General features: G+C 33.8%; 6 protein-coding genes and 1 long non-coding RNA gene across 7 annotated transcripts in view; 5 read left to right on the forward strand and 2 right to left on the reverse strand.

Moving 5' to 3' along the window:
- LOC133178943 (uncharacterized) overlaps positions 1-1,479 on the forward strand; it is a 5,390-nt gene extending 3,911 nt beyond the window's left edge. Inside the window, exons 5-6 of the mRNA XM_061313594.1 lie at positions 942-1,087; positions 1,472-1,479. Of these exons, the coding sequence (XP_061169578.1) occupies positions 942-1,087; positions 1,472-1,479 (154 nt within the window). The remainder of the gene's footprint in view (positions 1-941; positions 1,088-1,471) is intronic.
- Positions 1,480-1,686: 207 nt separating this feature from the next.
- On the forward strand, positions 1,687-6,370 carry LOC133179197 (tyrosine kinase receptor Cad96Ca-like). The gene is made up of 11 exons (XM_061313990.1): positions 1,687-1,816; positions 1,929-2,057; positions 2,231-2,382; positions 2,949-3,023; positions 3,212-3,389; positions 3,500-3,610; positions 3,911-4,089; positions 4,314-4,436; positions 4,698-4,809; positions 5,066-5,162; positions 5,373-6,370. Exons 1-11 carry the CDS (start codon positions 1,756-1,758, stop codon positions 5,548-5,550), a joined length of 1,395 nt encoding a protein of 464 aa, XP_061169974.1. The 5' UTR covers positions 1,687-1,755; the 3' UTR covers positions 5,551-6,370.
- A 9,920-nt stretch (positions 6,371-16,290) lies between these two features.
- LOC133179499 (sulfhydryl oxidase 1-like) lies at positions 16,291-38,021 on the forward strand. Its single transcript, XM_061314253.1, has 10 exons — positions 16,291-16,605; positions 25,766-25,866; positions 33,250-33,401; positions 33,621-33,711; positions 34,265-34,398; positions 35,054-35,248; positions 36,075-36,204; positions 36,471-36,584; positions 36,893-37,031; positions 37,314-38,021. The coding sequence occupies exons 1-10, from the start codon at positions 16,374-16,376 to the stop codon at positions 37,994-37,996; spliced, it is 1,971 nt and encodes a 656-aa protein (XP_061170237.1). The 5' UTR covers positions 16,291-16,373; the 3' UTR covers positions 37,997-38,021.
- An 893-nt stretch (positions 38,022-38,914) lies between these two features.
- LOC133179501 (uncharacterized) lies at positions 38,915-43,830 on the forward strand. The gene is made up of 2 exons (XR_009720136.1): positions 38,915-40,261; positions 41,390-43,830. It is a non-coding gene; the product is annotated as an uncharacterized LOC133179501 (long non-coding RNA).
- Positions 43,831-47,448: 3,618 nt separating this feature from the next.
- LOC133179502 (epidermal growth factor receptor-like) lies at positions 47,449-55,699 on the reverse strand. Its single transcript, XM_061314254.1, has 6 exons — positions 55,617-55,699; positions 52,437-52,507; positions 48,829-48,940; positions 48,481-48,639; positions 47,872-48,077; positions 47,449-47,729 (listed from the first exon to the last, which is right to left on the reverse strand). The coding sequence occupies exons 2-6, from the start codon at positions 52,504-52,506 to the stop codon at positions 47,590-47,592; spliced, it is 687 nt and encodes a 228-aa protein (XP_061170238.1). The 5' UTR covers position 52,507; positions 55,617-55,699; the 3' UTR covers positions 47,449-47,589.
- A 3,996-nt stretch (positions 55,700-59,695) lies between these two features.
- LOC133179503 (palmitoyltransferase ZDHHC12-B-like) lies at positions 59,696-69,930 on the reverse strand. The gene is made up of 5 exons (XM_061314255.1): positions 69,797-69,930; positions 67,050-67,189; positions 65,701-65,874; positions 65,260-65,426; positions 59,696-61,894 (listed from the first exon to the last, which is right to left on the reverse strand). Exons 1-5 carry the CDS (start codon positions 69,906-69,908, stop codon positions 61,573-61,575), a joined length of 915 nt encoding a protein of 304 aa, XP_061170239.1. The 5' UTR covers positions 69,909-69,930; the 3' UTR covers positions 59,696-61,572.
- Positions 69,931-70,678: 748 nt separating this feature from the next.
- Positions 70,679-72,089, forward strand: part of LOC133179504 (uncharacterized) — a 3,745-nt gene continuing 2,334 nt past the window's right edge. The window contains exons 1-4 of the mRNA XM_061314257.1: positions 70,679-70,877; positions 71,134-71,556; positions 71,825-71,919; positions 72,022-72,089. The exon at positions 72,022-72,089 is cut by the window's right edge and continues 169 nt beyond it. Of these exons, the coding sequence (XP_061170241.1) occupies positions 70,737-70,877; positions 71,134-71,556; positions 71,825-71,919; positions 72,022-72,089 (727 nt within the window). The 5' untranslated portion in view covers positions 70,679-70,736. The remainder of the gene's footprint in view (positions 70,878-71,133; positions 71,557-71,824; positions 71,920-72,021) is intronic.

Genomic DNA, 72,089 nt, shown 5'->3' on the forward strand with positions numbered 1-72,089 from the left:
GGTCATGATTGGAACAAACTTGAACCTGCACTACTTGAGGATGCTTCCATGTAAATATGACCAATCATGGCTTTGTTGTTCTTGTGAAGAAGATTTTTACAGATTTTTCCTATGTATTCTTATTTAAAACTTGGATCGCCCATTGTGGCTCCACCCTACCCTGGGGGTCATGATTGGAACAAACTTGAATCTACACTACCTGAGGATGCTTCCATATAAATTTAACCATTCATGGCTTTGCTGTTCTTGAGAAGAAGAATTTTAAAGAGTTTTCCTATATATTCCTATGTAAAACTTTGATCGCCCATTGTGGCCCCACCCTACCCCTGGGGGTCATGATTTGAACAAACTTGAATCTACACTATCTGGGGATGCTTCCATATAAATATGACCAATCATGGCTTTGCTGTTCTTGAGAAGAAGATTTTTAAAGAATTTTCCTATATATTCCTATGTAAAACTTTGATCGCTCATTGTGGCCCCACCCTACCCCCGGGGGTCATGATTTGAAGAAACTTGAATCTACTCTACCTGAGGATGCTTCCATATAAGTTTCATATTTTCAAGCACAGTGGTTCTTGAGAAGAAGATTTTTTTTTTAAATGATGGCATTAATTTTTCATGAATTCATGAATATCTCCCCTTGGAAGAAGGCGTGGCCCTTCATTTGAGCAAACTTGAACCCCCTTCACCCACTGATACTCTGTGCCAAGTTTGGTTGAAATTGGCCCAGTAGTTCTGGAGAAGAAGATGAAATTGTGAAAAGTTTACAACGACAACAATGCCAACGACGACAGACAACAGACAAATTTTGATCAGAAACGCTCACTTGAGCCTTCGGCTCAGGTGAGCTAAAAATGCCTTTTAATATGTTAGTTTCGTGTTTTGTTTGTGTTGATTATAGCTTCAGTTTCACCTGTATGATCTTCGCTTCATTGTAGACTACACAAGTTTGTGGTTTATCACAATGAATATCAACTGGACATGGTATTAAACATTAAATCTGTAGAAGTGTCTGACTTTGGGGTATACACCTGCAAAGTGTATAATTCTTATGGTCAAGGAATCGCTGTACAAATGATTCAAGGCAAGAATTTTCAAAATTATATGATATATTTAATCGTAATTCTTAACTTTGCACTACTAAGTATTAATTTAGTATTTGAAAAACATTTACTTAACTGAGTATATACATGTAGCTGTATTTTGTTTTCCCACCACTAAAAAAAATATTGATTAAAAAACATTTGTGAAAATATCTTAAATATTAAATAAATATGAAACAGAATAAGTCATGGTGAATAATAGATGGTCTGAAAATGACTTTGTCTTCAATGTTGACAATCCAAATATGTATTATAGTGTATTATGTAGTGTATTGCATTGTGTATTATGTAGTTTATTATTCAGTGTATTGTGTAGTATATCATGTAGTTGTTTTGTGTTGTGTAAGGTGTAGTATATTATGCAGTGTACTAAGTTGGGTATTGTGCATTATGTAGTGTATTATGTAGTGTATTGTGTAGTATATTATACAGTATATCATGTAGTGTATTGTGTAGTGTTTCGTAAATAATCTTGTCCCTGTCAAAATTGGTTAAGTGTACACAACAATATAACTAACAATATTGCTAAAAGGCTTTAAACCGTCAAATAAAAGAATGAAAACGTAACCTGATTTCTTGGTGTATTGTAGATATTGATGAGTGTAGTTATGATCCTCAAATATGTGGATCAGCTAACTGTATCAACACTATGGGAGGCTACAGCTGTGATTGTGGGTCCGGCTACTTGTTCCAGAACGGCACCTGCATTGGTAGTATTACTGCTAAAACGAGGCTATACAATGTCTATATCAGATGTAAATAATAGATCTTCATAGAGTGATGGCTTGCAACATATGTGAGTATATGTATTCCTTTCTGTAGATATTGATGAGTGTAACTTGCCAAACAAGAAACCATGTGCCGACATATGCCTGAACACCGCCGGTGCCTACACTTGTACCTGTAGAGACGGTTACGTCATAGACACATCAAACAGCTACGCATGCCTGGGTCAGTTTCAATTTAGTTATCTTACATTCGATTTTCGAACAAATTGCTTCACTTTTTATAGTTATGTCCGGTGTTTCTCATTTGGCATTTGATGCTGACGTCACGAATCAAGAATACTCGCTCTGTTCTATTTTACTATAAATATAAAGTTTTCCTGAATATTTCTTTTACAGCTGTATCCGGGTTATCAGGATCAGGCAATGATGATGAGACAGAAGACTCGGACCTGTACATTATAATCGGGGCTGCCTCGGCTGTCCTGCTCGTTCTCATATTGTCCATATTGACACTAGCGTGGTTCAGGAGGAGAAAGTTTGAATCTTCTGTAAGATCATCTACATTTGTCTCTTCATTTACACAGTTAAGCAGTATATAATTCTTCTATTATTATATTACTTCATTCAACGGTATTTAAACACTAAGAATGAGGGTAATATGATTTGTTGGACCTGTAAACGAAATTCTGCCCAAAGCCAAAGGCATGGGGCTAGATTTTTATATTTGGCTTAAGGCCCAACAAATCATATCTTGCCCAGCCTCATTCAAATACCGTTTTCTTTAACTCTTCACTTGTCCATGCATTGGTAAATTTGAAAGCATCTTTAAATGCATTTAGTTAAGGTATTTAGGTAACGCCGGAAATTATTTGCCATAAGAAGGCCAAGGTTTTTGATGTTTGACTATAAAAGCCAGTCCAAATGATATCAAAAATGTAGGCGCATTTGCTTTATATAAAATTTATAGGGATATAACAAATATACGGTGCACAGGTATCACAATACTAATTAATAATACTTATCATCATATTATATATACTATTAATACTAATTAATTAAATTTATATCAATATTTTTATAATTTTAAATCCCTTTCTTTTATTTTCTCAAATAGGACAATGCTTCTACGAAACAAATATTCCAGGACAATGTGGCCTACCAATCGAGTGGAGAAAGCACAGTGAAGCTGGTATGTTGTTCTTTAATTGTTCCCTTACATACACAGAAATAAATTTCATTCTTGGGTGTAATCCTTTTTCATGAAGCAAGGACAATAATTATACCAGCGCTATTACTAATTATCTTAACGAGAATAACCTTAGATACTTAGTATTTGTTGAGTTAGTAATCAATTAAAACTGTCGTGATTTTGTTTAGAACTCTTACTTTGAGGATCTGAAGAAATGCGTCCTTCCTAGTGACGAGTTTCCCAGGCAACGTCTGCAGCTTGGCATTGATTTAGGTCAAGGTCGTTTTGGGAAGGTCATGATGGCTCGTGCTTTAAATATCAATGGAAATTCAGACTGGGAAATGGTTGCAGTAAAAACTATACGCGGTATGCTAAGGAATATATGAATGATAGAACAATGCAATAAAATTGCTAATCAAAGAAATACGAACAATGAAAGAAAACAAAAGTCTTGTATTTCTTGTTTTTGTAAACAGATTGTGCAATTGATGCAGAAAAGGAAGATTTGTATCAGGAATTAGAAATTATGAGAAAGATTCCACATCATCCTAACGTTGTTGATTACCTTGGCTGCTGTACCCAGCAAGGTAGGTCTCTACTATCTTTGTAAGGCTAGAATATTCTGAATACAATGAAAGCCTAGGGTATTCTGAATATGACAAAAGTATTCATATCCTGAGCGTTGTGAAAGTCTACATATACTTAACGTCTGGGGTATCCTGAATATAATAGTAAAAGTATAGAGTATTCTGAATGTGCTGAAAATTTATTATTTATGAAAAAGTATTTTCCATACACCTAAAGTAGCTGCTAAAACTTCAAATGTATTCACTGATTTTTTTTTTTTTGATTAATAACTCAGAAAATATTTTCCTTTTGAATTGCAGATCCCATGTATATCATTATGGAGTATGTTCCTGGAGGTAACATGCAGCAGTACCTGAGAAAGTTCCGTCCCTCCCAGCAGGCCACTAACAGTGAGGAACTCGTACCCCCCACAGCCAAAGATCTCAACAGCTATGCCCTCCAAATCTCCAAGGGGATGGAGCACCTGTCTTCACTAAATGTACAAAAAAATTTAACCCACAATTTAAGCACTTTAATTTAATCCAATTTAAATATTCAGACATTTTAAAACATTATACAGATTTTGAAAATGCTAAAACTATTTAATAAACTTAATTTTAAAAAAAACGATTCTCTCTCTATTAAAGTCAAAGATGTGTGGGATTAGCAATCTTCCTACGATTTACTTACATTCATTAATGAAATTTACTTGTCCCTGAACAGATAATACACCGTGACCTCGCTGCCCGTAATATTCTAATAGACCGTAAAGGGGTGTGCAAGATATGTGACTTTGGTTTGGCCAGGAATGTGGAGGGAGAGGAGGTTTATGAGAGATCATCCAAGGTAACATATGAAAATCATCTCTTTAGGAGGCAAAACATTAACAACTGGACCTCAATTGGAGCAAATTTATTTAACTGTCCAGCTGATTTTGAAATTTTATGTAATTTCGGTATTTGTGCAAATTCTTTTTAAGCTTGTATTCTCCATAGCTAAGGAAGCCTTTTAGTACTTATAGAACTATAAGTCATTTGATACAGATACGAAGTACTTCAAATGAAAATCAAATAAAAATGAAATAAAACAAACCTGTGTATCGTTTAGGGTCCTCAGCCTATCCGCTGGATGGCGCCAGAGTCGCTGTCTGATCAGTGCTTTACCAGAAAAAGTGATGTTTGGTCATACGGGGTTCTTCTTTGGGAGATAGTCACACTCGGTAAGGCGTCGATGGTCTCTATCACGTGTATGTTCCTAATGTCCTCAAATAGTTACCTACTGAGGGTACAGATTACTGAATTATGGCATTAAAAGCAAAACTTCTAATTCAAAGAAGAAAGTTGTAAAATCTGCAAGACTAACTGAACTAATTGGAAAAGCATAACAGAATTTTCCTCATTTAGTTAACACTAAATATAGAAAATCGTCTATTTTACTTGAATTGAGGCTTACTAAACATGACTCCTACGTCACAGGTGCCACTCCTTATCCTGGTATGGCGGCAAGAGAAGTCATCTCCACGGTGATGATGGGAAAATGGCTCTCTCGTCCTCTACATTGTAAACCAGAATTGTAAGTGAAAAAATCGTCATATTAGCTTGAGTCTATTGACGTTAAAGTCCTCAATATATTAACAGGATCTTTTTATATTGACGTACATGTAGTTAAGGGTGATTATGCCATTGTTCTAATAAGTTTTTTTGTCCTTGTCGTTTTAGTTACTTGTCTCAGAATTGAGTTTTAAAATTAAAAAACGACTGTAAAATACATGTGTTTTTGCAGGTACGCACTGATGGTGCGATGCTGGGACATGATGCCACAGAATCGTCCGTCCTTCAGTGAAATCAGCAAGAGTGTGGAAACGCTTCTAGAAAAAGAAGCAGACTATATTGAATTCAAAGCCTACGAGGAAGCCATATTCAGTGTCCTTGACCCTAACCTTGTTGATGAACGTGTGTAGGTCGTGTGTAGCAAAGATTGGAATATATACACAAATATTTCCCTCCTATTAAGTGATAGATAAAGTAATTTGAACATTTGTATGGATATATACACAGATACATGAAGGATAAGGCATTGTGAAATGTGCGTGGAAGAATGGTACTAAAATATTACCTCTGAAAAAAGTATCCAAATGTGCACGCACAGCAACATTCGGAATGAGTAAAATAGACCAAAAAGTGATGTCCATGGCACAGATTCATGGAAATAGGACTTCTGGATCGAGCGTGCGTTTGTTCTGAAGATATTCTCTGTGTGTTGTTCTTTGAGTTGGAGGGATGGAACACAGTGTATGACTGATCCGTTAATCAGGAAATTTTCACTGTGTCCATATTATGATAACCTCAAAGGACCACCTCTACTATGAAGTATACAAACCATACCTAACAGGGTCAAAGCAGCGAATGTGATCTGGTGTTTTTGTGCATGTTTTGTCATGACAATTTATGTTGTTCATGTTAGTCAAAGTACTAGTATACTTGGCAATGTTTGATTTATTAGGGTGAAACGTGACTCGTGTTGTAAGAATGTTTTTGTTTGTTATACCAATGAGAGTGTGACTACATTGAAAGTGTTGCTGTGATATTTCGGCAACAAAAATAGTACTGTGATAACTATAAGCTTTTATGCATAATCTTTCATCGCATTACCGACGTAAGTACGAAGATAGAAAGAAAACAGGAGAGATAGTTCTGGAAAAGTTGTGTATCATTAAACAAACGTATTTATCATGTTCATCTCAGATGGATTCCATCTTTAAATAAAAGTTTTAAACTTGATACTGCCTTGGAAAAGTTTTCATTTCAAACTCTCTGGATTGGTCTAAGGAAATGCATTGGAAGTCTGCATAGACCCGTTATTTAGTCTACAAAAATGATGTATAGTGGTGTACTGTTACTCATCATTACATGTCACCCTGCATATATATATATATATATATATATATATATATATATATATATATATATATATATATATATATATATATATATATATATATATATTCTCCGTCACATCAAGATCAGATCTGAAGAAAGAGTACTGCTGATCTATCTGGAACCGAGCGCAAATCGTATACCACTGGTCTGTGAATGATCACCTAGTTCCTACAAGGTTAGGGTGTTAGAGTATCTGCTGATCCCATTTGTTGGATGGCGTTTGATATAGTCACGACCTGTAACGAATAGTTGAAAGACTTTACTAAATACGAGTAAACATGTCATGTTCCAAACCAATTTGACGACAACAATTTATACAGGATGTTCTACTGATGTCTGGTAGATGTGTTGATGCTGAAGATAGAGTAAATGCAACAACAACAGCTAAAGCATCTTCAATCCCACGACCGGTCCTTCGAATGAAACCGTATAAACCGAGGTCCCGTGTCGCAGTATCTGATAGCACGAGAAAGATAACTCACTGCTCTCAATGAACCTAAGTGCCGAGTATAGGTCTAAATTTGCAGCCCTACACCGGCAAGTGGTGGCTTCTCCATATGAGTGAAAAATTCTCGAAAGAGAGGTGAAAACAACAAACAAATCAATCCCACAATCTTGATATTGTCAAATTAGGTGTAACTGTCTTAAGACGGACAAGATAAAGAGTCAATCTAATTAAAATTAGATTTTCCGAAGAGTCGATTTTTGAGGATTGCATTGTAGATTCTGACCACATTCATCAGGCAAAAAAGATGGTAACCATAGAAATTTCAGTTATCTTAACCTAGATCCTTTTAAAACAAAAAATAAATGTCAATTGCAAGCATTTTGGAGTCATTAATCTTCCACTTTAACTGAGGTTTTGAAATAAACAAATTACACCAATTTAACACCATTAGACCTTCAAATGAGATGATAATTTAAGTCAGCACAAGATTACAACCATCAGCAATGCATCATACGATCGTATAGTGATTCCCCAAGGGCCACAAAGTTTTCCTGATTCAGGAATATGTCCATGAAAACCTTTTTGTTGCCCTAAACGTAACTCTCATATGTTTTCAACGACTTAAACCTCCAGTGAGGTAATAGATATGAGATGGTTTAAAAGTAAAATCTTACTGTTGTTGAGAAACAGTATATAAACACTTTCCTTTGAAGACCCCCCCCCCCTCCTTTTTTTCTGGTTTCACCCTAACCTCGAGTCTACCTTGAAGGAAACTAGAACCGAACATTAGGTAGAGGTTTATAGAAATTGTGCTAGATATTTTTTCTTTGCTCTGACCTTGGATTTTCGGCTACAGAAAATGCTTATTTATTTTCGAGAAAAAGACCCCAATTTAAGCAAAACGGACATTTTTTTTTATAATTATTAAGTCAATAACACCTACGGGTCAAGTGGTCCCCTTCTGCCTGGATGACTTTACCAGGAACTGTCCAATAAGTTAAGCCAAAGAAAACTAGTTTTTGAATTTACCACTGTAATTTCTCAAGAATAGAAATCATTGAATCACTGTTTTGTATCGATAAAGTTGAACATTAACTTTGTTTAGTCTTAAAATTATTCATCCGCATTGCACCATTTTTTTATATATACTGCGCATGCGTAAAAATTAGTTCTATTGTATTCATTTTACAACGCAACACCACACATTTTAAAATGACTTTAGGCCATTCCAAGTTTTTTCTCTGTTTAGCGTCCACCCGTTTTTCAAAAACCTACCTACCTAATTGCAAAAAACACACAAGACTAAAAATAAAACACAGACTTAATAGTCATAAAAATGAGGGATTTGCTTTCCTTAATTTATTTTCTTGTAGGAAGATCTATTTTTCAGCAAAACCAATGTATTAAATGCTTAAAATATACCAAATATGACATATTGTACACAAATATTTAGAGAATTTGACAGAATTCAAAGATTTCAACAAGAAAAATCAATTTCAGGACTCCTGATTTTGTTTGTTTTTTTCTGATATGGAGTGTCAAAAACCAAAGCGCACGCGGACACTAAACATAGAAAAAACTTGGAATGGCCTTATCAAAATCAGTATTCTTGACAACGTCATGTTAATGAAGAACACCAAAATGCAAGCTAAACACTTGAAGTTTGCTACTGTGAAATTCGGAGATATTTTTATATTAGGAGTTTGCAAGAAACAATTTCTCAATTGTGCAAAGCAATGGGATTTGAAGGATTTTACTCCGACCACTCAAGCTTTGGGGGAGGGGGGGGGGTTTCTAGTGTGAAACTGGGAGATAATTTCTGATTTTTTAATACCCGCCCTTTTTAAAGAAAGTTCAGGTATATTGTTGTTACCCTGATTCGTCCGTCTGTCACACTTTCTTTTTCCTCAAACTCCTCTTTTATTTTAAGAGTTACCAACTGATCTTTTGGAATATGATAGGTTGTGTCCTGTAGATGTGAAATAAAAGTTTGGAATTATCCATTTTACCATGGGGGCCAAATGGGGGACAAAAAATGAGTTTCTTACACAAAAACCTGGTTCCGAGAACTCCTTTTACATTTTACGCAGTAACCTAATCATCCTTTGGAAGATGATTGGTGGTATACTGTAGATGTGCAATAAGGTTTGGGGTTTTTCATTTTCAACCTGGGGGCTACATAGGGGTCGATGGGGGTCGAAAACGACGTTTTTCATCTGACATAAACCTGGTTCCCAAAATCTTCATACGTTTTACACTGTAGCCATATCACTTTTTACAAGATGATCTGAGGTGCCCTGCAGATGTGCACTAAGGTTTCAGAATTTTGATTTTCACCCTTGTGGCAAAATAGGGGTCAAAAAATGACATTTTTCAAGTTATTTCGGCGGACTTTTTCCTTATTTCTTTAAAGACAAACATTTTTTCTGAAACTTTCTCTTTTAAATTCAGAATTGACTTCATTACAACCTTCAGTTTTAGACTGGAATTCATTATTTGAAATACTAACATGAGAGACCCATGAGCATATGCTCACCTGTGCATTTTATTCTCAATTTTATATATATATATATATATATATATATATATATATATATATATATATATATATATATATATATATATATATATATATATATATATATATATATATACATATTTTATGTAAATTAGTACGGAATAACTTTGCTACCAAGGTACAAGGAAGCTAGCGTACATTTAGTGGCAAACACCTACCTACGGGTATTACTGCTTTATGACAGCATCTAGTTTTAAGGATACATAACAAAACAAAAAAATTGATGCATTGATATATATGTATATATTGACTGATTTTGATTAGAAATGACATGAATAATAAATCCTTAAAATATAAGGAAATCGTAAGTTTTCTTTGATACTTAGATATGTGACTTTGTGTCATTTTCCATGTAATTCTATTCAAAATTTTGCACACATTTTTAACATTGTGACAAAATTGTACAAAACTTCCCACTTTACCCGGCAAACATTATTCGGATATCCTATTTAGATATAAATCTATGAGAAATATTGCTGATTTGTGTAAAAAGTTAATTTGTGTTATTTATCTTTAATTTGCAACTAACAGATTCTCGATCGTGTGCAGGTTTTGAAGGATTTTTCTCCAGCCACATCTTGAAGCAACGACAGACACTCGCTCAAACAACGCGGGACTGGAAGGGCAAATAGCCACCTACTAGTATCACCTAACAAAAATACAAGTTTACATCACAGAATCAGTTAAATTTGTTGAGTGGAATAGTTAAAGGAAGCGAAATGGATGTTCAACTAAGCAGAAAAGCCCAAAGATGTGTTTAGGAAACACATGCATCTGATTCTTCTTTAGTGTCCCCAAGATTCACTGAATGTTCCATGTAACAAACTATGTGAAATGAAGAGTAATGAACGGTGAATTTATGGATTTAAGATCGGTGCCCCGTATTCCTCTACAACATTTCCTGTAGCAAGACATTCAGTTCATCGTGGATTATCTGTGCTAATTCAAATACAATAGGACTATTTTTTTAAAATTTGCGCTGCTTATTTTCTACATTGTTCATAATAAATTACTTGATTAATTAATCAAAACCTTTTCAATGCTGTTTATCTGAGTGTAGGACAAAAAAAATTAACTTGACCAGGTTTAACAAAGATGACGTCACAAAAACTCTCAAATCGAAATAAAAGACACTACCACATCTGTTTCATATTTGGGTGTTTTACTGATTAAAAACAAGATAGCCAAACTAATAACTAAAATGTGCAAGATGACTTCAGCTTATTCATAGTAACTTCCTTATTTATGTAGTAATATTCGAACTTCACCTGTATTTGGTGTTTATGTCTTACAACCGATTTGATATTCAGGAGCTTGCTCTGAATATGATCAATTATAAAACCGAGGCAAGCTATTCACAAAGAAGTTGAAGTTCAAAGGATTTCAAAACCCCCTTTAATATTAGATTTTCGCAAATTCTACCGTCGTTATAACGACCTTGTTTATACATACAACCTTTCGTTGGGTCGAATTTTGTCGGACGTGTTTCATACCATTTTTAGGTCATTTCTTTTATGATAAATATGATTAGGGATTACTCCGTCTACCTGATCAATACATAGAGCTCACGGCAAGTGTGACCAGTCGACAGGGATGCTTACTCCTCCTACGCACCTGATCCCACCTCTGATGTTTTTTCTCTGTTAACGATTTGTTTGCTTACTGGATTTATGAGATTGATCACTGTTCGTTGAACTAAGAATTAAGTACTCTAGAGTAGGTAATTCATACCTCCCTTCAAAGAGTTGACTCCTCCTTTGCACAGCAGCTGAGTAAACGATGGAAAAATTCTTCAAAGCCACAGTGAGCAGTTCTTTTGATTTTGTTTTTTCATATGACACCTACCGGTATATCAAACAACACGAACAAAAAGAAAGTTGATTGAATTACCTTAATATTTAAAAAAAAAACCCTTTAGCTGAATGCATTTAACATCTGGGATTAATGTGTTGCCCTTAATGTAAAAAAAAAAATAAGGTGCACAAAATATCTGCACCAAATGAATAATGTAGCCAAAAGTATTTACCAAATTTGAAAATGGTGATAATTTTGAAAAAAAAAATTACCCTGATTACCTTATTGTTAAAAAGTAAAAAATCTAAAACTTTAATGGTAACAGTGTTTACAGTAAGGGTATTTATTACATTACGGTTGCAGTGAATTCAACATTTTACTGTTAATGTAAATAAATTACTCAATTTTTCCATCTTATTTCAGTAAAACTTGGTACACAATTTAGATTAAGAAACAAAATTTCTTTATAATGATATTTGATTTCGATGAACAGTTCTACCATGGTTACTAAAATAGACATTTCTGTAAAATTCTTTCAGAGCTTTACTCCTCTCAGTTCATTTATTTATGGTTGCAACGACCACATATATAAAATAGGGAATCTTTCGAGCACACGATGTGCCAGTGTGAATGTGATGGCATTTTTTAACAATACACCTAAAACGGCGTAGTCATATGGACATCGATCATACAACAGACCAAATACATATGATAACCTTACGTCAAAAAACAATAAGGTCCTCATCACATTCGCAATAAACTTTCCCGGTTCCCTTGAAATTTTGAATTGACTCTTTGAAGAAGCTAAAGCAAGTCCATACTTGGATTCTTCAACTGCAGAATACAAGCCAGTGTTTGTGATTATGGATGTTGCCTACCACAGGCTCTTTAAGCCTCCACGTGTGTCGGAAGATAATAAGTCTGATTCAACCCGTCGGTTCCTTAAACTTAAATATGCCAACAAAAGAATAGATGCTGTGAACATCTGTAACATTCTGTTGATCATAAAAAAGTCCAGTTTTGCATTCCAAATATTTCAAGTTGAAGTCTACAACCTACATTTCCCACAGATATTCCAAAATTGTTGCTTCCAAACTTGTAAATTATTAACAAACCTTGCAGTGCTAGATATTGAACATCTTAAACAAAATCTTTTTAAAGTATTCTTGTTCTTCCTCTTCTTGCAACTATAGTCCCGGTGGACACGTTATTACTGGTGATGTTAATATAATTAATTGATTGATTGTATGTTGTTTAACGTCCCTCTCGAGAATTTTTCACTCATATTGAGACACCACCACTTGCCGGTGGAGGGCTACAAAGTTTGACCTATATTCGGCACTCAGGGCCATTGAGCAGTGAGGGATCTTTTTCGTGCCAGCACCTACTGCGACACGGGACCTCGGTTTAAACGGTCTCATCCGAAGGACCGGTCTCCACGCCCCGCAGTCGGATTCGAACCCGGGACGTAAGGATCAACTCCTTACTCCGCGACTCTAGAGCATACGCTCTAACCACTGCGCCACGCATGCTAATTTAATTGAAATTGACAGCCTAAAGCTATCGTTTTAAAAGGTCCTAAAGATACGGAGCTCCAATCTTTCAACTGGGTACAGAACTTCATTTCTATTATGAATTCTGTCGACGATTATGCCAGACGTTGGGCAGAATATGAAGGGGAAGACCTGGACACTTTGTCAGAATGGATTAAGTGTTTTAGGAATATATTTAAGAATCGTGTAAGAGAGTTAAAAGGCAATATACCAACCATCTATCATTCCGTTTTCTTTTTCACTGAATCGGAGGTGATAAAAGAATTAGAAAGACTACATGAACAATATGTTCTGGTTCCAGCAGACAAGACTTGTTACTATACCGTCTTTGTTTGTAAGGCTCATGGTTACAACTGTATTTTAGAATAACTTTTTTTTAATTCTACATCTGGAAATCCAACTTATTACTCACAGTTCACTGTCCAAGGATGAAATTCTTCAAAATCACATACCAGTGTTTAATACTGTTTAACATTCAGTCAACCAAGGTGAGTTCGATCTACCATACAAAGCCCCAATCTTTACTCCTCACAAAAATATTAAGTGCTATAAAGGAGAAACTTCAGACGTACTGTGCTACAGTATATTCTAGAAGTGGTGTAAATCAAATATGAATTCTCAAAAACTTTAAATAACTTTTAAAAAATCAAAATCACAATTTTTTTTTCAAAAGTTAGTAACATCAAAACTTATCATTTTTCTACACTTTATACAACCATTCCTCACAATGAATTAAAAGCTAGTCTTTTTGATATCATAGACAACTGCCTTCTTCAATAAAAATGGAACTCGGAAATTTACATACCTTGTGATTGGTGGTCATCAGCAAAGTTACTTTGTTTAAAATCGCTCTGATTTTGCACACAAGTACATGTACTCGATCTGAAGGGATATTGAAGGGATGCTGGAGTTACTCATCGACAACATCTTTGTAGTCTTTGGATACCAGGTCTTCCAATAAACTTTTTGGACTTTTAATGGGCATTAATTATGATCCTTTTTAGCTGACCTGTTTTTATACTCCATTGAAGCAGAATTTATTCAAAAATTCTAAATGAGATGAAAACACCTGCTTTGGCCTTTAACTTAATATTCAGATGTAACGTTTTATCAGTTCACAATAGATACAATGTACTTCCATTTAAATTCAGCTCGATATATAACAGTGATATCGAAATAAAAAGACACCACAGAGTCTGCTATATCTGACTTATATTTGGTTGTTTTACTGACTATGGATGATAAGTACCAAATAACAATCAAACTTTTTCTTGTCAACTTTCATTATTTATGTTATTAAGGGATACTTGTTTATGTCCACTGTCACCTGCATACAGTGTTTATGTCTCCCAACTTATTCGATACTCAAAATCATGCTCTGAGTGATCAATGTTTAGACTGAGGCGGGCTACTGACAAATAAGTTGATGTTACAGGGATTTTAACAACCTCATTTAAAGTCAGCATTTCGTAAATTATTTTTTCGTTATAATTACTTTGTTAGGAAATATATCATTGGGTCGTATTTTGACTTACATATATTACCAATTGTTAGGCCTTTGATTTTATACTAAATTTGACTACGGAATATTTCGTCTACCTGAATCACGACGGGTGTAACCGGTCGACAAGGGATACTTACTCCTCCTAGGTACCTGATCCCATCTCTGGAATTTCCGGCTGTCCTTGTTTATGCCCTGTTCAAAGATTTGTATTTTTTTTAATCACTGTTCGTTATATTCACCATTTCATCATATCAAGAATTAAAAAACTCACAAGATATGGGTGGATGGGATCGTTGTACACCGCTTACTATTTTATATAGAATACAACCTCAAAAGTCAGCTGCATTCAGTAACATTCATCTCAGACAGTGCTTCTGATAAAATCAACAGCATTTGGCGATATTTGTCCAAGACTTTACTTTTTGATAAATTCAATGGAATTTGTAAACATTTTTCTCAATAAAATACTTTTTGTAAAGACGGTCTGGTGAATTTTGTAAAGTAAGCGGCATTTGGCGATATTTGTTAAAAAGATAGCAGAATTTCGCGACATTTGTTGGCTTTCGGTAAGTCAGCGGCATGGAGCGATATTTTTCAATGTGATTTTGGTAATGTCAGTAGCATTTGGCGACATTTGCCCACGAAGGTGCTTTTTGTAAAGTCCGAGTCATTGTCCAAAACATTTCTTCTGGTAAAGTCAGTGGTGTATTGCAACATTCGTCAAAGAGTCGCGTGGTGTTTGGTGAAGTCAATGGTATAAAGCGACATTTGTCTAAGGCAGTGTCTCTTGTAAAGTAAGCGGTATTTTGTGCCATTATCCCAGACGATGTTCTCGTTAAGTCGGTGGCATTTTGGTGATGTCGTCCGAGAGTGTGTCTCTGATGAAATCAGCCGCATTTAGCGACACTTCCAAAGCAGTCTTCTGATAAATTAAGTCAGTGACATTCAAGTGTCTGCAAGACAGTTCTTCTCGTAAAGTCTGCGCCATTTGTCAGCATACTTTTAACTGTTTAACTCCAAGACAATAATTGTTGTAAAGTCAGTGGCATTAAGCAACATTTCTGCAAAACAATGCTTTTTGGTAAAGTCAACGGCATTAAGTGGAATTTTCCTAAGACAGTGTTCCTGATAAAGTCAGTGGAATTTTGAGCTATCAATATTTTACACCAAGGCGATGCTTCTTGTAAAAAAAAAAAATCAGAAGGATCTGTCGACGTTACTCCAAGACAGTTCCTCTTGTAGTCATGGGCACTTGGTGACGTTACGCAAAGGCAGTGCTTGTAAAGTCAGGAGCGACGTTACTCCAAGGCAGTTCCAGTACTCCTTGTATAATCAGCAGGATATGGTCACGTTACTCCCAAGATAGTGACGATAGGGGAGCTCCTGCATTTGTACATGTATTCCTTATTTCACTTATCCTAAACGCATCTTTTAAATAAAAAATTAGCATTTAAAAATATCTTTTCATAACCAATTTAAAAATTATTCTTCTTTTGTAGAAATATACCAAAATCTCAGTGATCTACTTCTGGCCAGTTCTGCTTAAGGAGGCTGGGGGGGGGGGGTCAACAAATTAACCACAAATTAACCACCAGATTTAACTTAATTTTTTAAATATGATATCTTAAGCTGTCAACTATCATTTGGCAAAGAAAAATTTAAAATTTTAGTTTTAAAATTTGATCCTTTTCTATATCTTCATATGGAGCTCTTCTTCTAAAGGAGATCAATATAGTCTAAAAATGGCCACGACCCCCCAGCCTCTTTAATTTCTACGAATACTGTGTTGTTCGAGTTAACAGTTTTCTTAATTCGCTCTCTTAACTGCGGAGGCGAGAAAAGTGAACAGATGGTTTGTCGGTAGACAGAACAGACTCAACAGTGAGAACTCATATTCTCAATCTGGCGACGTGTTTCTCGTAATGTGACCATTATCAGCTGTTGTGACGCAGTATGAAGGCTGCAATATGTCAACTTCAATGTTTTGTTTCTCCATATATACACTTATCTGTCTGATTTCGCCATCTTTAGCCTTGTTGTACAACTCCACAGATGACGTGATCGGTTTAGACAATGCCACATTCTACCAAACAATATTGGGCTCACATTTTGCTTGGAATGTTGAGTTCTACAACTCCTGGTGTGGACATTGTATTCACTTTGCGCCAACTTATAAAAAGGTCGCCGCAGACACTAAAGGTAGGTGTGTGCTTAAAATTGATGTTCAAGTAATGAAGATAGTACTCAGGTACTGATATATAATCATGTTTGATTTCAAAGTTGAATTGTCAGTCAATGGACATGAAAAACCTTGTTTTAAACATGAATATGGAACGATCTATAGTCAGAATAAAGAATCAAATGACCCTCTGTGGAATGTAGGAGTGAAACGGTTCACCGCGGTATCGATTCACCGCGGTATTTTTTCTCGGTTTGATACACGGTGCAAAATCTCTAATTTTCGGTTCGGTTCATTTTTCGGTCGGGATCGTTATTCAGTCTGGTTTGCCATAAGGTAAAACACGTTACTCAGTATAAATAAGTATAGAAAACATAAAATTTTGATGACTGATAGCTTGTAAAATAATTTTTGACAGTCAAATAATTTTAATCAATTTCTTCTAGTCAATTTGCAAATAAAATTCGTAAAATATGTGACAAGATTTAGAAAAAGAAAGCATAAAACAATGTTGAATTTGTTTCCTTCTATCAAAATGTATCGTATCGAAAATAACCGAACCGAGACAAAATTATACAATACTTATCGAACCGTGAAGGAGGTGTATCGTTTCACCCCTAGTGGAATGTCAGTTTCAAAAATGACATCCAAGTTGGGGTCATGCGTAAAATACATCGAGTTTGATCTGGACGTTTACAGAATTCACACATGAAGTGTGAATGTAACTATGGTAAAAGCCATGTCCATCCATCTTTCAGTCTGTCCCTCCACTTCAGTGTTTGTTTTATGGGGTGGGGTGGAGGTGTATTAGAGGAAGACACCTACAAGAGTCAGTCAAAGTTCAAGAATAAGATATCTTCTTTGGATATGTTATTTAAAAAACTTGTATATGTCTTTCACTGACTTACTTACTAATAGAGGTGCAACGATATACTGATACACTGATACATACCAATATTTTCTGGTAAGATAGGGTTAACGATACATGCATTGAAAAATCCATACGAAACGATACACAAACAACCTATTAAAAAATTGAAAATGAAAGAGTAGCACTTATAAAACACTTGTGATTTGATATAAATTTTGTGGATTTATTGCCAAGAAGACAAATAAAATACTAAGTTTATTAAGTTTTCTAATTTATCATAATATCGAGATACATGTATCATATTGCATGTATTGAGATATGTATTGTATTGCAAGACCTGTGCATTGTTCCACCCCTATTTACTAAGTAGTTGTCCTTATTATATATATATAACTGATATGGAATGGATTGAAGAAGACTTTATATTGGTGTCACTTGATCAGGGATGTACAATATTATTGGTATATTGCGGTATGACCCACGGGGATTATATATTACAATATGAAAATCAAATACCGGTATTTCACGAAACTTATAAAAATATGTAAAAACCTAGCTTCTACTTGTAGAAACTGCTGAAATAACTTGTAATTTCCATGGGCATTTTAATCTCATAAAAAACAAATGTTTGAAAAACATGGACCAATGCTGTGGTCTGTGCTTACTACTTTGTCAGCTTTCAGAGAGAGAGAAAGAGAGAGAAAACTTTTTATTCACGGTTGTAATTTTGATAATCTCACTTTAAAATAAATTTGATTAGAAAAATGTATAAAAAATCATTTTTACAGCACATATGCTGTGGTTCTAAAATCTGAGGTGGAATCAGTACAATGGTTGGGATGTAGTACCAGTTTTTAATAGTCCAGTACATTTTACAATTATAAATGGCCACTGATGCCGGGTGAGCCGACTGAGCCGGAAAAATTTGATAGGCTTGGGCGGCTTCAACATGGCGTCCTTTGGGATAGTAGTGTTGAAAGTTGTTTGTTTTAAGACGTGAAGCTTTTGATCTAGGTACGCTTGTGAAATGAACATATTTGCAAAAAGTGTAGTCCTTTTCTATGCTAGATAATGTTTTACGATAGAAATATAATATTTCTATTACTTTACATGAGCCTGTTCACTTGATTCTAAGAGTGCACCGGGGTTTACCCGGCTTGGTTCGGCTTGGCCGAATTCTATCACAATCAAGTATGCTTAATCCTTATGATTAAAGATAAACTCAACTAGTCTTTGAACTTGATACTTGATAGCAATTCAAAGTTTCTAGTCAAATTTATTCATAATAATTAATACAATTTATTGCAATATTCAAGGTAAATATTGCAGTATATTGCAATATGATTTTCCGCACTTGATCAATGGTCAAGGCAAACATGTCAATTGACAAGTGTTTTGATCATTGAGAGTAAAAGGACATATTTACATCCACTGAATATTATTTCCTTTATTTCTTATAAAAAACGTTGCCGTTAATCATTCCGTAAACAACACTAAGCAAGCCACCTGCATAGATTTCTTAAGCAATGGCTGTTCCGTCAATTATGCATACGATGACATACATATCTATAATACAATATTTAACATATTTGATTTACTTTGAATGTTTTTTATAGGGATATAAATATAAACAATAAAATGTCTTTCTTTGTTTGTTAGAACGGGATTAACGTCGCAGCTATTGCAGAAAAAAAATCACATAACCTGCTTACGTGGGTTATGTATTTTTTCTGCAACAGCTGCGACATTAATTCCCGTACTAACAACCAAAGAAAGCATTTTATTGTTTAGTAAGGTTGATTGACAAAACTTTTCACCTTTTAATTACTTGATGCTTCATTATTTTCAGAACCAAAAAAATATTTAATTTAGGTTCATGGAAAAATTTTGAAGATAAATTCATTTAAAATCAATTGATTTTCATAATCAGTTGTTTATCAATAATTAGATAATATAATGAACTCATTAATCTTTTATGATCACTTATGGTTCTGACCGCAAAAAAAATGATAACTCCAAGAGACCTCAAATCTTTGAATTATATCTGTAACTATCTAGTAAATAAATTTATAAGGAAGGAAAATTGACTGAATGACTCTAAATTACACTTTACATGCTAATAAGTATAAATGATTGATGTGTTGTTTGAAATAGATTGTTTCTTGACTTTATACCAACATATGATGTCAATGAATGAAATTGAATATAATTAGTGATGATCAGTCATGAGATTAAATGTCTTTCCCAACATTAAATAAATCAACTTAAAAGCTTTTTTTCTGTATATAAGTAAATTATTATAGATTTTTATCAAATTAAGTTAATTTTTTTCTCCCGGAACACACACTTATATTGCACAAACACGAAACTACTGTAAAATCAATTATTTTCACAGGGTCAAATTTTTGTGGTTTTGAGGAAAAAAATATTAGTTCATGGGCATTTGATTTCATGATTGATGAAGAGTATAGTCCAATTTTAGCACTTCACAGAGGGCATCATGGGCATGAATTCATGGGTCTCTTCATACCACAAAAACAAAACGATAATTACCGCCCACCCACCCTCCCTACCAACACCCCACCCCCAACCGCCAGTAAGAAAATTGGTGACTTCACAGTATATTTCAATGATTTTATTTTTTATGCAATTAAAAAATAGGGTAAAATTTTAATGTCCATTTTCAAAGGTCATGATCAAAAGCTCAAGATTTTTCAAATATGCATTCTGCTGTAAAGCCCTGTTTGACTTTGTCAGTTTTCTTAATATTAATGACTTTATCAGTACAATGAAATGTTTTATGCTTGGTATCAATTTTGTGGTTTTTCTTGAGTGCATATCACTTCATTCAAGACAAACATGCATTGTATACTAATACAGATGTTAAGATTATATTAAGATTACACTAACAGGAAAATAACACAAAAAAAACACACTTCCATCTAAATACATCTGTCACTTTATTTATTTTGTGCACAAATATCAATTATTTGTCTCAAATCAGAGATAATGAAGAATTGTCACATTGCTTAATGTGTTTTTTTTAATGATTTTTTAAGGATAGTGTTAAAAAATATATCCTTCATAGAGTAAACAAACATATATAGACATCTTTAGATGTTTATATCTCTAATTTATTAAGCTTTTTGGTCAGTGTGTCTTGACTGCACTGAAAAATACACACTTTTTTGAATCACAGAGGCATTAAATGTTACAGCAGGAATGATAAATTATCAGTTCTAACTAGTGTAGGTAGTGAAAGGCTGTAAAGATGAATAGTAGCCATCTGTCCTTTCTCATGACGTACTTATCTATAGTGAATCAGGTTTTATGAAGTCAAAACAGATACAATATATCTTCTGGTTTGAAGCAGGTGCCCCTAAAGGTAAATCTGTTAGTATTGATCAGCATACTGCATTGTCAAAACCAGCTGCCTCTTCCAAAATTGTGAAATTCATGGCCCCAGGGTCAGGGGTTCTGGCCTCAAGGTGGGGCTACATAGATCATATAGTGAAAATGCATTAATTCTTTGAAAATCTTTTTCTCTGCTCCTGGGTATTAAATAAAGTAAGTAAGTACATAATTATGATGAGCAAGAGTGCCTCTTCCAAAATTGTGAAATTCATGGCCCCAGGGTCAGGGGTTCTGGCCCAAGGGTGGGGCTATATAGATCATATAGTGAAAGTGCATTATTTCTTTGAAAATCTTCTTCTCTGTTCCTGGGTATTAAATAAGGTAACTAAGTACATAGTTATGAAGAGCAAGAGTGCCTCTTCCAAAATTGTGAAATTCATGGCCCCAGGGTCAGGGGTTCTGGTGATAGGGCGGGGCTCTATAGATTATATAGTGAAAATGCATTTATTCTTTGAAAATCTTCTTCTCTGCTCCTGGGTATTAAATAAAGTAACTAAGTTGAGAGTTATGATTAGAAAAATTGCCTTTTCAAGAATTGTGAATGTCATGGCCCCAGGGTCAGGGGTTCTGGTGTTAGGGCGGGGCTTTATAGATTATATAGTGAAAAAGCATTAATTCTTTGAAAATCTTCTTCTCTGCTCCTGGGTATTAAATAAAGTAACTAAGTACATAGTTATGATGAGCAAAAGTGCCTTTTCAAGAATTGTGAATTTCATGGCCCCAGGGTCAGGGGTTCTGGTGTTAGGGCGGGGCTCTATAGATTATATAGTGAAAATGCATTAATTCTTTGAAAATCTTCTTCTCTGCTCCTAGGTATTAAATAAAGTAACTAAGTACATAGTTATGATGAGCAAGAGTGCCTCTTCCAAAATTGTGAAATTCATGGCCCCAGGGTCAGGGGTTCTGGCCCCAGGGTGGGGTTATATAGATCATATAGTGAAAGTGCATTATTTCTTTGAAAATCTTCTTCTCTGTTCCTGGGTATTAAATAAGGTGACTAAGTACATAGTTATGAAGAGCAAGAGTGTCTCTTCCTAAATTTTGAAATTCATGGCCCCAGGGTCAGGGGTTCTGGTGTTAGGGGGGGGGGGGGGGGCTCTATTGATTATATAATGAAAATGCATTTATTCTTTGAAAATCTTCTTCTCTGCTCCTGGGTATTAAATAAAGTAACTAAGTTGAGAGTTATGATGAGCAAAAGTGCCTTTTCAAGAATTGTGAATGTCATGGCCCCAGGGTCAGGGGTTCTGGTGTTAGGGCGGGGCTTTATAGATTATATAGTGAAAAAGCATTAATTCTTTGAAAATCTTCTTCTCTGCTCCTGGGTATTAAATAAAGTAACTAAGTACATAGTTATGATGAGCAAGAGTGCCTCTTCCAAAATTGTGAAATTCATGGCCCCAGGGTGGGGCTATATAGATCATATAGTGAAAGTGCATTATTTCTTTGAAAATCTTCTTCTCTACTCCTGGGTATTAAATAAAGTAACTAAGTACATAGTTATGATGAGCAAGAGTGCCTCTTCCAAAATTGTGAATTTCATGGCCCCAGGGTCAGGGGTTCTGGCGTTAGGGCGGAGCTCTATTGACTATATAGTGAAAATGCATTAATTCTTTGAAAATCTTCTCCTCTGCTCCTGGGCATTAAGGTGTAAACTAAGTACATAGTTATGATGAGGAGTTGGGCCCCTTCCAGAATTGTGAAAGCCATGGCCCCTGGGTCAGGGGTTCTGATGTTAGGATGGGGCTCTATTGATTATATAGTGAAAATGCATTAATTCTTTGAAAATCTTCTCTGCTCCTGGGTATTATTTAAACAAACTAAGTGCATGGTTATGATGTATAAGGAAGCCTTTTCAAAAATTGTGAATTTCATGGCCCCAGGGTCTGGGGTTCTGTAGCCCTTTTCACAAAAAATCTTAAGTTTTTTGCGTAAGATTTTAACTTAAGAATCTCTTACAACAAATCTTAAGTGCGTTTCACGAACGCATTCGTAGCAGATTGAACTTAAGATTTTACTTACGACAGATTTCATCCCTAGCAACGACTTCAATATGCTTTATAATCCTTAAATAAGTGCGTCAAAATAAAAATAAAACTAAGTTTTCAACATTTGTCAGCATAACAAACATTATTGCGAATGCAAGCGTTTGTGAAGCAAGAAAGTTTAAAATCTGACGTCACAATCACAAGTCTGACGTAAAAGTAGGTCATACGAAAATCTTAAGTGAAACTTATAACGTAAATATTTTGTAGTGTATTTCATTTGATTTTTCGACAATGATTGTGAAAAAAATATAAAATGTTATTGGAAGTTGCTTTAAAAAGTTCAATTTAACATGTATTTTGGTTTTTGCGGTTATATTTTTATAATAAAATCGATTTTAAAATACTTAAGAGAGGGTTGGGGCTCTCGTAAAGTTACGACAGATTTTGCACTTACAAATTTCTTAAGACTTTTTGTGAAAACGATTTTTATCATAAGTTTTCACTTAGGATAAAAATATGTCGTAAGAGTGTTTGTGAAAATGTCCACTGGTGTTAGGGCTGGGCTCTATTGATTATATTGTGAAAATGCATTGATTCTTTGAAAATCTTCTTCTCTGCTACTGGAGATTATTTAAACAAACTAAGTGCATGGTTATGATGCATAAGGATGCCTTTTTAAAAATTGTGAATTTCATGGCCCCAGGGTCAGGGGTTCTGGTGTTAGGGCGGGGCTCTATTGATTATATAGTGAAAATGCATTGATTCTATGAAAATCTTCTTCTTTGCTACTGGAGATTATTTAAACAAACTAAGTGCATGATTATGATAGGCAAGGATGCCTCTTCCAAAATTTTTAAATATATGGCCTCAGTTTTTGGGGTTCTTGAGGAGGGGGGGGGAGGGGGGCTCTATTGATTATATAGTGAAAATGCATTAATTCTATTAGTTAATCCTGTCTGCTCCTTAATGTTGAGCTGATAAATAAATTGCTTGGCTATGATGAAAATTGGAGCTTCAAACAGAATTTTTAAATCTTGTGGTCCTAGGGTCAGGGGTTCTGGCATAACGAGGGGGGGGGGGGGGGCTTTGATAATATAGTGGAAAAGTGTTAATTCATTGAAGTCCATAGTTATGATGATGAGGGTAACTCTTCCAAATTTGTAAATTTCTTGACCTTTGATCTTGGGTTCTGGTGTTAAGGTAAGGCTTTGTTGAATCTGTAGTGAAAATGCATTGTACCTGTGAAATTCTTCTCTGCTTCTGGGCATATCGGAAGCAAACTGAGTAAAAGTTTAAATGATATAAGTAAGCATATTTCTACCAGATTTTTGAACATCTGGACCATTCGTCTAAGCATTCTGGTCCTGGACAGGGCTCTATTAATTTGTATTCTACTGAGAGAAGTTATTCCCCTTTTCCATTCACCTTTGATAATTAATCACTTTAAATACTGTATTTGAAAGGTTAATAGAATAAGATAATTAAGCAAGAATGTTTATCGTATCATTCAAAAAGTACTTTCTTAGTTTTAATAATCAGGCAGACCTGTAAGTAATAGATAAATAAAAATGAGACAAAAATAACTTATTTTATTAAAAGTTCTTCAAAGACCATAAGAGAGGTCAATGCTAGAGGTCTTAATATGGGTTTAAAAATAGTACAGAAGCACTAATAGTTTGTTAATAGTCTGCATGGTGATAGTGTTAAGTGGGGGACAGATTAGAACTTAAGTTATGAGTTGATACTGAATTATACTAAACTAATTATTTTGTTGATCCTGATCTTCCTACTTCTCTTGCTTTAGGGCAACAAAGCTTCATCTATCAGTATATTTAACTTCTAAATTGTTGTATAATACTCAGGTGACCGTTAAGGCCCTTGGGTCTCTTGTTTATATTTGAGTGTATGATGAGTTACAGATCAAGTTTGCATTTCATCCTGCTTCAATGATATTTGACAGAATTATGGCATTTTCAATTTCTAATGGTTTTCCGCATTTTTTTCTAAACGCTTGCAGATATTGAGCTGATTTTTGGTGTGTTACTTTATCTTGATCGAGTTACAGATCAAGTTTGCATTTTGTTTGGCTTCATCGATTTTTGGCTGAATTATGGCATTTTCAATTTTTAACTAGAACCAGATTACACTTGCCGGTAGGGCAAGAATGCTTGTTCAAAAAAAAGGAAATGCAATTCTTAAAATGTGGGGCATTGGAAACATTTTAAAAATTGATATAATGACACTGTCTGAATGAGGATTCATCACAAACCCAGTGCATCTAATAAATGAGACGATAAACTTCACTAGAACCATGTAAAGATACATGTACTTACAGAAATGTTCTGTATGCTGTTTGTTGTATCCCTGGCAGCTGTACATCTCTAGCTTGCCTGGTCAAAAAAAAATGGGATGGACAACCAGAGAGCTACAGATCCTCCCAATTATAAAAGTGTTTATATTTAACCTGTCATCTCAAAAGGTTCTTGGCACATTTTTTATTACTGCTACAGAAAATGACATACCACAACCATTGTTGTTGGATCTCCTGGGCCATTGAAAATTTTGCCTTGTCATGCCACCTTAAATGGTAGTACATGTACATGTATAAATAGGCAAAATTTTGAATGTCTCATTTTCAGGCCTAAGAGGGATATTGACAAAGATTGTGGGAACTGTTTTGTTGGAGATGTAGTAAAAGAATTATAGTGAGATGTTTTGATTTCTATGTCAAAAAGCGGCTAAATTTGACTCCTTTCATATTTTGTTCTCTATAAGAAATAAACATTTCTATACTTTCAGATTAAATTCCAGGCCTTGCAAAACTATTTTCCAGATTATATTTGATATTTTTCTTTGCCAGAATGTTTATTAATGTAGACCCAATGAAATATTAGTTTTTATTTAAAGGATGGAAGGGAGCTATTGGCGTAGCAGCCATTGATTGCTCAGATGTTAAAAACCAGGCTATTTGTACTCACTATGAGGTGAAGGGCTTCCCAACTCTGAAGGTAAGAGAAAAAAAAACAGGCTATATGTACTCACTTTAAGGTGAAGGGCTTCCCAACTGTGAAGGTAAGAGAGAAAAAAACAGGCTATATGTACTCACTCTAAGGTGAAGGGCTTCCCAACTCTGAAGGTAAGAGAGAAAAAAACAGGCTTAAGAACACACTCTAAGGTGAAGGGCTTCCCAACTCTGAAGGTAAGAGAAAAAAAACAGGCTATATGTACTCACTTTAAGGTGAAGGGCTTCCCAACTCCGAAGGTAAGAGAGAAAAAAACAGGCTATATGTACTCACTCTAAGGTGAAGGGCTTCCCAACTCTGAAGGTAAGAGAGAAAAAAACAGGCTTAAGAACACACTCTAAGGTGAAGGGCTTCCCAACTCTGAAGGTAAGAAAAAAAAAACAGGCTATATGTACTCACTTTAAGGTGAAGGGCTTCCCAACTCTGAAGGTAAGAGAAAAAAAAACAGGCTATTTGTACTCACTTTAAGGTGAAGGGCTTCCCAACTCTGAAGGTAAGAGAAAAAAAAACAGGCTATTTGTACTCACTTTAAGGTGAAGGGCTTCCCAACTCTGAAGGTAAGAGAAAAAAAACAGGCTATATGTACTCACTCTAAGGTGAAGGGCTTCCCAACTCTGAAGGTAAGAAAAAAAAACGGGCTTTAGGAACACACTCTAAGGTGAAGGGCTTCCCAACTCTGAAGGTAAGAGAAAAAAACCAGGCTGTATGTACTCATTTTAAGGTGAAGGGCTTCCCAACTCTGAAGGTAAGAGAAAAGAAACAGGCTTTAAGAACACACTCTAAGGTGAAGGGCCTCACAACTCTGAAGGTAAAAGAAAATATTTTAAAAAAATATTGATTAACTGTGAGGTGAACATAAGAGAAAAACATACAAAAACAGGCTTCCCATCTCTGATGAGATTATTATGATTTTTTTTATCCAACAGGTTGTGTATTTTCTATCCCAAAGCCTTTGGCAAGAGGATAGTAAATGTACACCCAGATCTATGAAAAAGATTTTTATGGAACATTCTTCTTTTTTCATGTTTTACTTACATGTAGTACTCTTATCAGGTTTACTCCTCATTCTCTTTATTACATGTTGATTTGTAAAATAATGCATTAGGCCAGGTAAAATTAATCTTTAGATTATCATACCCTTCCATCCCTTAGAAAGTGTCCCAGCCGTTTGTTTTTTATTTTGGTTTTTTATCAATAATCAATTGGAAGTTTGTTGGCATCGATCAAATAAAACATAGGTAATCAGAGATTACAGAGCTCACCTCAATGAATGTTGTCTTTAAGTAAGGCAACTCAGGTAATTCAGTACATCTTTTCTTTAAAAAAAAGAAATGTTTTAAAAAGGAGATGGGCAAACATAGCGTGCAGAAAGCCTATAGCTTCAAATATATAAAAATCATATTCAGTCTGTGAATTCAGTATTTAGAGTAAAGTTCTCATTATTGAAATGTATGAAATTATGATAAACAAAACTTTTCTGAGGAAAATTTTCTCGGAAAATTTATTCTTTTATTAAAAAAAATAATGTGATATTCATGGGGGTTCGAACCCTAGCAATAAAAATCCCGAGTATCATTTCCTCTCGAGACTAGCACGCTAACCACTAGACTACACAAGATCTGATGAATATCGGTATTTAAAACATGTTTGTGATATGACCCTTGACTTAATGGACTTCAAGTATTTCTCGGAAAGATGCGAATTTTGTGTCATAAAAGTGTATTTTAAAGGTATAGTGGGTCTTTGCTCCATATTTTAGGAAACCAAAAAATGTATATTTTTATGCAAACTTCGAGGATTAACTTTCAAAAAAATGGAGCGAAGACCCACTCATATCGAAAAATAGTGTTATAGTATGAGAAAATGACTCTTTTTGCCCTCTTTAGTGTGTGTACAATATTTCATAAGCAAATAATTTCAATCTTTGTGAGATTTTTGTAAATTGTAGAGATTTTACATAAAGTATATTTTAATGTCAGATGAAGTATCAAGGAAAATTTTGATATAATTGAGATTTAATTTTCACCTTCATGTTTGTCACACTATAGGCTTTTCGCTCGTCATGTTCACCCATCTTCTTAGTTTATAAGAGTGTTAGTTTTTGAAGAAATATTCTAGAATTTTGAAATTTTTAATCTGTCTGTCATACAAATGTGTTTTGACCTTAAAATTTGCAGAGAAACCTCTTTTTGCAGTATAAAGCTTAGCTTGGAATAATTTCCTCTGAGTATCTCTTGAAATTTTATAAGCAATATGAGAAATGAAATTCTAGAACTCATGAAATTTAACTTGATAAAGAAGACTATATGTTGTTATCAAATATCAGGGAAAGTACACATCAATTCAAGTCAATCTGGTTATTTTCTGTATGATATATTTATATGCTTATGGGACTGTCAACTGAAACAGTGAAAAGTTCAATGGTGGCCCTAGGTAGGATCATATTCTGTCTATCTGAGATATTTTCATCCTGTGATAAAAATTGTTTCAGCTGGTTTTGCTCAAATGTTCATAAAAAAAATGAATTCAGACTTGTGGTGATGGTGCAAGACCAATATTTTATACACAGACTCTATTGATAGATAAACACCATTACAAATATAGATTATGATAACACGTTTTATTGAAATCAGAGATTTATCTAAGTGTGTTAATACATTTGTCTGTTTCTATCAGTCTGTGGGGTACTTCCTGAATTTAATTCAGTGATTTATACAGACCAAATGACACCAAAGTGCCATATTTTATATCAGAGCAACAGCTGCTTAGAGAATTTATGAAAATATTTTAACTGAAAATATAACAAATCATTTATTATAGGAGTGTACTGATAATTCTAGTTATTCCCATTTTTAGCTCACCTCGACAAAGTCGAGATGAGGTTATGCCATAGACCCAGTGATGGCGTCGATGTCCAGGTTAAAGTTTAAGGAGCAAGTCCATTCCCCAAAAACTATAAGCCCTACCTGCACCAAACTTGCATGGATGATGTATCCAGGGATGGACCCTACCAGACTTGCTTTGGATGCTAGATCTGACCTACATTTTCCAGATGAGTGACCAGGTTAAAATTTTTACAGCAAGTCTATTTCAAAGTACAAAAAGCCCTACCTGGACCAAACTTGCATGGATGATGTATCTAGGGATGGAAACTTCAAAACTTGCTTCAGATGCTGGATCTGACTTACATTTTACAGATGAGTGACCAGGTTAAAATTTTTGTTGTAAGTCCATTCACAAGTAATGTAAACCCTACCTTATACCAAACTTATATGGATGGTGCATCAAGGGATGCACACTAACATACTTGCTTCAGATGCTGATTTGACCTACATTTTTAGCTCTTCTGAGCTAAAGGCTCAAAGAGCTAATGCTATGGCCATTTGTGCGGTGTGCGTAAACTTTTTAGAATATGGGCCATAACTCAATAACTCCTTGGCCAATTATTGTCAAATTTGTCACAGGGTATCCTTGGCCCAAGGGCTCCCTTTTGTACTAAAACTAGGGTTGTGACCCTTAAACAAGGGGAGATAATTAGTAAAACAGAAACAAAAGTACTGGTTGCTAAAAAATCTTCTTCTCAAGAACCACTGGGTAGATTATCACCAAACTTACACAAAAGGATGAGGATATGTTGTAGATTAAAAATTGTTCAAGGCATCACCCTGGGGCAAAGGGCGTGGTCTCAAGGTCACTTCAAAGTTGACCAAAAATTACATTTTATTAAAATGTTGATATTTTGCTTACTATAAGGACTAGGATCATCAAATCTTGTCAGTTGATGCATCTAAGGACCTCATATCATGTTGACTTAAAAGTAGGTCACGGTGACCTACTTCTTAAGTTTTGCAGCCATTTTTTTTCAAAATGATTTAGAGGCATATTTTGAACAATTTAAGGCCTATGATCATCAAACTTTGTCAGTTGATGTATCTTGGGTCCTCAAAGTACATCAACTAAAAAGTAGGTCACCTTGACCTACTTTTTGAATTTTATGGCTAATCTTTTACAAAACAATTAAGGTCAATAATTCGAATACTGAGAGGTTTAGAATCCTGAAATCTTGCAAGAGGATGCATCTTGGGGCCATAAAACATATGTATTAAAAAGTAGGTCACAGTGATCTACTTTTTGAACTTGGCAGGAATTCAATTTCAAAGTGTTTTAGAGGCATAATTTGGACATTTTAAGGCCTATGATCATAAAACTTTGTAAGTTGATGCATCTTGGGTCATCGCAGTAGGTCAACTGAAAAGTACCTTTCAATTTATATGACTATAATTAAATATTTCAAGTACTAATTGGCTTAGAATCATCAAACTTTGTCAGTTGATGCATCTTGGGTCTTCGGAGTAAGTCAATCAAAAAGTAGGTCACCGTGAACTATTTTGGAAAATTTATGGCTTTAATTAAATATATTGGGTACTAATTGGCTTAGATTAATCAAACTTTGTCAGTTGATGCATCTTGGGTCTTCGTAGTAAGTCGACTGAAAAGTAGGTCACCCTGACCTACTTTTGAAATTTTATGGCTGTATTTAATATTTTTCGGGTACTATTTGGGTAAGAATCATCAAAATTTGTCAGTTGATGCATCTTGGGTCCTCGCAGTAGGTCGACTGAAAAGTAGGTCACTGTGACCTACTTTTCAATGTATATGACTATAATTAAATTTAAGGTACTAACCGGCTTAGAATCATCAAACTTTGTCAGTTGATGCATCTTGGGTCCTCGGAGTAAGTCGACTGAAAAGTAGGTTACCCTGACCTACTTTTGAAAATTTATGGCTGTATTTAATATTTTCGGGTACTATTTGGCTAAGAATCATCAAAATTTGTCAGTTGATGCATCTCGGGTCCTCGCAGTAGATTGACTGAAAAGTAGGTCACTGTGACCTACTTTTCAATTTATATGACTATAATTAAATATTTCAGGTACTAATCGGCTTAGAATCATCAAACTTTGTCAGTTGATGCATCTTGGGTCTTCGGAGTAAGTCAACTGAAAAGTAGGTCACCCTGACCGGGCTGTATTTAATATTTTTTGGGTACTATTTGGATTAGAATCATCAAATAGAAGTGATAGGTTGTACAGTTTATCAGAAGAGCGATCCAAGGCCCTTGGGCCTCCTGTTCAGATGAGTGACCAGGTATAATTTTTGGAGCAGGTTCCATTCCCAAGTAACTATTAACCTTATACCGAACTTGAGGGGATGATGCATCTAGGGATGTACACTACCGAACCTGCTTCAGATGCTGGTTCTGACCTACATTTTCCAGATAAGTGAATATTACCCCTTGCTGAACCAAACAAGCATAGAGGATGCATCTAGGGATGGAGACTACCAGACTTTCTTTGGATGCTTGATCTAACCAACATTTTCCAGATCAGCTAATATTAGCTCATGCAACCAAAGTTGCATTGATGATGCATCTAGGAATGTTCATTTTCCGACCTGCTTCAGATGCTAGATCTGACTTACATTTTCTAGATTGGATGATGCATTTAGGGATGGACACTACCAGACTTGCTGGATCTGACTTACATTTTCCAGTTGAGTGAACAGATTAAAGTTTTTGGAGCTGGTCCATTCCCAAGTATCTGTAAGTCCTACTTAAATCAAACTTGCTTGGATATTGATCTAAGGATGCACACTAACACAAAAAAAATTGGTGTGAGATTTGCCTTACTTATAGATAACATTCAGCAAGGTAAGCTTTGTAATCTTCAATTATATGTTTTCTTTTCATGAAATAATCATAGTTCAGAATAGGAATTTTCTGGATGAGTGACCAGGTTAAAGTTTTTAGAGCAGGTCTTATTTCCTAGTAACTTTAAGCCCTATGTTGACCAAACTTGCATGGATGATACATCTAAAGATGCACACTACCAGGCTTGCTTCGGATGCTGTATCTGACCAGAATTTTCCAGATGAGTGACCAGGTTAAAGTAATCTATAAGGGCTATCAGAACCAGAACTTTCATTTTCTGGATGAGTGACTAGTTTAAAGTTTTTAGGTAAGTCCATTTCCAAGTAACTGCAAGCCCTATCGGACCAAAATTGCGTAAATGTTACATCTAGGGATGCACACTACTAGATAATTAGTTTGGGACTTTGCCTTACTTAAAGACAACATTCGTTGAGGTGAGCTCTGTAATCTCTGGTTACCTATGTTTGTGTGTCTGTTAGATGAATAAAGGTGTTTTGTCAGCTGCAGAACTGTAGCACTATTGTTTTACCATGTAAGGAGAAATTTTAGCGAGGATTTAATTTTGGCATTATTAGCAAGGGTTCTGAGCTCGCTAAAATTGAATATCACTAACATTTTATTCCGTATCGGTTGTTATAGCTATTTCTCTTTACATTATAAAATCGCTAAAATTACTTCTCGCTAAAAATATATACCGTACATACTCGCCTATAAGTCGGTCCGCCTATAAGTCGGTTGTATTTTTTTAGGTTAATTTGGAGGAATTTGCCATTGACCCGCGTATAAGTCGGTACAACTTTTTGCCAGAATCAGTTGACAATTTCAAATCAATATTCTGATGTTTTAACCTGGTTTCGAATAATATTTTTAGAAATGACGCCAATATTTAATTTTAAATCATTAAAAAAAGTATATAATGCACACTTAAGATAAAAATAGTAATAAAATATGTATATACTTGTACTTTATGTGTAAACTTAGAATACATAGATGATATAATATATCCAGACTTTGTTCAATGATAATCGTGGGAAATGTTTATAAAATACTACATTTTACAGTCCAGAGAATACCAATCTTTTTATGACTCGCCTATAAGTCGGTCATAGAGTTTTGGACCAATATTTAACTCCCAAAAAACCGACTTATAGGCGAGTATATACAGTACTGACTTTTGGGGATAAATTGCTAAATTTGTGTCTCGCTTAAATTTCCACTTATACTGTATATTTTAGTCTTTGACCTTAACATGGTATAAAAATATAAAACCATAATGCTAAAGTTCTGCAGCTACCAAGAATTCTAGATATTTAGGATAAAATATTGAAAGAAAAAGTAATTGGGACTTTCAAATCACTTCAGCATATCCACGGTATTAAAAATATCCATGTTCAAGATACCAAAGTTCAGTAGTATTTGATGTGACAATGTCTATATGTCTCAGTGTCTTTGATATGACAATTTCAATAAAACAATGTCTCAAAGCATTTGCTGTCACAATTTTACTTTGTTTTTATGTCTTGAATGTGACAATTTCTACCATGTCTTGTCCCTATTATATTTTCTACTATAATTTTAAATCTAGGACTGGGCATTTTTGAAGTCTATTTTGTAAACATTTGAACGCTCTACTTAAAATAATCCCCACACCATTTCAGCTGATACCTCCGGGGGCGGGTCATGAGGACCTGGGTCTGGACTATTACAGCATTGACCAATCAGAGATTGAGATAATGATGATTGATTACCTGACCAATCTCACCATAGTGAACAGAAAACCAAGAGGATGTCCGTACCTGTTACCTCTTAGGTGAGACAACAGCAATGAACCAATTACCTGCTGAAGCCAATGACAAAGTATTTTTGGCAGTTTAAAAGTTATTGCATGGAATTCAATTAATATGCCAGGGGTATTTTATTATAGCTTTATTCAAGCAAGTTTTTTTTTTTTTTTTTTTAACTTTTTACATTTTGGTCTTCTTCCCCAATCCAGTGGGCCAGTTTCATCAAAATATTTTTTTAAATACAGACATATAGAAAACATCTGGCAGTCAGCAAGACAAGAACACAAGCTTGTAGCCCTCATCTTTGAGGAGGAGGAATCATATCTCGGGAGACAAGTAAGTTAATAAAACATGTATTTACATTTGATGTTTGTTGTTAATAAAACATGTATTTACATTTGATGTTTGTTGTTAATAAAACAAGTATTTACATTTGATGTTTGTTGTTAATAAAACATGTATTTACATTTGATGTTTCTTGTTGCATGTATATTGTCTACATCTTTTTTACACTGATTTCTGTCCCATATTTTATAAAGGGTCATAGCCACACTGTTTTTACTAGTCTTTTTTTCATGTTTCCTGTTTGGAATAAGTTCCTTTTATTCTTTATCCTGTTATTGTCAATATTACTTCATTTATAGCAAAATTAGATATTATGTTTCTTTCTGGTAGTGGCAAGTCTTACAACAGTGTCTTAAATTGGTTCAAGATCTGCTTAAAAAGATATGATATTTATAAGTTGAAGTACACTATTTTACATGAAGGGTCATAATCCAGACCTTTTTTACTCATCTTTTTTTCTGTTTCCTGTTTGGACTGAGTTCCTGTTATACTTATCCTGTGATTATCAATATTCATTCTTAACTAAAACATTTTTATGTTGTAGGTTATATTGGACCTCAGCCTGAATTCTAACATTCTAGTTCTTAGAATGGATGCCCAGAGCACAAAAAAGTTTGGCATCACAACATTTCCATCTCTGTATTTATTTGAGCCACATGGTTTTAAGCAGATTGCAAAGTAAGAGCTTTCAGGATGGTAAAAAAGATCATTTTCTTTATGTCTGTATTTAACAGAAATGTTAATTCAAAATCTTCATATTAAGTTATGAATGATGAATATTATATCTTTATTTATTTATTTTTTAGATATATATCTTTAATTGAATGAAGGTTGTTGTTATTTTTATTTTACATTCAAATGCTATTGATACTTGCAAGTGCAGGACTAAGTTGCCTAGTGATTCAGTGATACACTCAAGTTTCAGGTCACTAACAGTTGATTTACAGATGGTAATGGTTGATAAAAAAAAATATATGAGAAGCAACAAGAACATCAGTGAAATATTCATGTTTAAATATTTGATTGACAAGACAAATAAAAGTGCTCTCATGTGATTTTGATAAAGTAATTATATATTGTGGAAGCATCATTGTTCATGGGGGACCAATGAGCATGGGTTTCTTGATTGCCAAAGAACATTGACACCCTCCCACCCCTACCCCAAATTAAAATGATTTGACAATAAAGAACTTGATCACATAGTAATCAATAGACATGTACAATTTGTACATTGCAAGATACTTTATATTGAATACATAAGCAAACTAAATTTAGCATTCTTTTTACAGTTTCATATGCTATACTATGGATGGTGTCTATCTCTTGTTTTCAGAGGTTATACTGACAGAGCATCCTTTGTGAGTGCATTGACAGCCCTTGTCTCCACAGAGAAACTAGGTGGTAGAAACCAACAACCACTGCCTTTGCCAGACTCTGAGCATCTGCAACAGGAAGTTGATGTTCTTCAACCCCAGAATCAGAAAAAAAGTGTCCAAGACATGGCTATTAAAGAAAAAAACCCTGAAAAGTTAGTTTATATATATATATATATATATATATCTATATATATATGTAAGACTCCAAAGTCCGATGGTCACGCCAAAGGCTGCTGGTCTCGCCAAAGTCTGATGGTCTGCGCTGAACCACGATGGTTTGATGTCGGTACGGACGCCAAAGTCCGATGGTCACACCAAAGTCCGATGGCTCGTTTCCCATGAGACGCGCTGCGCTAAAGTCCATTGGTGCGGAGAAACAATCAACATTTATGATTTCACAGTATTCCGACATCAGTCCTTGACGCCGTTGTCCTGCATTCAAAAGCCATCAATTTAGTATTCGTCCTCGCATACAGTTTCACTGATTTTGCTTATTGCTTGCACCCAACAGAGATATTAGGGTTAGTCCTCGCTTACCACTCAGCTGATCAGGGTTAGTCCTTGCACACTTTTGGACTGATTATAGGATAGCTTCGCATAAACCCGAGAGATTAAGGGTTAGTCCTTGCACACTATTCAACTTATTAAGGTTGGTCTCGCATTCACCCAAGATATCTAGTTTATAGTTTTTACACACCTTTCAACCAATTAGGGTTAGTCTTGCACCTCTCTGGACTAACCTCTCTGAGAGATTAAGGTTAATCCTCGCATAAAAAATTTATTTTGTATTATTTTAGATCTTGGCGTGTTAAACCATCAGGGTTTGGCGCAGATTATTGGACTTTGGCATGACCATCGGACTTTGGAGTCCCATCACACTTTGGAGTCCTACATATATATAGCCAATATAATGACTGCAAGAAGTTTAGTAAGGAAGCATCAAAACAGATATAAACAATGATTTTGATATCACTTCAGGTATGCTGTCCACATGCAGGACTTGGAGTCTGCTTTGACCTATTGTTTGAGGCATGAGGTGGCCATCCATAAAGACATTCAAGGGGAGGATCTAAAAGCTCTCCAGCATTTTGTTCGCATTCTTGCTAAAGTAGGCAATATTTTTAGCTGAGGAATGTTGTTCTTTGTGTGGTTCATACTGGTTCAGAGAATTGAAAAATGATTTAAAGAAACTTTTATAAGGAAATGATGCAATTCTTTTCATTTTATAATGTATCTTTAAACTAGTCTAAATTTCTAAGAATACTTTAATATATCCTTCCATTCTTTTTGTAACACAAGGTAGGTTTTATGAAAAAAAAAAAAAAAAAGAAGCTAGTTGTTTGAAGTGAAATTGTACAAGTTTGCTATTTTTAGTATTTTCCTGGACGGGAGGAGGTGAGTAGTTTTCTGAGGAAGCTGTCCAGCTGGCTGGATGGGGTACCAGACATAACTAGCTATCACTGGTCACACATGATTGAATCCTTACAGGTAGGTCATTCTGTTCAAAGGCTTTGCCAATGGCAAACTTCTGTTACATATATATAATGCACCAAAGAGTTGTGTGGGTTTTTTTTCGGCAATACATGTATTTGAAATGACTTGATTGTTGATTGTTTCCCTTAAAATTCAGTAAGCATGTGTTCGCTGAGAAGAAAAAGTGCTCTTTCTTTTATAGCAAAATATATTTCTAAAACCATGTACAAAAAATTTTAAAGGTAGTTTTTTTCTGTATGCAGGGGAAACAAGTCCCATGATAACTGCTTTTAGTTGAATTTTTTCTGCTCTTCTTTTTGTAGACTGTTGATTCTTTTCTGCCAGAGTCAGTCCTCTGGGTTTCCTGTCAAGGGAGTCAGACTTATTTCCGTGGATACCCATGCGGCATGTGGACTCTCTTTCACACACTGACGGTCAATTCTTACCTGTACGGAAAAGACAGTGAGTTCATAATACTATAGAATTTACTCAAAGGGCAATACATGATGTACCCAATATATAAAATACACATTTCTAGTCCGAAAATGAGTGTGGCAGTCTTTACTTTGAATAATAATTCAAAAAAGGTAAATTTTTGAATATTTTATATTTTCATTAATTGACAAGCTATTTTAATTTTTGCAAGTTTTGTTTTTCAATGTAAAAAAAATATATCCTGTGTTATAGCTGTGAAATAGAATTAATTCATAAGAAAGGAAAATAATCAACAGAAATATGTTGTAGGTGCTAAGTTCCTGTACAAGGATGTTCTCATAGCTATAGGAGGTTATATGAAGCATTTCTTTGGCTGTGTGTTCTGCAGCAGACATTTCACAAAGATGGCAGCAACCATCGACACTGAGGTGACCTCACCTAAAGAGCTTGTCCTATGGCTGTGGAGGTCACACAACAAGGTCAATAAGAGGCTCCATGGTGATGCCTCGGAGGACCCTAAACACCCAAAAGTCCCTTTTCCCCCCAAATCTGCCTGCTCAAAGTGTCACAAGTCCCAGGGCAACCAAGATCCCGAGTTTGATGAAGAGGCTGTGTTGATTTATTTGTTAGAATTGTATGGATCTGATCATATTATTAGCATTCCAAATGAAGTGGAGGACATTCCAGATATTAGTTCAGATAAGAAAGATATGGATTGGTGGCAGAAGATGCAGAGAAGCAAGGATCTGGAGAAACTCCGAGAGCTTCGTCAACAAAAACAGGAGGAAAAGAGGAAGAAGCTGTTGTCTAGACAACCAAGTCACCGTAAAGGTTCCTCAAGGGAGGTAAATCTCCCAGCTGTCGGGACAGTCAGTACCACAGACATGGGACTCTGTGCTGTTTATTATGTATTGTGTGTGTCCATCATTATTGCTTTATATTATCATTTTTTCTACAAGAGAAGATGCAAGTCTAAAAAACACTTTATATGATACCATTTTAGGGAGGGTTTTATACAAGTACAGTGGCGCCTCGTTTATCCGGACGCCTCTGTCCCCAACGAAATCGTCCGGATTAATGAATCGTCCGGATAATTGAATCACATCTCAAAAAGCACTCTCTAAGCATGTATATATGCACATTCTTGTTTCAAATGTTACAGCAAAGAAAAAAAAACTTTTAAATTATAATTTGGTTAATTGTTTTAAAAGCAGTAATTGATTAATGAAAAAATATATTAAAATGTAATTTACACAATAAAAAAAAATGGATGGGCAATTTTATGCCGATACCCCCTTTTTTAATTCGCCTTCTCTTTGGCATGTGACTTCATGGGTTGAGCAAATTTTGATCTACTGTTTTATTTTGCCATATATTATAATTATTGAAGCTCATATAATATGACACAACTGTTCAGCATCATCATTGAAAATGTTCAAATATAAACTAACCCTGTATATTCCCCGTATATTCATTAACAGAGTTACTATAAAATTAACTGAACACTGCAAACTAACTCAAACAAAGTATTAAAAACATTCGTAAACGCAAGCCATCTTCATGATTATCAATATTATTTTTTTTTCTACAGACGCTAAGTTTGAATTTCGATCATTAAAAAATACCTTGGAAAAACGTAATCAACTTCTGTTCGTAACACCAGTTTTATATGTAATGCCGGGGCGTTTGTAAACGGTAGTACATTAAATAGAGATGTTTCTTCAATTATGTACCTTTCTATGCTGTCTTGTGGGGAAAAAAGTTTCAAATACATTTACGTTTTTTAGAAATGGAACATCGTATTTTAAACTAACGCAATCGACATGATAAAGAGCATTACGAAATCGCTCGCTATTTATTGTTCATTTTATTTACATCTCTCCAAAATTCTCCTGAATTTACCGATGTATATACGGTTAGCAATATAATTTTGAACGGATTGTTATTTAATTAATGCACATTGTCAGCTAAATTCTTTGAGCTTCATAATAAAGATAAACGTGTGATTGAATTGGGGTAAACACACGCTAATTATAGATGCTATTGTTTGTAGGTCACAGGTAACCGCCTTCAAACTGACTGCATGGCCAATGTTTTTACAACAATTAACACGAATGCAAGATAAGTGTGAAAATGTCGTTTCTTGAAAAATTATCGTCCGGATAAACGAGTCACTTTTCAATGAACTATTATGTTTTGTAGTAGAAATTGACAGTCCGGATACGGAACGCGAATTTTTCCGGATTAATGAGACAAAATAACATGGAAAAATCGGTTCCCAAAAAATATCGTCCGGATGGTGAAGCGTCCGGATAAATGGCGTCCGGATAAACGCGGCGCCACTGTACATAGAGTCACATGCCCTAAATAGTGAAATCAGTATGTATCAAATTCAGATATCATATTACTTAACATGGAAATGCAATAATTTTATAAACATTTTTGCAATCATATTTTCAAGTTTATTCTGTAAATTTTAAATACCAAGAATTGTGCTAGTCAGTAATTGTATCATTTTATCTGTGATTTAAATGTTCCAGTTAATTATGCTGTCCTTTTCAACCACCTTCAAAGACCTTTTAAATTTTTGTATATTTTTTTATTCTTTAAGAAATTTGCATTTTATGTGTCTGATGTGTATTAATTGGAGTTGAAAACTCAACATATCAGCACTTTTTGATGATCATTTCACCAAAGAAGTTTTGAATCATAGAATTAAAAAGCGAATAAGATACAGTGATTCTGTGAAACATTTAACCAATTGTGAGACGTTGGAAAAAACATAATGTTTGCAGTCCTTATACCAACTAGTATTTTGACACCAAACTTTCATCAGTATCATAAAATGTATTTAGTATTCAGATGTTGACTACCCATAGATAAATACACATATTTATAACCAGGTTTACAGATGGAGATGAGTTTTGTTGTAATGTTGTCATTCTTGCAAGCCACTGGATTTTAATTCACTATTGCTGTTTTAGACAGATCCTGCTTGATGCTGCAATGAGTAGCAGATTAAAAAACCTTGGCTTGCAACACTGTATTTGAATTTATCAGAATGGAATCAGTTTCTAACATTTTATGTGTGATTTTAATACAAATTTCTTTCAAATTTTTGAAAGTAATTCAGAACTATCAGCTTATTTGTTTATAACCGACTATTATTTTTGACAACTTTTATTCACAACTGGTCAGTTTGAAATCCAACTGCAACAACTAATTTTCATAACTTAAGATACATTCTATGTAAATACGTTAAATAATTATGATAAACATTACATTATAGATGATAATGATAAACATTAATGTATAGATGATAATGATAAACATTAATGTAACACTACTGTAAAACAAACAAGACATTCTGAGGGAGATACTGTAAGGACTTATTGCATGTTTCTAAATTATTTGAAATTAAAAGCGTAAAACGTTACTTATGACCACAGTTTATAAATTCTGTGTTTTTATTGCGGATAAACCGCGGTAATTAATCAATTATTGACTCAAATGAAAACCCCTGATTTAAAAATCTAAGTTAATTAGATAGCGATCACGTGGCCCTGTGACGTCAAAGGCGACAATGGCTGATCAGCCCCACGTTAATCTTACGAAAATATACGCGATACAACCTGAATTTTCTGCGTTGTGGACGACCAAATCGCTTATTTTATCCATATGAAATTGAATATCCAACCTTATATGTTAGAACTGTCAGCAAGAAAAAATCTGAAAAATCTGTTAACATTGTAAAAATAGCAGCGACGATAGCAATGGAGACGCGGCGAAGACGAAGAAACTCGCCATCAGAATACGATTTGATTTGTCATCTTATCACATGTATTTACTTATTTGATTCACAAATTTAACATTATATAACTTTGTTGTTCTTCGTTTTTAACATAATATTAATTTATGCAAGTCTTCATACGTTTTTTAAAGGATGGCGATCTTGAAAAATAATTTCCCGATCACGAAACATTGCCGTAATCAGAGCTATAGATTCTAAATGTTTGGAATAAAAAACGAAAATATCTCAAAAGCCTTATACCTTAGAACTAGTTAATGTTTCTATAGTAGATGAAAAGCACGTTAGGAATTAATTTTTTCAGCATTTTTCGTAATTAAGTTGCATTTGTCGTTGATAACTCCGAAAATAGTGTGCATATTCTCATCTCTCTATCACTGAATTGTCGCCTATGACGTCAGAGCAGTATTTCACTGAAATCGGGCTGAAATATGCATATTGCCGTATTTGAATTTCAACTCCCAATATCTATTAAAATATGCTTTCAACAACGTTTATTGTATTCAGTATTTTAATAAACAAGGTTGTAGATAATATTTTTCATAAAATTACGATTTTTGAAAGATCATGCGAGAAGTCCTTTAAGGAAAAGGTTCACATTCAGAAATATTCCCTAGTAAAAGAATGTAGCAAAAATCATGGATATTTCTGGCACATGATTAAAAGTTGGTTTACAGTATCTCCCTCAGAATGTCCTGGAACCTCCGTCTTGTTTGCTTTACAGTAGTGTTACATTAATGTTTATCATTATCATCTATACATTAATGTTTATCATTATCATCTACAATGTAATGTTTATCATAATTATTTAACGGTAATGTTTATTTTGCATCATTTCAAGATTTGTTTCTTTCATAAAATTCTGAGATGCTTTTTCTTTAGTAATGTTCTGGAGGCTTGATTGTGTATATGTAGTGTTTATGTTCTGCAATTTTACATTATGATGTATTGTTGTCCCATGTGATACATTACTCGTGGCCATGATGTTTTTATTTTTGTACACTTGAGGAAGTGGTTTTGATCGTTGTTATTTCAAGATAATTCATGTTTTTACAATTAAGTTGTCTTAAATTAAGTTTGGTAAATATTTATCAACAGGTGATAATGACAATTTTGAAATATTAAAATTAGTTTAGTTATCTAAGTATATACATACAAACAGTGTTTAATGGGATGGATTTTGCAACATTGTATATTATGTAGGTTTATTAAAGTCCAGAAGTAGTCTGTTGTTCATATGTAAATGATGATTTTTTTTTTTTTTTTGTTTTCATTAGAGACAGCAAAGAATGTCAACTGACTGTACTTATTTGTGTATGTTCCCTGTCGCTACAAAGCTAACATGATCTATGTGCACATGCTATAGAAGGAGTAGATCATTTGGCAACACTCTGAGGTTATAATTTTTTTTTTTTTTCTATTATTTTATCGAATATCAATGAATTTTCTTCGTAAGGTAACATTACTGAACCCTGCAGTTCTAAAACTTTAAATATGTTAATGCAAAAGCCTTTGTACTATGAATTAAACATGGTATGGCCATAAGAGACCTGCTTAAAGGGAACAAAGTAGGATGGCTGAGATTTTTTTTCTTTGTTTTTTTATGTCAGATATATATGGATATACATGTAGTACCCTCTGCATTTTCATTACCTTCGACCCCCCCTCAAGAAAACCCTCGCACAGTCTGCATATAAATTTTGACTACAGAATGCAAGTTTGAGTATTTGAACATGAATTAAACCCAATGTTCTTATTTTTTAACTGTTTGATGAAAGAAATTTTGTCATTTTCTTGGCATGTGTAACACTATGATTTTAACAATGTTGTTGTATATTTCTGAAGTGTAACATGTTTTTATGTTGTTGTTTTTTTTATGACCATTATTTTGATTTGTGTAATAATCATTCTAACCAGAACCACCCATGTGTACAATAGTAATGATAATCTAACAGTCAGACAGATCAATTGACAGTTGTATTTATGACATGTATTTAGTTTTATTTATTTAATCTGTTGAGCTTTAGAAATCAGACAGTTCAGTTTACAGTTATGACATGTAATTAGTGTTATTTATTTAATCTGTTAAGCTTTGGCTTAATCATTTTCAGAAGACTATATCTCGTATGTTGTTTTTATACTGCTGTTTAAGTTTTCTGTGTTGACGCTATGTTAAGGCTGGCTTCCTGCTGTAACGGCCTTTGTCCTAGGTTGAATTTTTCTTTGTATCTCCTTTATGGTCAAACTAAAAAAAAAAATCCCTTCACTTGAAAAAAAATCATCACTTTCTCTCTGAACAGAAGTATTTGATTATTGCAAATTACTGTTAGATAATTGATAGTTATTGTATGAAATATTTCTCTTCCATGTTACTTTCCTGCATGCCATCTTGGAGGTGAAACTGGTGAATTTAAACATTTGTGGCAGAAATACATGTATATGGGAAAAAATCTTTAAAATACTTAAATTATGTTTGAAGGAGGCTTTAACAAATATATTCACTGGAAAAATTGTTATGTACACCTTATGTCGAGCATGACAAGTTTTAATAAATTGGTTGACTGTAAAGGAATCTCAGGGCTTGTTGACCTCCAATATTGTGAGCAATGAGAAACAACTCTTGCTGAAATAGCATGTCAAAATCTACATTTAGTGCTTTCATAGCTTGTAAAGGAGAACAGTGAAGTATTAATGGAGGCCTAGAACATGCTGTGTGTTTTGTAAATGGTTGTGGTATTCATAAGGTATCAACATTCCTGTAATAAAACTACCTGGTGTGCTGGCTTGTAAAATAAAATGCCATAGAACATATGGTATGGGATATCATCTCTCCATGATGTCTTTTGTATAATATCAGGCAAATATATACATGTCATTTATTTTTATGTGACTTGATATTATTATTATAACTGTGAGTTACATATGTTGTTTTTGTCATTCCTGTAATTATAACTAATGACTCCATTACTGCCACTGATGCTTAAGTTAAAAAGGATGATTAAATGGCTAAAGCACAAAGGTTGTTTATTTTCTTTTTAATGTGTATTATAGGAGTTATCGCCCTTGTCTTAGTTTGATCTTTATCAGACCTCGATATCATATGAGTAATTTACTTCTTAGAGGTTACCAGTGTACCAAACTTGATATGTGTCTTAAGCAAAAGAATCAGAAGATACATAGAGGATATTCAATGTTGGAATTTATTTTACGAGTGGGACAGGATTTTTTTTATATTTTCACGAGTGCGAAGCACGAGTGAAAATATAAAAAAAATCCTGTCTCATGAGTAAAATAAATTCCATATTCATCTACAAAACATTGAATTTTCTGTTCATTACATTTTTTTTTATTTTCCCTTTGCCTCTGTCTTTTCTTAACACAGTGTCATACATTGTAGGCTCTGTCTTCATATTTCAGCAATTGAGACATCATAGCTTAGCAGTTGTGAGATTAAAACTATTGTAACATGGATTTTAGCAATGTATTTGGGAAGAAATTGGCAGTTTAAGTCTCTATCAAGATGGTTTATTTACTTTATCTTATTACAGACCAGAAATTATTTTTAACTTACATTGATATCCTTTCACACTGTGAGATAATATCACTGGTATACTTTCACACTGTGAGAGAATATCACTTTTATTCAATAAATAAATCACAGTATTTCACTGTTGAAAATGTGATAATGATTAATATATCATCTTAAGTCCAAAGTAGATTGACTTTGTGACCTCAAAATCAATTGGGGTCATCTACTTCTTAAGGGAAACCAATTTCCAAGTTTGGTATTGGTCAAGCAGAGGGTTGTGAAGATACTGAGTGCACCATGTTCTCATGTCTTGAGTAGTTAACCCTTGACTTTTGACCACAAAATAAATAGGGTTCATCTACTCTTAGCTGGAACCTGTATTCCAAGTTTCATTTCTGTATGGGTTTTCAAGATGCTGATCGGCTAACAGCTGCAACCAAAATGTCCACTTTTTCAAGGGATCCTAGAGGTTTAATTGATTTTTAATTGATTAAAATTTCATTGTAATTGAAAAGACCATGTTTTAAGGCAAAGAGGGTTTCTTTAATGTATCTACAGCATCTAAATATTGTTCTGAATTCTTGTCTTTGGAAGTCCTGATCAGAAGTATTGTACTTTTTATGTGACTGAATGAAAAGGGAAACTATTTATAAATAAGTATTCTGGTCATGAAAGTGTGGGGAAATATAATCTGATTTTTTTTAACTGATAATAAAGTATCGAACATTCTAAGATAGTTTGTGAATAAGCTCAAGTTATTACTAGTGCAAGGAGATGTTGAAACAAATAAACAAAAAGCTTCACTATTTCTCAAATTACATAAAGACAAGGGGTTAAGGGATACAGTAAAAAGAGGCCTATTTGAGTAAAGGGATACAGTTGTAAGAGACCTATTTGAGTAAAGGGATACAGTTGTTAAAGGCCTATTTGAGTTGAGGGATACAGTTGTAAGAGGCCTATTTGAGTAAAGGGATACTGTAGTAAGAAGTCTATTTGAGTAAAGGGATACAGTTGTTAGAGGCCTCTTTGAGTAAAGGGATACAGTTGTTAAAGGCCTATTTGAGTAAAGGGATACTGTAGTAAGAAGCCTATTTGAGTAAAGGGATACAGTTGTTAAAGGCCTATTTGAGTAAAGGGATACAGTTGTTAAAGGAGTAAAGGGATACAGTTGTTAAAGGCCTATTTGAGTTAAGGGATATAGTTGTTAAAGGCCTATTTGAGTTAAGTGGTACTGTAATAAGAGGCCTATTTGAGTAAAGGGATACAATTGTTAGAGGCCTCTTTGAGTAAAGGGATACAGTTGTTAAAGGCCTATTTGAGTTAAGGGATATAGTTGTTAAAAGGCCTATTTGAGTTAAGTGGTACTGTAATAAGAAGCCTATTTGAGTTAAGGGATACAGTTGTTAGAGGCCTCTTTGAGTAAAGGGATACAGTTGTAAGAGGTGTATTTGAGTTAAGGGATACAGTTGTTAAAAGGCCTATTTGAGTTAAGGGGTACAGCTGTAAGAGGTCTATTTGAGTTAAGGGAAACAGTTGTTAAAGGCCATTTGAGTTAAGGGATACTGTAATAAGAAGCCTATTTGAGTAAAGGGATACAGTTGTTAAAGACCTATTTGAGTAAAGGGATACAGTTGTTAAAGGCCTATTTGAGTAAAGGGATACAGTTGTTAAAGGCCTATTTGAGTTAAGGGATATAGTTGTTAAAGGCCTATTTGAGTTAAGTGGTACTGTAATAAAAAGCCTATTTGAGTTAAGGGATACAGTTGTTAAAGGCCTATTTGAGTAAAGGGATACAGTTGTAAGAGGTCTAATTGAGTTGAGGGATACAGTTGTTAGAACCTATTTGAGTTAAGGGATACAGTTGTTAAAGGCCTGTTTGAGTTAAGAGATAGAGTTGTTACAGGCCTATTTGAGTTAAGGGATGCTGTATAAAAAGCCTATTTGAGTAACAGGATACAGTTGTTAGAGGCCTATTTGAATGCTCAGCAGTCAGGCCTCTCTTCCATACTGTCGCCCGCGTGGCGCAGTGGTTAGAGCGTGTGCTCTAGAGTCGCGGCATAAGGAGTTGATCCTTACTTCGTGGGTTTGAATCCCACTGTGGGACGTGGAGACCGGTCCTTCGGATGAGACCGTATAAACTGAGGTCCCATGTCGCAGTAGGTGCTGGCACGAAAAAGATCCCTCACTGCTCAATGGCCGTAAGTGCCGAGTATAGGACAGAATTTGCAGCTTTCCACCGGCAAGTGGTGGCGTCTCCATATGAGTGAAAAATTCTCGAGAGGGACGTTAAACAACATACAATCAATCAATCTCTTCCATACTGACAATATATAGATCAGAGAAAATCTTTACTGAAGTGAAATATGGAGATAACCATCAGTAATTAAGCTGTTAACTAGTTTTGAAGTTGTTAACTAGGACTGAAGCTGTTAACTAGGACTGAAGCTGTTGACAAGGACCGAGTTTATTAACTAGGACTGAAGCTGTTGACTAGGACTGAAGTTGTTAACTAGGACTGAAGCTATTGACTAAGACTGAAGTTATTAACTAGGATTGAAGCTGTTGACTGGAACTGAAGTTGTTGGCTAGGACTGAAGTTATTAACTAGGACTGAAGCTGTTAAATAGGACTGAAGTTGGCTAAGACTGAAGTTATTAACTAGGACTGAAGCTTTTAACTAGGACTGAAGCTGTTGACTAGGACTGAAGCTTTTAACTAGGATGAAGCTGTTAAATAGGACTGAAGCTGTTAACTAGGACTGAAGCTGTTGACTGTAACTGAAGCTGTTGACTAGAACTTAAGCTATTAGCTAGGACTGAAACTTTAGACTAGAATTTAAAAAAAGGTTTGATCTAAGTAAGTGTAATCGACTTAAAGAACATGTCAAACTTTGCAGTTGTAAGTGTAAATTTGATGTACTAATAAGTATACTATAAATGCTCAATATTATTTTTAATGCAACTTTCCCGAGTATAAACATTTTGCAAGAGTTGTGAAGGTTTTTAGTAGTTGCCAAACCAGACTGGGGTTGATGCGTCTTTTGGCAACTACATACCAACAATTGCATGTTTCCTAGATTTATATTTTATATCAATGAAAGTCAGAAGTATTTGTAAACATTTAATAACACAAACACCAACAACAAAAATAAATGGCAGTGGACCAGTAATCTCATTTGGTATTGTACCGGAAGTGACATCAACTCCATGATAAATCCATGTCGTCATGACACTACATGTCATCTCTTGTCACGTGTATAATGACTGTGTCTGTAGCATGTCATCAATTAGATTACTAAATCTTGTATCCTTTTTAACACAGTTTTTATACCCTGGCCCCCAACATCCATCTGTTGAACATCGTAAGCTGCACACAGCTTTCTCTGAAACTAGAAACATTTTAAAAACTTATCAGGAGCAGTGCATCAGAACATCATACAGAACAATATGACAGTACATAGGTGAAGAATTTATTTATATATAGAATTTGGGTTCGTCAAAAAATTACACATTTATAAAAACTATACTTACCACAGTTTAATACTGATTTGTTCCTTTTGACTATGGCTTTTTGGCGCCTAGATCTTCTGAAGTATTTTCGGAAATCTATACTGTCAACATAACACAAATCTTTATTGCTGACTATTGCTACGTTTCCCCTCTGAATTGTTTTTAATGACGTCATACCGAGGTATTTTAATGAAGTAAATGCTATAGTTAATGAGTTGTTCATCAATCTGAAACAAAGAAAAAGCACGATTTGATCGAAAGTAAACGAAACAAAAGAAAACAAATACATTTATATAAATGCCACAGTAACAATTTTACGGTTGCCTCGCAAAGTGAGTAATTACTGTTTAAATATGTCCCTAACAGTTAAGTTGTTATTTGATAATTAAGCTAACAATTTGGAGTTTCAAGAGTTCGCATGGGTATTTTTGTTTATCACATTTGGTGTATTTCAACATTAAAAGATTTCCTTTATACCAGAAAGTTAGATGAACTTGAAAAGGACCACTTTATCTCAGTAAAACTACCCTGTAATTTCCTCCTCAAGAAGAATATAGTATTAGTCACGTGATTTATTTTTGGACACAGACAATTGATCAAACAAATACACAAGATAGTGTATATACATACGTCTTTTTCCCTCGTATTCGAATAAGACTCTTGAAGTATGATAGGTTCGTGAAGTCGGTGTGTTTGCCCTGTACCACCAGAAAACCCGTAATATCCTGGACGTTTTCGAATACCCTTAAGGCATCAGGGTGAAGTCCCATCAAATTTAGATAGGGATCTCTACAGTTAAAAGAAAATAGAATTATTTTCTTAAAATTTTGACGATATTGGCATTTAGTGTCATGCTTTCCTTTCGTAAAAATAGAGAGTCACAGAGATAATAAATACATGTATATGTGAAACAAAATAACAAGTCATATTATAAATTAACCATGAATTGATTAAGTTTAGAAAGAGGTATGTACTTACCCATGGAATGTTGCATCAGTGATTATAATATTCCCATTAATTTTTGTACATCCCCGAAATCTACGGATATTAGAATAATTCACATAATCTGGGTCCCGGAGTCCTGGACATACTGTAAAGAGAAAAAAAGTGTCATATGATGGAAAAGAGTAGTTAAACGTAACCTTTAACCTCTAAAATAAAAAAAAAAATGGGGCAGATGTTTTTTCAATCGTTCATGCATGTATGTTTATTTGACATATTTCACATGTAAAGTGATGAAATGTAATATCACAAAAGTACAATGTATTATTAAAATATTTTATTACTTATATCTACTATGAAAATGTATCATAATTAACCATAATAGTACGAATACGTACTGTAGATTTATTTTACGCGAGTACTTTATATCGCGAAAAGACTCGTCTCGTAGAGGTCAGAATAAGCGAGTGGAGAGCTTTCTGCACTATTAATTCATGACCGTAGGAACCGGGAAGGGAGGGGGTGTGCCCCCCAAAATAATTTTGCCGATATATAGATTACTGTAGAAAACATAGCTACTACACGTATATGCTTGTGCCCCCTCAATAAAAACGTCTGATTGATGACCTTTTTTATGGTTTTATTTATTTATTTATTTTGCTTGTCAAGAAATTTTTTTTGCTAATTGATAGCCCCCCCCCCAACTGAACATGTAAGGCTGTGCCCCCCCCCCCCCCAACTGAAATCGCTTCCTATGGGCCTGCAAGTTAAGAGCAAGTTTTTTCATTTCTTGGGAAAAGAACGTGATAATAAATTATTCGCGTTCACTTAGGAATCTTGAGATCGTTTTAATATATTTGGGTATCTTTCATTAACTTATTAGTCACGTTCTACAATACAAAACTAGGAATAATTATGGAAAATTGAGATTCCTGTACGAAACAAAGTGACCATCCTTTGACCATTGAAGAATGATTCAGTCAGTCTGTATTTTGACTAGTCAGGTGTCCAAATATTTGATCCATACTGTAGAATCATGCCTTCTATCTACTTTGAAACTTTTTTTTTGTATATTTTAATGGACTTTTGAGCTTGAATACTGTTCGTTACCTCCATATACATGTATTTTATATATATATAAGAATTCTTGTGCGAATTTTGATCGTGAATTGAGGCAGTTGTTTTATTTTGTGTCTTTTGAGCAAATTAAGATATCTGACATCGGGACATCAATTCTATTGAAGATTCTACATTGGTATAATTATTGTCCTTCTCTGTGTGTTATACTGCGATCGATGATCTTATTAGATTGACAGATTACAGAGAAATATCACAGTAACGAAGTAGTCACGACACATGTAATCATCCCCTCTTTGAAAAATCAAAATTTCTTCCCAGGATTGCTAGTGATACGAGCAGTTTTATTTTTAGAAATGAATCAGAATAAAAATGTTAGATGTGAGTAGGTTGTTTTACTGTTATTCATGTCTTCTACTTATCACCGATATGGGGAACAGAAGATATACATGTAATTTATTTGATGTCAAACAAATGAATGAATTCTAGACAGTTAAGGAAAGTACCGAGGCCTTTCCTCAGGAGAGATAATACTCCCTTTAATTAATAGATTTCATCAATGATTATATAACTATAACTTAGGTAGACTTATCATATTTATATACTTTCAGTTTAAATCATGTGGTACATCTATACATTCCTGTTCATCTTGTTTTTACTCGCAGTAATAACCCCAGTTTTAGAGAAGTTTCATGGTCCTTAGACTGGGGGTTCTGGGTGAATTATATTATATCCCTTTATATGCAGTAATGTTTAAAATTGTATTTTTTTCCCAATACAAGAAAAGTTTCATGGTCCTTAAACTGGGGGTTCTGGGTGAATCATATTATATCCCTATATATATATAATAATGTTTAAAATTGTATTTTTTTCTTTTCAAAAAATTTCCAATTTCCAACCCAATTCACGTTATTCATTCACACTCTGTGATATGACGGGTCGATGTATCGGACTTGTGACTCGGTTTCAGAGAGAACAATTTTAGTTTATTGATCTGTTTTCCAGATATATCTGATTATCATAACATTATGTATTCATAGCTTTCTTATCTTTTTGTTCCAGTGCTAAATTTGTTCTGACATTCTGTATGTTACAGAACCTTACTCTAGGCCAATATTTTTTTTAAAAACAAAATACATATTCTCAGGATAAAAATCATTCAAGTTCTCTTGTAGTCAAATCACTTTCTAAACATTTTTGCCTAACCTAGAATCAACTTGCAAAAGAACTTAAAAAAAATTTTATCGACTCAAAACATGTATTTAAAATATATCATGTAAAAATTTAACAATTTTTTTTTTAAAAAGTGACAATTGTTATTTTTTTAATGTAGAATTGATAATGACTTGCGGCTAGTTTTACACCGTTCTCTTATACTTTTAGCTAAAATATTACTAGCATTAATTTCAGACACTAATTTCGCGTCCATCTTTTTCCGTACCAAAAATACAAATGAATAAAAGAGAAAAAAAAATTGATGTTATTTTTATCTGCACAAAATTTATAAGTTTAAAGTAGCCCAATGATAAAAGGGAAGAGGCGAAGAGGTGTTTTTGAACGAAAAAGAAAAAAAACAATAAAAAGCTTTACAGCCAGATCAAGTGAATTAAATATTCGGTGGTCATTATACATGTTAACTAAATGTAAGAACATATTTAAAAGTATCTGTAGAAGAGACTGATACTCACTAAAAAAAATTTTCAAATTTAATTTCCTTGTTTGAGTAAAAAAAAAAGTAAAATGAATGAATTTGAGAAGATTGAACAAGATGTGTGCTTTTGTCATCAGTAAATCCCATCGAAAATTAAAACTTTACTTTCCAAATGTTAGTAGATTTTTTTTGAGCTTTTGAGCACGTAAACTTCAATGAAAATATGTGTAACATATGCCTTTGAAAGAAAATTTAGGTTTTTGCTAACAACATTTAATTATAGATTTATTTTAAAAGTTAATCAAATAATTAATTTATAAACAAGAATTTGGTGAATCTGTTTACAAGTGATAAAGACAAGTTACCAATGCATATTCCATATACATGTAATATAGTCTAATGTCATTTTTATCTTACCTTATTTATTATAACTATAACCTACAAACGTTTCAAAAATACGATATTAATATCGGATATAAATGTCCAGAAGTAGTGAAAATTTGTCACATAAAATAAATTTTTCAATTATTTTCCCCGTTCGGATTAGAGGCGCACTGGATAGAACTAGCCATTGGCTTCAGGGAACGTTTACTTCTGACGTTGACCTTTACAATTTTTTATTACCAATTATTTTCCTTGAATTTGAAATAATGGCCTAATTATGGAAAATAAGAACGAAAAAAAGTTTTATACCTTAATGTTAATCTGCTGAGATTTTATAGAAACTATCTTTTAAATGATTCCATCAATTCTGATATCTGTATCCCAAGGCACTCAAAGAAAAATTCCTAAGTTTGGCTCTCATATGCAAACCGGAATCATTTTCATTCATCCAAACATGTGACAGCTCTATACAGACGTTAGTCCTCAGGATTTTTTTTTTAAATTTCCGATTGTAAAGAAATATTTGGCTTACCTCTTCTTCTCCTCGCTGCGTGCGAAACACAACACAAACATCCCAGAAAAATCAGGAAATCGCTCTTCATTCTGAAATGAGTTTTCAATACCCTCTGATATGAACATATATATCAATACTGACTAAATGGGTCGATGTTTAAATACTTTAATAAAGTGTGACATATTAAAAGTCAGAAATCTCCCCGACCATCCCATCTGGCCCACTGAAGAGAGCGTAAAACTTTCTACCTGTAGAGCGTGACTCATTTTGTTTACATCATACAGATACCTTTAATATATACATTGATAACGATGGTTCATTTTGCAATTTAGGCGAAAAATAAATCATACATGCACATATGATTTGAAGGCCTATATGCAGGGATCAACCACTCCCCCTACGTTATTGTTACGTCAGACACGTCACATTTATCTTCATTTAATATCAACACCTGAGATTTACCTCTATATTTGAAAACACCTGACAGATTATCCTGCCGGGAGATTTGTTAAGGTCTTAAAGCGACCTCCCCCACGAAGAAATAAACCCAGGCCGAGAGATTCCTCGTCGCCAGAGGAAAGACTAAATAGCTCTCGTCTCTTTTGATGGTTCTTGTCTCCAAATCTCACTTGTGAAACGTAGAAGTTGATTCTCTATAATGATTGCCTTAATTATTTCGTCATTAAGTCAATTGCCGATAAATACAGATGCTAATAGACAGATTTTAAGCAGTGGATGGAGACGGGTCGCGTTCAGCGGGTACGAACAAACAGGAAATTTGTGACATGTGAAGAGAACATCTACAATATAATTGGGTCGCTCATAAAAAATAACCACAAGTATGTACAGGGGATATGTTAAGATGAACATCGGGTACATGTAAACCAACACACCTTTGATCCAACGTATTCAAAAAAAAAAGAAGAAGTGTATAGCAATTCTGGCTTTTGGCTTCATATTAATCAAACTCCATTTAACACCCTCCCCAACAATAATGTTAACGTTTGTTTTGAATACCTGTACATTTTAAACTGTATACTCAATCTTTCAAAAGGATTTTATATAATTTTACCACAAATGGTTTACTCAGTACCCCAATAGGTAAATGACCTTAACCTTCGAGATACGTGTATGAACTTGACCCAACTGGACCAGAAAGGATGTTTACCTCAGCGGCTATAATGATCTTTAATTGTTGATGCATGACGCATTTTGTTTTAACTAATCCGACTTAAAAGTAAGGACAGTGCAAAGAAAAAAAAGACACCCTCGGTCCAAAAAGGAGCAACTTGACCAACTGAATAAAAATTTTAAATTCACAATGGCCTTGAAATTCGGAATATGACCCTCATGCATGACAATTATAAAATTTTTGAAAGAAAAACTATTTTGTGTTTGATACTCCCCCCCCCCCCTTCTATCTAGGAAAATGTATAAATTGCAGAAATAGCAACTACATTGATCTTGCCCTTTGATATATGACAACGGAGGAAGATCATAGCGCAAAAATTAGATATACAAATCATTTTTAAAATGTATGAAGTATATTATTTACGGACATAGGATACTCAAATAAAATTGTCATAGAAATTTGTAAAACAGTTTGTACATGTTTTATAATCATCACGAAATATCCCTATTAAACAAGCCTTATTTTTTTTTTCATTCTCTACAAATCTTTACGTTTAAATCTATACTGAAATTCAACGCAAAAAAATTAAAAAAAATAAAATCTCCGAAAAATACAGAACTATATTCGGTAAAGGCATATCTCTGTCCCCATAAAAGTAAAATTTTGAACACCTATTCGAATGTGCACAATCGATATATTGTGTAAAATAAATCCGAGTTAACAAAATGTAGGGCCTAAATTATAGATTCAAGTGGGGAAACTATTGGCACTGTCGTCTCTGTGACGTCACAAACTATGGAGAAATGCAGCTATTTTTAAAAAAGAGGGGAAAATGCGATTTTTTTTCTCAATATTTTGACTTTATTTCTTTTATAGAGCTCAAACTTTTCACAAATTTCATTGATATTATCATTCTACATGGAGTCGGAGCAGTCCTGCTCTCGATATCGACGTAAAATACACTATTTTCTTTCGAAATCATTGAATTATTGAATTCAAGTCATTTTTGACGCCATATTTAACATCTGACGTCACAGTGGACGATTTTTAATGCATTAGTCTTCATTTATCCGTCTGGCTTAGAACATTATATAAGATTTCCCCACCAAAGTTTAATTTTGGGGACCATTACCGATTATAGTCATTTGCTCTATTTTTTCCATAAACAGATTAGTTTAGATCTGAAAAAAAAAATATACACGAAGCGATGATAAAACCCCACTTTTGCCTAAGAAAAGTTTGAAAGAACATAGGCGAATGAGTGAGAAAAATCTTCATGGTTGGAAAAAAATGTAACCTATTGGCTAAAGAAGATCAATGGCTCTATAATTTGATTATGAATCTATGTTTACCTATAGCCCATAATCATACGTGTTCATTTTAAAGATAATGTCCCAAATATATAAATCTTGAAAGACCTTAATTAGCTAGACATCTAAGTACAACGTGTGTTTTTTACCTTCAATGTCGATCTTATTTTATCAGGAAAATCATCGATGTATTTTTCTGTAGAGCTCGTCTTGATGTTTTCAATTGATCTACCATTACATGGACTATTTCATTTGAAAGAAATGCTTTACAATAGAAAATGGTTGAAAGAAAAGAGGAATATAAAGCATTTTCTGTGACCTTTTGATGCATTTAGCACCACATTGATATTGCTATTAAAATCGAAATAAAAGGGTGTAATTTTGCGTCATTACTTTTAGCACGAATAGGAGTTATTATATAGTACATACAATAAATATCAAATAGAGAGACAATTTTGTTTTATTGCCGAGTGAATAAGGAACATACTTCTTTCAAAAGAAACATTTCTTTAATTAAAAAAATTTATTAGCTTAAGCAAACAAAACGAAACTATTAATTAATCAAGATATTTTACTACATGTATGTACCTATATTTTTATATGACGAACATACTTAATCATAGAAATTTTACTTAATTTTGAAATATTTATTGATATATTTTTTTTTTTTACTTTTTTTTATTGAACAGGAAAAAAGTTTATAAATTAAAAAAAGAATGATTGTTAACGGACATATAATAATGTTTGAAGCGTTACCTTGGCAGACAGCCGAGGCCTTGGATGGTAGTCCACAGAATGACACGGCAATGTAAGCGTGGACGATATTGGTTTCTGAACAGCTTCCGGCCATCTGCCCACACCATGTGATGCCGATTTCAGCACCGATTATGATTACTGATACAGCCAGGATCCATACTGATATAAAACGATAAATATACGCAGATTTCTTGTTATAATATGGTTTTCAATGACTTTTGCGAAAATTGAGGGAAATGTCCTTGTGTCATACATTTGGGGGTTTTTTTAGCGGTGTTTAAAACAAAACCAGATGAAATGTTGTCTAAGAATTCTTTGCAGTGTTTGAATTGATTATTCCCTAATCTATATTTTTTTCTGTCCAAATATTTGGGCAATCCTTGGAAAGTTATCAAACAAAAAAACAAGCATATTACTTCTTCATACATTCTCCTGCAGCACAGTTGCTGTGAAACTGCAAAACTGGGATTATCTGTATGACAGAACATTATAATCATGGTGAAGGAAACCAGTGTTTTGCTTCTTAACAATAACTGTATTTATATTATTGTCCATTAAACCGAAATAAATGACTGGCGTATTTAACAATTTCAGGCTTGTATGGTGCCATTTAGCAATTTCAACCAATTATACTGGTCATTTACAGAAGGGAGTTCCCATAAATCAGGCTCATAATTACCAGACTCACCAAACTAACTTTATGAATGGACGAGGTGGTTATGAATGAGAGCAAAGGCATGCTCATTGACAATGTAATCTACAAATGTTACTAGAACCGCAGCAGCCAGCTAATTTACAAATCAAAATGTTATAAAAAGAATTCACCCTTTGAAAAAATGATAAGTAGCCTTTGAATGAGCAAATCCGCAGCAGTAGATCTTCACAAGAACTCCTACACTAGAAAATGACCACATCACAAATCAAAAACCTCCAGCTGAGAGGGCTTAAATCACTCATACGCGCATCACTCGGATAATTGCTGCTAACCATTTTTTTTTATAAGTCATCACATTGCTATTAAAATCTAAAATTCTTCATCATTTACGATGGGGATTAGGTACTAGTACAATTAAGAAAACCCTCCATCCAACAACAAAACCCAACAATATAGATACATGTACATGTATAGCGCAGATGATGTCTGGATTCAAAATCGAAAAAAATCAATTATGTTGGTTGATGCAATACTTTTTTAAAGCAATGCTTATAAGATTTGTACACCATTAACGCACTGAAATGATGGAACCAATGATTGTATCAAATCATTATCCATCGCAAAGAATTGTCAGTGTTAAATTATTATCCACAGTTGTAAAATATTTGCTTAAGGTCAGACGATACGTTCCTCAAATATCTGTTTTGTATATCTTCATATTGTAAGGAAAATATTAAAAAAAATTAAATACTTTCTGATTTCTAAACTGCTTTCTAATTGTCTTTAAAAAATTGAAACACTAAAAAATGTGATATTGGCAAATTAAGTTTTTTCCAAAAGGATTTTATAGGAAAAAACATCCTCCGGTATCTTGCACAAATGCCTGGTAAGGTACCTCAATTTTTTGCGAGTAAACATAGTAAAGTAGCAATACTTCAATGACAATATCTTAGAAAAAATTATATATTATTGAGGAACGTATCGTCTGTCCTTAAATTCCAGAATGTTGGGAGAGGGTGTGCTACATTTTTACAACTTGTGCCCAGTCCGAATTGTCAATTTTCTACAAAATAAAGTACAACTATTGTTAAGTGAATATTTATCAAGGTCGTAAGAGACAAGGATGGGGCAGTGGAGTTCACTCCCTTTTAATTCCAGCACCCACCCACCCCCCCCCCCCCCCCCGTTCTGAAATTTCTGGATCCGCCATAACTTCAACAGGATACACCTCTATAACCTTTTGCAATTAAAAAGAATTGCCCAAAATGCCTTTTAAATTAACAAGTGTTTATTCAAAGATGAATTACACATTTCGTGTTCATTTGAAATCTGTAATACATCGGTATTATTAAATTATTATGTATGCCGCCTCACGACCTTCGTGTGAGAAATCTGAACACAATAATAGATATCGAGATATTTTCTACATCACGCACAGATGTTTGGTTTGACGAACAGAGTGGTACAGCCTTGATAATACAGCCCCATTAAAAACATGGTTTAGTCCAATTAATTATTTTTCGACGTTAAAAAGATGTAATTTTAGATTTTTTCCTGAGAGAATGATGTTGGCCTTGAAACTGTGTTCTACTTCTATATATGACGTTTATTTCCTAGACACCTAAGTAGCGATCGAACGTTATATTAAACTTTTTAAGGGGGATGCTTATTATTATCTTTTTTATTTTATTTCATTATTTACTTATTTTTACATGTAATTTGTCATTTCGTGGAAAATGTTTTAATTCCTAATGGGTTTAAGTGTGAATGTCCAAAACAGGTTTGTTTTACGACAGCGTTAAGGACAAAAACTACTCATGACAAGATTATGTCCGAACAGGAAAAACAAAAACGCTACGATATCACAAAGAAAAATCAAGGAATTTTTTTATGCATAAATTGTAAACTTCTTGTTGACATATCGGAGAGGAACGAACGACAACTCTGCAAAAGAGATTGGTTAATCTATACTTACTTTAAATATGTTTCTTTTTTAATACCTTTCTATTAGATACCTTTCTATTAGATACTTCATGTGAAATATTCCATTTATGAGTAGATTTTTACAAACATCTTTCTGTACATAGGGGGGGGGGGGGGTAAATTAAACTAAAACTAAAAAATTATAATTTTATAACCTTTCTTATCAATAGTAGGACTGCAAGTTGACAAATTAAGGGTTTTATGCTGCTTTAGAGTGAAAAACGATGACCGCATGTTGCGTTAGATAGGGAGTCGCTGAATGCAGATAAAATATAATAAAAAATTATCGGGAAGAAATTGAAAGGTCACATAAGACAGGAAGTCGCTAAATACAGTGGGCCGCTGCGGCAGGTTTGACTGTATGTCAGTTTTAATGCAAAATTTCACCATGTAAGAAATACAGAATACCCAAAACCTTATCCTTTATTATAGCACATTTTCGTTGTAAACATTTTGGAAATTAAAAAAAAAATAATATAATATGGATTTCATTCATCTATGAATATGATATAGTTTGTTGTTGCTTTTATTTAATTTTATATTCTCTCCCTCTCTATTGAAAATGATGTGGTTGCCTACCTATGCCACTTCTATAGACACATGAGAGTTAAAAGTTTTACATAAAAAAATATCAAAGTTATTTTCTACAGGAAAAGCAGTGCAGAAACTCCTGTGAACTGAGTATGGTACAAAACTCGTTTAATACGAACAAGGATATAACAAAGGATTTACGTAAATGTATATAACGAAATCTTTGGGGGTCCGCGGCAAAAATCTTACCAATTTCTTGTAAAATTTTAGGCTACCATCGAATTCTAATATAATGAATTTATGGATATAGCTAATTCATTTTGTGTCCCATACATATAAAATATAATGAAATTTATAACGAATTTTTAAAGATGTCAAAATGTTAAACTGACATTATTTTTCTTCAGTGTATTTATATTTGAAATTATTTCATCAGAAAACTAAAGTCCTCCAAGTTAAGGTTTATATTTAATACTTCCCTGAACATATTTGGTATTGGTTGACAAATTTAAAGGGAAAAAAATTCCCTATATATATACATATCTAAGGATATAAGGAATTACGGATATAACAAAATAAATTCACAGGTCCCCAGGACATAGATTTACCCAAGTTTTCCTGTATATTCACAAACTTTATTTCATTCTGTGACACTTAACAGCTTCTGTAAATACTTCTCCTGTAGTAAAAAGCTGTGTCAAAATATCCCAAGAAGAAAGCAGAAAAGGATTTCATGTATGCTTTGTATTTTACTTTTTTTTTTATTTCATACATTTAAGTAAAAAAAAAAAATGCTGCATTCACTGTGTCTTTGGATTGAAATATGTCGTTGGGCAACATATATGTATTAAATGTATTAGGCTAAAAAAAATTATATAGTACAAAAAAACTGACAACAAGAAACATATCAAAAGGCTCGATGCACTTTTCTACAAAATTTCAGGCATCAAAACTTCATCAACTCTATTCAGTATAATTATGTGCAAATCACAGAAAAATCTTCAATCAGTAGAGCATACTTTGGAATCATTTAATTCATAAGGGTCAATGTCTGTGGGTACCAAAATTTCACCAATTTGTACTGACGTAATTTCTTGGGTAACACTAGAAGACTCAATAAACCAATACACTGACAAAGTTAACCTTCATGAGGATGTAAATTTGTGGTAAGGGTGACAATTCATGAATATTGGTCTCCCATAAACAATGATGATTCCACAGTATTATTGCAAATTTACAGGTTAGACAATTTAGCATTCAGGAAAATAAATCACTCTTTTTCACACTAACATATAATTTAAATCTATAAAATACACAAATATTTTGGGGAAAATAACTTATTATTCTGCTACAAAAAAACATTTGTATTGAATACAGTGAAACCTCATTATCTTGAACTCAATGGCACCAAGAAAAAACCTCGAAATATCCAAGTATTTGAGATATCAAGGGTTAAATACTTAAAGAATAAGTGGTTGGGACTTCTAATTCACTTCAACATATCCATGGTATTTGAGATATCAGTGTTTCAGATATTGAAGTTCAACTGTATTTTACTTTCATAAATAAAACGTTGCTTACATTTCTTAAAAAATTGCAAAGCAAAAATCACTTTTCTTCTCTCAAAATTATTACTAATTTTTTGACCAAAACATTCTGTATTTTCTTGAAGAATATACCAATAATTCACAAGAGGTTCACAGGCCACAATGCTCAGCTGAGTCCTCTTGGCCAAACTATTCTTAATCACAAGATTTGAAAAAAAAGTCATTTTTATTCAGACAAAAAATGCCTACTCCATAGGCCTGACCCTAGCTCCAGAGGGTCTTGACACCTCACTTGAATCAACACATCCTGGAGATGCTTCAGTAACATTATGATTAATATGACCTTCTTGTTCTCATGTTTTATCATCCGTTCAGTTTAGAGTGGCCCTCCTAATTTTAAAAGAATGTTTTAAAAATAAAATCATTATTAATTTCCTTGGAAAACTTTGATGTCCCTGTTGTAGCTCTTACTTACCTCAGGCTTGGGTCGGGGTTCCATGATTTGAACAAACTGAATCTGCACTACCTGTGAATGCTTGCATATTTATATCACTAGTCATGGCCTTGCTTTCTCGAAAATAAGATTAAAAAACATTTTCCCTATATATTCCTTTGTAAAACTTTGATCCCCTATGATGGCCCTATCCTACCCCAGGGGGAGCATGATTTGAGTAAACTTGAATCTGCACTACCTCAGGATGATTGCATATTTATATCACTACTCATGTCCTGCTATTCTTGAAAAGAAGATAACAAAATATTTTCTGTATGTATTCCCATATTACTGATAATGGCACTCCAATTCTTGAGAAAAAGATTTTAAACATTTTCTTTATATAGTGTCACATAAAACTTTGATCCCCCATTGTGGCCCCACCCTATTCCATGAGGCCATAAATGACCACACCCAATTTTTGCATATTTCTTAATTATCTCCTCTTGACAGAGGGGGGGGGGTTCTTTATTTGAAGAAACTTGGATCCCCTTCACTCAATGATGTTTTGTGGCAAGTTTGGTTGAAATTGGCCCAGTGGTTCTGAAGAAGAAGAAGAATTTGTGAAAAGTTTACGCAACAACAATGATGACAACAGACAACGGGAAAATTGCTTTCAGAAAACCTCACTTGAGCGTTTGGCTCAGGTGAGCTAAAAATCAAGCACTTTGGTTCTGACCTCTTAATTTCTCAGAGACAACACTTCCATTTTAATGTTCCTTGCTCATTTCTATCACTGCTTCACAACTACACTATTTCATTCTGTTCCACTTTTCGATCATACATACATTCCCATTCTCTGTATTTACAAACAGTTAGGAAGTTATACATGTTCATAAAGCAACCTTCATCAAATGGGTGAAAATCATCAGTGAGATGTTTAAGATATGTGATCCCTTCACGGGATACAAGTTCCCATGTTGTCAGTCCACGGAACATAAGAAAAGTATGGAATCCCAGGAGGCCAATCACAGTGAAGCCTCCAAATGACAGGATTAACATATCAATGATAAACACCGCATTTCTCTTCCACCAGTCTTTCCAAGATACCTCATACTGGAAATTTGTCCTGAAATGAAGTACTGAACAATTAAAATGTTCAATGATATTCTACAAAGATAATCTGAAGCTTACCAGTTATAAAATATTTTTGGTTTTGTGAACATGTTAACAGATAGATCTTTCATACTTTCAATGAGTTTGTCAATAATGAATATTTCTGAAACATAAAGGAGCAACTGAACAATTTTGAATTTCAGTGTTTGATTAGTTTATTATATGGAAGTGTTTCTAGGAAGGTAAGATCTAATAAAAACTAGAATTTGTTCAAATAAAAAGTTTATACTTGATGATGAATGAGAAACACCTGAGAATTGACCCAGTCCAAATCAAAGTACTGCAAGTACTGGAAAGCACTAAACAATGAATTTTAAAAATCTGACAAATTAGACTTGCAAATACAGGAACTCTCGATACCTTGAAGTCCGCAAGACCGAGGAAAAACTTCGAGAGATCAAGAGTTCGAGTTTTCAAGAGTTCGGAATTTTCCGGGTTTGTTGACAGGTTTTAAAATTAGTCTAACCGGATGTAATGATTTTCATGCAGTGCTAACCTTTTACACGTGGTTTTTATAAAACAACGATATTTTTTAGTAATTTAGATGAATATTTTATTAAACTGAGTAAAGCAAAAAATGTAAATCGTCATTTTCATGTATATTTATTCATTCTTTGTAATACGGACATCATTTGTTACATGAAAACGACATTTTACAGCATCGCACATAGCATTGACTATTCCAAACATAACTATTGAACGCAGTTCTTTAAGTATTTGTCCAATAATACTCGTCATATTGACATTGAGGCTGTTTCTGCTTTATTATATTTCGTTTAACTTTGACACTGACTCGAAATAAAAATTAAATTAGTGTTTTGTCTTCTAATCAATTACTACTTTTCACTGACTCTGCTTCTCTAAATTATCGAAAGACAGTTGATGATAATTATTTTATAATTATTTTAATAGCATATAGGCAAAATATGATTAACTATAAATCAATTACCGTATTTGGTTGAATATAATACGCACTTTTTTCCCAAAATAATTTTCTGTGAGAAAGGGGAGCGTATTTTACACCACAATGGGATTTTGATAGGTTTTTCTTTCATGTGAAACACGGCTATCATACGCACATACCATAGTATTACCTAGAGACTAATGCAATTTCTTGCTGTTTATCGCTGTGTTTAAAACTTCGGAAAGTTATTGTTGGAATGTAGGCTTGTTAAAAATGTTATATTTATAACCTTTTGATAGTTAAATTAAATTTAAAAGCGAGTTAAAATTAATTTGAGCTGCATGTTCATCGTCTCCGTGTAGACCGCCATTAAAGATGTTATTTATAGATGTTCACACATTCCTTTGCCACGTGCTTCCGTAGGCTAATTAAAGTACACATGTACCTAATCAGTCAGACACTCGGTCAAATAAGTAATAAGTCATTTTTTAATGAAATACAATAAAATAAAATTTATTTTAGGTTTTAAATAACTCAGTGAAAATTCATTTCAACATAAACACCCCTCAGTACGTCCCAATGGATGGAAGCCAATGTTGTGAACACGTGCACTTGTCACTTGATAATTACCCCTCAACACCCCTCCAGGCAATTAAATTGTTTACCGACTCCAAAGCATTGTTTTTACAGTTAGAGCACTGATTATTTACTGCCCTTATTAATGGCTTTGATTATTTTCTTTGTTAAAAATCGGGGGTTGTTTTATGATCTTTCGTATGTATAAGCGTGTGTTGATTACAACACATTAAACAGTTAAACGCTTGTTAAATGTAATTTTACTTCATCTTATATCGGCCTCGTGTTAAAATGATTGAGAGTTAAAAAAGGAAATACGAAACTAAAGTGTTATCATTTACTCGTGCTCTGTAGAAAATAAGATACCCACAAAGATTACCTCGATGTATGAAGACATATATCCCACCTTTGTACATCATTTTTCACAGCTTTGGAGGTGTGTTGATAACAACACTTTACACGCTTATTAAATTTTGATTTTATTTTTATAACATCAGCTATTTATTTAATTAATTAATTTCAAGTTCAAAAGAGGAAAAACGTAGTCTATGAATACTTTGATGTTGCAATATCACTTGCCTTGTTAAATTTACATAATTTTCAACATGATTACCTTAAACTAAAAATAAATATGACAACTGTTAAACTTGCAACAATATCTCGTGCTTTGTTGAAATAAAATTATTTCCACAAAGAATAGTTAGAATACGGCGACGCATAATTTCAGTATCACCGTATGCTAAAAAAATTAATAATAAAGTCTGTTAATACTTTAATGCAACATTATCTCGTGCTTTGTTAAAATAATTTCCTCCAGATTGCTGCGATGTAGAAAGTCAAGATTAAGAAATAAAAACGCATTTGAATAAAATATCGTGTTCTGTAAATTTTCGGCACTTCATCTCCGCGCCGATTTTCATAGCAAATTACCGCGATTTTCAAAAGTTCAGAACACCGCTTGGTAAAATTTTCTGCTGCATATAATACAACCGAACTGCATTTTTTTCCCCAGTTTCAGGCTCAAAAAGGGAGGTGCATATTTTACACCAATGCGTATTATATTCGGCCAAATATGGTATCACCTTGCAGCATATGTGTCACCTGAATAAACATCCCGTTCCTTGAGACCTGCGTCTTCTGCCTGGGGCCATTTAAATGTCCAGGTAAAGGTGCTAATTATATAACCTTGTATACATATAGCCACTTCGAGGTATTGAGTGTAAATTCTAATAGAATATATATAGCGGGACCACATTTTGACTTCGAGAGATCAAGGGTTTTGAGAGATCAAGAGTTCGAGAAATCAAGAATAAATTTGCTTAGTTATATAGGGGAAAAATTCGGGACCGGAGACTCACTTCGAGCGATCAAGAACTTCGAGAGATCGAAGTTCGAGCCATCAAGAGTTACCTGTAATCAGAATCACTTCTTTGAATTCTTGTTGAACTGGAATCAATACTAGCTTTTAACTTCCATTTTATCATTAAATGGTAATAACAAGAACATTTAAACGCAAAATCTGATTTGCTCAACTTCATGTTCAATGTAATTCTACTATGGAGTGATTTGTTAAAAGATCAGTAGAACAGGAGTAGGCAGCTTTATAATCAGTCTGAATGACAAAATATTTCTAAAAAAAATATATGTATTTATTAAATTATCCAATATCCATATAAATAAACTTATTTGTATGATGTTAGGGGTGATAACAGAAATGTTGGTGTATACATTGCATGTTCAAAAAGGCCCATTAGAGGATGCATGGATTGGAGCCTCTGCCTCAGGTCAGCTTAAAAAACAATTTTATGATTTTCTATTCAAGTCCATTCTGAACTCACCATGTGATTGCAAAGGTCCAGAGAATCAGGATGGTGGTGACCAACAGGAAGGTCCAGAAGTACTTGTGGTTGCCTTCCCCCACACAGGCGTCCAGCCACGGACAATGGTGGTCATGTTTCCTCACACACTTCTTACAATCCTCACAGTGCTTTGTACGCATTGGTTGCTGACACCAAAGTTAAAACATGGTTACCATGCAGTGTTTCCAATTATATTCAGAACATCACACACAATTCATTTCAAATTTATAAACAAAATGTTTACTTGACATTTTGATTTGATATGCAGTCCAATCACATGCATAACTGATATCCAGAATAACCTTCAACACATCAATTTCATTTTGTTTAATAGAAGATTCATGGCTAATAGTGGTACAAAGTATTTATACTAAATGTATAACTTATTCAAAAACTGCTTCAAGAAACATGTTACTGTACCTCTATTTCACAATAATCACAATATCTAAAGCGCTGCTTCAGGGCCTTCAATCTTTCCTCATTAGTCTCTGATTGACCAATCAGTGGAGAATTATCTGACTGATGCATCATGGGAGTTGTGTCTGAAACATCATCCTCCAAGTCCTCAAGTTTTTCTGATGAAGCCTTTGATATCTAGATTTTATTGACAATAAAAATCAAAGCATGTACTAAACATTGAGTAAATATTTACTGTTACATGTATGTTACAGTGTGATCTATTAATCTATTTTTTCAATTAATATACATTTCATATTTTAAAGTAATAAAATAGTTGTTTATATTTCAATTTTTTAAATCACCAAAGTAGAACAGACAGTATCCAAACATAATTATTACTGCCATGGGTTATAAGGGTTCTTGTTACTGGTTTGTATGTATTTTGAGTTTTCACTGGTTTGTACTTTGTTAGATTGTGTTGTGTTGGTTTGGTACATTTTCCCCAATAAACTTCTTAGTTGTTCAAGTAATTTTTTTCTAGTTTTTGACCAGAGGGTTTATACACAAGCCATTAGCTTTGGTAGTGCTAGATATTAGACAGACAATACTTCCCTCTGATAACTTAAGCTAGTGTTCCTGTATGTAGCTTTACTATGTTATTCTATGACAATTATGAAAATTAAAAGTAATTTCTGTGTTGCAATATATATCAATATTCCATTTTTTCTAAAATGTAATGGGAGGGTTAATTAATATGAATTCTTGTAAAGAGTTACCTCCCTTTAAGCAGTGTATTTAAATAATTGATATAGAAAGAGAAATTCTTATTGTTTTGTGACAAACATATTTTATATTTGTTGTTGTAATTCTCATGGCATTCATTCCATTCATTGCATTTGTTAAATTTATTACTTTCATTACAGTATTACATTTTTTTTTAATTATTGCATTTATTTAATGAAGATGCGGGCCTGAGAGAATCTTATTTATTATCTTATCTGAAACCATGTTTCAAATCATATCTATTCTAATACTGAAATGAAATAATGTACTTCTTTAGGATAAACCCTGAAACTGACCTGTTAACATTTTTTTTTTTGGTTTGTTTTATTTATAGATCTGCTTAGATTACTACAAGTAACACTTCTAACAAAGAACTTTCACTATCTTCACCCTTAAATCTTTAACATTACAAAAAGCAAACTGACCTTTCTTTTGACATATTTTGTATAAAAATTCATTTCTGATTATCCATAGCAACACAATAGAGAAGTAACAAGTAGTATATTCTCAGCCTTCCCACAGTAAGAACATGTACACATACAAAGAACCATAACTCTCATTAAAAGTTTTGAATTCATCTAACTTACCCGCTTTGAATGCTTTTGTCCAATGTATCCAGGATTTTTTAAACATGCAGCAAAATATGCGATCAGAGCTACTAGGACAAGCAGGACATAACTACATCCATACACCAAGTCCTCTCTGTCAACAAGAGCCTTCTTCAATGCTGCACATGAAAAAAACCAGAAGGAAATTCGTTCTTTCTCCTGTCTTTAGCAGATAATATTAATTATATATACAGTTGAACTTCGGTATCTCAAACACTGATATCTCAAATACCATGGATAAAGTGATTTTAAAGTCCCACCCCCTTATTCTTTAAGTATTTTACCCCTGATATCCCGAATCCTCTGATATCTCGAAGTTTTTTTTCGGTCCCATGGAGTTCGAGATAACGAGGTTTGACTATATTAATTAATCATACTAAAAATTCCAATTAAATTGAACTGCACAAACAGATAGTTTATTTGAAAATAAATACCCCCCCCCCCCCCCCCAAAAAAAATAACAGGTCTGACAAGTAACATTGGATATGGAATGAGCAAATGCAACATTGTCTCCGGAGAGATATTCACAGCTTGCTACCTGAGAAGTCACAACAGAGGATTTCCTTTACACTAAATCAACATGATGCCTGGTATTTTTAATTTATGATAATAGATACCAACTGTAAATGTACATAAATTGACTCACTCAAAATTTAGCACAATCTTCCAATTACAGTAAAACTCATTTAGTACAAACACAGATATATAGCGAAATTACGGACATAGGTAAGTTTTTTGCAATCTCCGGCAAAAACTTTGGTAATTCCATGTAAAATCTTCTATATATAACCAACTTGGATGTAGTGAATTTACAGTTATAGCGAACTAATTCTGTGTCCCTTAGAAGTTAAAAATAACGAAATATACATCTTTTATAGTGAATTTTTAAAGATTTTAATTTTTAAAATATTGATGTAATAAGTATATATATCTGAAACTCTATTCATCTGAAAAATTTTGAACTCCAAGGTAAATCTTGTGTTTTATACTTCCCTAAATACATTTCGTAGTCATACTTCTATAATGAGAATTCACTATGTATACTTTAATGAATTCGTTCAGGCGTTATACCGATAAAACAAATTCCAGATATAGCAAAGTAAATTCTCAGGTCCCCAGAACTTCACTATAACCAAGTTTTACTGTAGCATAATCATAAATTACCGTATTTTCCTCTATATGTATTTATATAAATCATACATTGGCATGTACTTGCATTAGCTGACAAGAATCAGTGCAAAAGGCATTAAATATAATTACCAATAAATTAAGTAAATAAAAGAATGAAATTTTACACTTTCATTCTATCTCCTAGATGTTTATAAAATGTCGTGAATGGATCTTGTTGGTGATTACTGATCATAATTAATAAACAGAATATTAAGAGTATGCTGGCTATATTTTTATTCCTTAATATTTTGTAAGTGATAACACCAGATATAAACAAATAAATATATATATATGTATAATATAATGAACTTGTGTTGTTTTTATTTTTTAAGGAATAACAATTAAGGCCTAACATTCATAGTATCAGGTTGTACTTTTCTTTAATCCAGTCTCCTTCTCAAGGTCACTTCATAGAATCTGGTAACTCTAAATAAATGACTTAGCTCAACAGTTCCATTACTTTGAATTTTATAAAAGACTTAATAAATAAACATCATATGAATTAAAAAAAATCACCGATTTAATATCCTGTAAATAGGTACATGTATCACTGTACATTGTAGAAAAATAATCAGGATCGGGATCACATACTGTGGATAATACACAGGGCATATTATAAATTCTAAAGATTTTCTTGAACATGTAAAAGTGGCTATCTAAAAAATGGTCCAATCCTCAACCTAAGGGGCTGTCACAGTAGCTCAGTCAGTACAGCACTTGCTCCGTGATCTGAAGGTCATGTGTTGAATCATGGCCGTGACTCAATAAAAGATAGGTTGCAACTGTGTTCCTTCACCAAGCACTCGGCACTTCGAAATGAAAGTTAGTGGTCCTTCGGATGAGACTTTAAAAACCGAGGCATCGTGTCACGGTAGGAGTGAAACGGTTCACCGCGGTATCGATTCACCGCGGTATTTTTTCTCGGTTTGATACACGGTGCAAAATCTCTAATTTTCGGTTCGGTTCATTTTTTGGTCGGGATCGTTATTCAGTCGGGTTTGCATGGTTTGGCATAAGGTAAAACACGCTCCTCAGTATAAATAAGTATAGAAAACGTAAATTTTTGATGACTGATAGCTTGTAAAATAATTTTTGACAGTCAAATAATTTTAGTCAATTTCTTCTAGTCAATTTGCAAATAAAATTCGTAAAATATGTGACTAGATTTAGAAAAAGAAAGCATAAAACAACGTTGAATTTGTTTCCTTCTATCAAAATGTATCGTATCGAAAATAACCGAACCCAGACAAAATTATACAATACGTATCGAACCGTGAAGGAGGTGTATCGTTTCACCCCTATGTCACGGTAGGCATTGGCATGATAAAGAACCCTCATTGCTCAATGGCTCTGAGTGCCTAGTAAAGTTCTAAATTTGAGGCCCTTCAACGGTTATATGGTGACGTCTCTATATGAGTGAAAAATTCTCGAACAGGAACAAGACGTAAAACAACATACAAGCAATCAATCTAGGGGGCATAAAATGTAAGCCGAATCAAAGACTCGAGGAAATACTGACTTAGTTTTTCTTCATGTTTTGTTATCTGTTCACTTACATGTTTCTTTATATAGCAGAGTAGCAGGAACCCCTAAGACCAGCAGCGTGTGTGTTCCCCTGATCAGAATATGTCTGCCGCAGAAACTCCTACAGCGAACAAGCTTCTTCATGTTTCTTTAAACCATGACGGTTACTGAAATATTAAAGATAAATTTCATTCCCAAATCAGGTTAACTTCTTAATCAAATCAAAACTAATGATTTTAGAGAGACAGACACATAAATAAGTTTATAATTATGTTTCTGAATATACAGATTATGAATTATTTTCAAAATGATTAATAGATATTGTCCTTAATTACTCTCAAAGGTACATAAACAAAACCATTAAGTTCAACAATAATGGGCCCCTTTAGTCCAAACATTGGTATAATATATTTTAAGATGATGAATAATATAAAATTATAAAAATATCAGTGATCAGTACTTGATCCTTCTGCATCCTGGTTGAATTTCGATCCCGATCTATTTTCTTGTGGTAAACTGAACTATGTGCAATTTAAAAGTTCAATCAATTTATTTATTTATTTCTGCAAAATTGTATTATCTATATCGGGATAATTGTTACTTAATCTATTAATGGATGTACCTGAAGTTTTGAAGATTCTATAAATATGGTAAGGATCGGGTTTGTACTACACTTAAACTTGTCGACTAATTACCGTAAATATTGAGATTAAAACAAAAAAAAATCTTTTAAAGTTAGCCAAAATAATGCAACTAGTGTTGGCTAATAACCATTTTTAATACATCCTGACTAATTCAATTGTGGATTGTATTCAAAATGTACGTCAACACATCACTCTAATACAATAAAATATATTCGATTCTTTATGCCTTTTCCTTAATTAGCTTTATTATTGTAATACATTTCATGTGAAAAAACGAGGTATTAGCAAGGACATTCTCCCAGTCTCTGACTTCTGCTAGGGGTGTCGCATGATGGCATTCCATATTCGATGTATCAGCCAGCGAATACGAGCCTCTAGATCTGTTGTTGATTTCTTGCAGACGCCCGGATTTACTCACATAGACAAAAGAGTGCAGAGTGCAACTACAGTAACCTGTGGGAATCCCAGGGTAAGGGTACCTTTATCACATAACAACAGTGCAGCAGTGTGCATTTCGTCATCCAAGTAAAAAGTCAAACAGCAGCTAAAAAGTACTGAGTTATCTGGAAATACTTTAAATTTTTGACGATGGGATTTAGCTTAATTCACTTCTCATCTTGGATAACTTGTATGACTACTTGAACTCAGTACTTGCTTGATTCAGATTTAAACATCACATTATTGAACTCACTTTAATGATTGCTCGATGACCTTTTTCATTATAGGTATCAATCAACAATTTAGACAAAATCCTTGAAGAATGTACCAAGAAAAAAACATCATACAATGGAAACATCTCAGGAATTTTTGACAATTCATTTGATTTTGAGACAATTTTAAGATGTGAATTAGTTAAAGAAAGTCATGAGAAGATTAATAGTAGAAAGTGCAGTACACTTAAAAGAACATCTTTATCTAACAGCAACCTTAATAAACACAATGTAGCACAAAACCTAGATAAGTTGGGACTTGTGTCACATTTGACCTTTGAAAGTGATTTTAAATGTAGCTCAGTCCCTAATGCAGGGGACACTTTTTTATTCAATGGAGAAAGTTCAGGAGGAACCCCAACAGATTCAGAGTTTGAGAAGAAAAGAGCAAGGCGAGAGGAGAATCTACTGAAAATGAAGGCTTTTCTTGAGCAGTCTGTATGAGATATTTGATTAAATGTACAAGAGAGGTGTTCCAGACCGATTAATGCTAATATGTAGAGAGCTTATATTTTTTAGAAGTTTTCTTCACTTGATGTACTCAAGTAAAAGTTTCACTTCAATATCAACATTTTTTTTTCTCAGCTTATATATTGCAATAGTTTAGTCTTTAAGGAAAATGTGGTAAACTGCACCATAAATATTTGCCTCCTCCAACTCCCTTGAATCAATCAATGTCTTTTATGCAAATGTCTTGACATTTCAGCTTCCTCCACTATTTGAAATAGGTATATCTTTTGATGCCTATTCACCCAATATTGTACTGGAGAATAATTATTGGGGGAAAAGGGAAATTACTCTGTAAGTAGACCAATAATTAAACTTCCTTTATTTAATATGTATAAAGTGGAATTTAGGTATATATTAGCTTTCTTCAATGATCATTATTTTTTTCCTTTTTAGTGGAATTCAGCGCTACAAAGCTAAAGTGTGGACGCTACAGACCATGACAGGCTTACGCTTTATTCACA

Source organism: Saccostrea echinata, unplaced genomic scaffold (assembly GCF_033153115.1).
Source record: "Saccostrea echinata isolate AGI-Se365-2 ecotype Australia unplaced genomic scaffold, CSIRO_AGI_Sech_v1 ptg000004l, whole genome shotgun sequence".
Lineage (NCBI taxonomy): Eukaryota > Metazoa > Mollusca > Bivalvia > Ostreida > Ostreidae > Saccostrea > Saccostrea echinata.

Bases quoted from the DNA above. Each gene is read 5' to 3' on its own strand.
- LOC133179502 (XM_061314254.1), bottom strand. From the start codon at position 52,506: ATGAAGAGCGATTTCCTGATTTTTCTGGGATGTTTGTGTTGTGTTTCG. The intron at 48,640-48,828 runs GTAAGTACATAC...TTTTAACTGTAG, and splicing joins ACTGATGCAACATTCCATGG to AGATCCCTATCTAAATTTGA. The intron at 47,730-47,871 runs GTAAGTATAGTT...AAATGTTTCTAG, and splicing joins CAAATCAGTATTAAACTGTG to TTTCAGAGAAAGCTGTGTGC.
- LOC133179197 (XM_061313990.1), top strand. From the start codon at position 1,756: ATGGGAGGCTACAGCTGTGATTGTGGGTCCGGCTACTTGTTCCAGAAC. The intron at 1,817-1,928 runs GTAGTATTACTG...TCCTTTCTGTAG, and splicing joins CCAGAACGGCACCTGCATTG to ATATTGATGAGTGTAACTTG. The intron at 4,810-5,065 runs GTAAGGCGTCGA...CCTACGTCACAG, and splicing joins TTGGGAGATAGTCACACTCG to GTGCCACTCCTTATCCTGGT.
- LOC133179499 (XM_061314253.1), top strand. From the start codon at position 16,374: ATGTCAACTTCAATGTTTTGTTTCTCCATATATACACTTATCTGTCTG. The intron at 16,606-25,765 runs GTAGGTGTGTGC...TTTTATTTAAAG, and splicing joins GGTCGCCGCAGACACTAAAG to GATGGAAGGGAGCTATTGGC. The intron at 37,032-37,313 runs GTGAGTTCATAA...AATATGTTGTAG, and splicing joins TTACCTGTACGGAAAAGACA to GTGCTAAGTTCCTGTACAAG.
- LOC133179503 (XM_061314255.1), bottom strand. From the start codon at position 69,908: ATGAAGAAGCTTGTTCGCTGTAGGAGTTTCTGCGGCAGACATATTCTG. The intron at 67,190-69,796 runs GTAAGTGAACAG...TTTCATGTGCAG, and splicing joins TCTGCTATATAAAGAAACAT to CATTGAAGAAGGCTCTTGTT. The intron at 61,895-65,259 runs GTGAGTTCAGAA...ACTTCATTTCAG, and splicing joins TGGACCTTTGCAATCACATG to GACAAATTTCCAGTATGAGG.